Source organism: Acanthisitta chloris, unplaced genomic scaffold, assembly GCF_000695815.1.
Source record: "Acanthisitta chloris isolate BGI_N310 unplaced genomic scaffold, ASM69581v1 scaffold6969, whole genome shotgun sequence".
NCBI classification, from domain to species: Eukaryota; Metazoa; Chordata; class Aves; order Passeriformes; family Acanthisittidae; genus Acanthisitta; species Acanthisitta chloris.
In genome coordinates this window covers 1-53,468 of record NW_008690757.1, presented here as the reverse complement: position 1 = coordinate 53,468, position 53,468 = coordinate 1, and the positions used below count along the sequence as shown (strand labels likewise).

The following is a 53,468-nucleotide window of genomic DNA, read 5'->3' as shown; positions in this document are numbered from 1 at the left end:
GGCCCGCGCCGCCTTCCCTCCGCGGCCCCCGGCGCGCACGGGGATGTTCGGGCACGGGTCGAGCTCGGGTGGTTCTCCTGGCCTGTGATCAGAGCGCGTAGTGGCGAGGGAGAGAGTGACTGTCACCCGAGCAGGCAGTGCCCTGAAGGTCTTGGACCTGCGGGCGTGTCAGGGTTTGGATGCTGCCTAGACCCTTCCAGATGCTGTCTTTGTAAAGCACATGTGGGGTTAGCCACACCTGATAATAGAATCAGAGAATTTAAGGGTTGGAATGGACCTTATAGATCATCTAGTCCCAACCCCCCATGCCATGGGCAGGGACACCTCTCACCAGACCAGGCTGCTCAAGGTTTCATCCAACCTGGCTTTGAACACTGCCAGGGTTGGGGCATCCACTAACCTCCCTGGGCTGATACAACAGCCTAATGACAGAGCATTTGCTGGAGACCCACACTTAACAGGGTCCAGGCCTGTATCTTCCCAGAGAGGACCAGACCCTGCTGTCCATCTCAGGCTGGGAACAGAGCACATGCTAGCACTGGAGGCAAAAGCTGGACCACACAGCATCAAAGGATGCGCTGCATCATAGCCAGCGGCTGTGGTGTTCAGACAAAACTCCCAGGTCACAGTTCCTCCTTCTCTGGTTATTCATGGATTTTATATTTAGCAGCACTTTGATGAAAACCAGAGATACACTTAAACAAATGCTGCTGACACTTTTCTCAAAGATTTGCAGTTGTCATCTGCAACACACATGAGTAGGGCAGAGATCTTCATCTTCACCTTGAAATTTTCCTTTTCCCAGTCACTGTGAACAGTATGATGGTTCTGCTTATTCTTCAAGTTTAAGTATTGGGTACAAGCTTTAAATAATACTTCTTGGCAGGGATCCTTCCATCCAGGTAGGGATGTAATGAGCAAGGCAAGAGGGATATCCTGATAGTTACAGCCCTGATGAAGGATCCCAGGCAGCAGGCACAAAGCTGTCAGTGCCATATGCTCCTGAAGAGTACTGAGGATAAGGAAGGCAGGAGAGCCTAAACATGAATCTGCCACCACCACCTGTTTAATTTTCCCTGCTCCTCATCCTCCATGGGCTCTGTGCCTCTGCTGGTCTTCTGTAAAGACCAACACAGTATCAGCCTTATGGGCAGAAGACAGGGAGGAGAGGTACCCTCTTCTCACCCCCTTGTCCAGGTACAGTGGATACTTGCAATGTAGCACAGCACAGAGTTCTTGGTCACCAGCTGTACCCCAGGCAGGAGAGCAGCCAGGGCCAAGTAGGAGGCAGAGCATTGAGGATCCTGGTGCAATGAACTTGGGAACAGAGTACAGCCTGCGTTGTTCCTACACATGAGGATAGAAGTGGGGACAGTTTCTGGGTCAGGCCTCAAGCCTCAATAGTCCTTCCTACCTGCAGTGAGGGAAAGATGCATCAATTTCCCTTGCTGTAGCTGTATTTGAGCTGTGTGTGTGTTTTGTCGGCCCCTAATACATCAGTTTTCCATTCCCACAACAAAGAACCAAAACTCCTGATGCACTTGTTATTGCTGCTGTGAGAGGGATGATATTGAGCACGGTAGACTGGCAGCCTGAGGCAGTACAGCTGATCTGCAAAACTTTTGCTCAAACTTTTCAACACCGTGATCATTTCACTGTGGTTTTCTCTGCTGTTGACAGTCTTGTTCTGCTCATTGAGAATGTGGCTGAAAGACCATTTTCCTAATCCTCACTATGTCATCTCCTTTTTGAATCCTCTCTTTTGTTACTTCATTCAAAACAAGCTGCTTGCTTTTTGTTTTCAAAGGCTTCCTGTGGTATTTCTCCTTCTATCTTCCCCTGCCTAAGCCCTTAGCATTTGTCTGCTATCTAGATGCTTCCTCGTGTTTTTCCGTGAGGAAATAATGCCAGCTCTAGTAACCATTAGAAAGAAGCTTGGTGTAAACATCTACAGACTTTAAGAGCTTAGGAGCAGCCATCTACTCCCTTATATGTGTGGCTGTAACTGGTCAATTAAGGAAGTGTAAAAATGAGGTAACCTGTGTTGATGCCTTTTCCCTGACACTGCCCCAGCATCCAACTATGTTGAGGGAATTTCCTGAGCTTGTGGTGGTATAATAACCCCCAGAAGGTCTCTTCTTGGGATACCTTTTCTGGTCTCCTGTTGAGACTGTGCAAATTTCTGGCATCCACAGTGTCTTTTATTAAGGAATTCCACAGGCTTAGAACCTGTTGTATCAAGACCATGTTGTTCTGTTTGTTTCAAATGTAATCAAATCATCAAATTAGATGGGCCCTAATGGGAAGGTATTTGGATCAATTCCTACCCATCATTTCCATGACGCATACGCTTTTGTAGACATCTATTATATCTTCCCTCTAAATTATATCTAGTTCCACATTTAATATGCAAGGCATAGAGGAGTAGCCATAAATCAGACACTCTGCTTTTAAAATAAATATGACATCCACGAGTGATTAAAATTTCTCTTTTGAAGGTTGCTTCATTATAATACCATTATTTGATTTAATCATATTGATTTTGTAATCCTGCTTGGCAAGATTATGTCTGTACAGCAAGCTAAAGAGGCAAGCAAGATGGAATGGTAGTGTCATACCAAAACATGGGTAAACAGGAACCTACAGTAGGGCAGAGAGTGGGACATGGAAAATTACTGTCATAATTTACAAACACCACAGCCAAGTTTCTCAGCAATAACATGCTGGCAGGTGTGCTGTGGGGTAATCTAGACAATGATCAGGCTGTGATAATGTTCCTGTGCTAATAAATGTTTCACAAGCTGCTGGTAGGGCCAGAAATTGATTTACAGATCAAAGTGGAAAGTAGTGTGAAGGAATTCTAATGAATTCTAACAAAAGATCAAAAAAGGATTATTTTTTAGACAGTTTGAATAAATCATTAGTTGTTATCATATAGAAAATAATTATTGAAGGTAAGCTGTATGCCTTTTTAAAATCTTGTTTTCTGAAGTTCTGAAAGTTCAGAAATTCAAAAGCAAATGAGAAAAAGTGAGAGATTGAAAATTGTGATGGGGGGACCTGTAGCTTGTAGAACTTGCCTTCTAAGCAGAAGGTATACTGCCTCTAGATGCAGTGTGAGATTTATCTATTCAAACACGAAGGCATCTGAGGGAGATATTGCAGAACACTATTTCTGAATCACGTAGGAGGAGGAACAGCTAAAAGTAATGGTGCAGTTCATGTGACCAAATGCAGATGTCCTCTTCAAAACGAGATGAATCGTTTCCACATTGTAGGTGTCCAGAGTTTACACATGAATCCCACTCACTGTCTCTTCGTTACAGCTTGTCCCAGCTTAGCCATTTGCCCAAGGGTGACTGTGTGCTGTCCTTGTCCTTGTCAGTTCCTAGTCACTTGGGAACTCGTGGTTTCAGTACCAGTCACGCTACCATGAATCCTTCCTGCAGTCTCCCAGGCTGAATTTATGGACAGGATGCAGCTTCCCTGGTAACACGGTCAAGGAGCAGAAGGACTGGGAAGCACTTGTTGGGTGTTTCTTGCCTTCAGCCAAGGCGGTGACTCTAATCCACATGGCCTTTACCCCATCAGCCCACCTTGGGAATTGCATCACTCATGGAGCAGTGGCGTGGGGGTGATGTGGCCCTCACACAGACCAGGTAGTCCTGTGGTGTCAGGGGTGGTCTCACTAGGCTAGATTTTTGGTTAGTGCTGCCACAGCTTTGCAGGTGCTGCTGACTGTCTGCATGAGCAGCAGTCACACCTTCAGGGAGAGCAGCCATGACTTTGCAGATGCACCCAGTGAGACAAGACTGTGTAGGGTTGGCAATGGGAACTGGCAGATGGCAGTGAGCTGTGACAGTAGGTCTTAGCACTGAGGTGAGGGGTTTGGTGGTAAAGTGAAGTGAGATGCCAGATGATAGAATTGGCAACTCGCAATGCCACCTGGCTGTAGCTGCTGGCACTGAGATGAGGTTTTGGCAGTAACAGGAGGCTCTGTGCTCCCTGATCAGAAAAAGTGACCCACAACAGTAAGATGTGATACTGTTGCTGACACTGGTGAAATATTTTTTACAGCAATGCATGTTTCCTTGCTAATGGATATCTTCTGGGGTTGTTTAGAGTAGAATAGACCATTTCAGTTTCAATGAACATCTAGTCTGACCGCTTTAGGGGTGACCAAAAGTTAAAGCGTGTTGTGAAAGGCTTTGTTTTAGAGGTGCCTCTAAAACACTGGCAGGCTTGGGTCACCACCTCTCTAGGAAATCTATTCCAGTGTTTGACCACCCATTCAGTAAAGAAATGCTTCCTAGTGTCCACTCTAAACCTTCTCTGATGCAGCTCTGAACCGTTCCATGCAACCTATTGCTGGATACAAGGGAAGATGTATCAGCTCCTGCTTCTCCACTTCTCCTCCACCTCCTTTTCTCCAAACTAGACAGGCCCAAAGTACTCAGCTGCTCCTCAAAGGACATTCTCTCCAGACTTAGTGTGAACCAGAGGCTCAAACACTGGGCTTCAAAACCAGCTAATGGCACCATGGGAACCTGGAGGGTGACTGAAGCTGTTCAAGGGCAAAGAGACTGTGAGCACAAAATGGGTTACTCTGTTGCTCTGGTATGCAAGCTGTCTCTGCACAAATTAGGAAACTGTTTGGCTTAAATAAAGTTAGTAGGGAAGTCAAGGCTAAAGTAAGATAACATATTCCTGTTCAAAAAGCATATGGTATAGATGAAATGTAGCCAGGTTGAATGAAAGGGTCTGAAGGGAGTCTTGGCACTATCTAGATAACAGTATGAGCAATACCATATTGTATCAAAACTACCTGGAGAACAGTGTTAGAAATACCAAATTTGATGTGGATGTAGCAGAATTGGGACCACTGTGGAAAAATTACTTAGAGGCAGGTCATTAAATAGGTTCCATTTGTCTGCGAGGACTGTAGGAAGAGAAAGAGAGGTGCAGGCTTGGTGAAAAGGTGGGCTTAGGAAAATAACCACTATGAATTAAAATAATTAAATAGGAAAAAACCCCAGAAAATAATTTTAAAAATAGGCATTAGGTATAATCCTGTGGAGAACAGCATCTTAAAATTTTATTTGAATTTAATTTTGGCAGTGTATATGACATCAGAAGAGACTAAAGACATAAATGTATTGTGTGTTTGTTCTGGCTTTGGCTGGGATAGAGTTAATTATCTTCACAGTAACTAGTATGCTGCTCTGGTTTGGATCTATGTTGAAAACAGTGTTGATAACACAGAGATGTTTCCATTGTTGCTGAGCTGTGCTTACACAGTCTAGGCCTTTTCTGCTTCTCACATTGCCCTGCCAGCGAGGAGGCTGGGGGTGCACGAAGAGTTGGGAGGGGACACAGCTGGGACAGCTGACCCCAACCGATCCAGGGGATATTCCATACCATGTGGCATCATGCTCACTGTATAAAGCTGAGGGAGGAAGAAGTAAGGGGCCGATGGATGTTTGGAGTCATGGCATTTGTCTTCCCAAGTAACTGTTAAGTGTGATGGAGTCCTGCTTTCCTGGGGATGGCTGAACACCTGCCTGCCCACAGGAAGTGGTGAATGGATTCCTTCTTTTGCTTCCCTTGTGCACAGCTTTTGCTTTACCTATTAAACTGTCTTATTTCAACTCATGAGTTTTTCTCACTTTTACTCTTCCGACTCTCTTCCCCATCCCTCCAGGGGAGTGAGCCAGTGGCTGTGTGGAGCTTAGCTGCCAGCTGGGGTTAAACCACACAGTATTGACTTGATAGTGTCTTTATACTTGTATCTTTCTGTTGCCAGAAGACAGCTTGTTTCTTCTTTTAGCCTGTAGCTTCAAAATTTCAAATTCTGACAAAAGAAAGCAAAGCACATGCTGAACTGCTTTGCTCAGTACAGATTGCAATCAGCAACATTCTTTCAAATTCCACTCTGAAGCTTGCAAAGTAAAGGCTTCATCCTGCCAGGCACTGGTATTAAGTATCACATGGAAGGCAGTCATAATTCCAGTTCACTGTAGCAAGGAGCATTTAAAGTTGAAGTAAACTCAATGCAATGTAATGCATTACATTGCATTGAGTTGCAATGTTCACTTTTGCAATTGCAATGCTCACTTGCAAAGTAATGCAAGTGAACAAGGAAGGACAGATGAGATGATGATGGCTTTTTTTCATTAAACCCTAAGTGAAGGGATGAGAGCCCTGATTTCTGCTGCTAGTCCTGCTTGTTTGAGCATCACAAGCTAAAATACATAAATATAATTTGGAGCAAGGAACAAGACTCTCCAGAACTCATAAACTGCTGGAAGTCCTCATCTCACCATACTACATACAGGTTCCCTATAGCTTTTGCTTTCTTCCTGGTCCCATTAATCTTGCACTCTGCTGCACACTGGCTCTGCTTCAGCAGGGTGGACAGAAAACACCACAGCTGAAGCCTATTTCGTAGCATGATTAGGCATTTTATTGAAAACTACAGATTCAAATTCTTCCAGCTGAAGAGGGCTCAGATTTTTCACTTCCATGGAAGTGCTCTAACCCCTAGGATATCACGTTGTCTCCTCTGCTAGAGGATGTCGGGATTTTCTTCAATGAAAAATAAAGGAAAATGCCAGTGTTGTAATTTTACAGTTGATCAGGGCATTCTGTTATGCTCAATTGTTGCCTTGTTCTTCAGCATTCAAATGAATGATATATTAAGAGGAAGGAAGGTTTTAACCCTACATCTTGACATAAAGAAAAAAAAAACCACTGGAGGGATTCCTCCTCTTGCATGTTTGTTAAGGAGTTCTACCTGGGTAGGTTCTGTAGGGAACTCTGAGATCTGCAAGATAAGCTGTGCTGCCAGAAGGCTGAGCATCCCGCTGCTACCCTGGGGGGGTGGGTAGGAAGAGAGCTGTGGAATATTCTGCCGCAGAGGCAGAAGAGAGAGACTGTTCCAGGAGGTAGAGAAATGCAAGACGAACAGAACAGAGAACTTCACACAGGTTTCTGGAATAAGGGGAGTTGAGATGAGGTGAGGGGCAAGCACCACTGGTTCAGGACCACCCTAAGCAGCTTCCAGCATATTTTCTTGTGGGTCTGTGATCCTGTACATGGTTATGAGTACACAGATCCCCTGTCCCTGCAGTGGGGGGGTCACACCTCTCTTGTTCTGGAGAGATGCATGTGCTTTTCACTGCAAACATTCCTTTGCTTAACAGGAATCTGGCCTTTACGTTTTTGTTTCCATGGTATGAAGGCAATTCCAGGGAGAAGAGGAGAAACAGTTCTCATCCAGGTAGTCTCTAGCTAGCCCTCCATCACATGTCCAAGTAAAGATGTGAAAGGGAAAGAAAAAAGAGAAGGGCTAAGGAGCATTTTTAATCATTTTTTTCATGCAGGGTGCAGTCTTTTTGATAGGGACTGTTAACTGTTATTATCAATCAGCTAACTACACAACTATTTTAATCCCCTTGCATACCCTGACAAAATGAATACAGGTCATTATTTGTTTTTAACACTTGGTATTGTCCATTTAATTGTAAGGAATTAAGAAGGAGCAGCTGTGCCAACATATATTATTAATGTATTTGAAAACAGTGAGTAATCTACACAGTTCAATTATAGGGATCCCTATGTCCCCAAGCCAGCAATCAGAAAGATTTACATTTTAATTGATATTTTATTCTGTAAAGGAAAATAAAAACCTTCAGCTACCTAAGTCCTTACAATTAATTAGGCACAAAATACTCCATAAAGATTAACAGTACCCTCATCCCAGGAGTGCTCAAATAAAAATGCCCAAAAGGCAGAAGCACTTTAAAATCTGTAAGATATCAGTATAACATGTCTAACAACAGTCCACAATCCACAAAACAGCACATGCATTTGCAGTAAGCAACTACTCATCAGAATTGTCAGGCGTGGCATGAATTTGAGCACGTATGGCATCCCTAATTTCCACTGCCTGCTTTAGCCTTAGGTCTGCAGTTCTTATGAGGGCACATTGTTTGGTTACGGGATCCATCAGTATGTAGGCTCTGCTCCACAATAAAAATACTCACCTCTAGTTTTGCAGTTACAGACTGTAACAAAAGCAAGTCACTGCTGTATGTTCATGATTTTAGTCTTGACATCCAGGTCATTTTCAAGCCAGTGCCATTTTGCTTTTGTGTTCCACATGCACAAGCCAATCATACCCTGAATCTTCTAATGTATTGGACTGCAAAGTAAAATTGCTGAGAGCCTGTTTCAGTACTTGAATGGACTTGTTCAGTCATGTACTATGGCCCCAAAAGGCTGGAGTACCTCCCTTGCAGCCGTGCCATCCTCCAGACATTGTGGAGCCATTACTGGTCACCCCATGTCAGCAAGGCAATACTGTCCCACCTACCATGCTGTGTCTTGTTCTGCTGTTCCTTAAGTGTTGATGGATGAGAATGCAGCATTCGCCTTGTTTCCCAGATTTATCATATGCTCTGTGCTCAGTCTCCATACTCAATGCCTTCACATAATGATGAACTGTCCCTCTGATCCAGTGTCCCAAACCACAGCTGCCAAGAAACACAGAACCAAACAGTGTGCAGGCCCTGCAAAACCATATGTCTTGGCAGACTGACACAACTTCTGCCCTTGAGCCTACTACAAAAACCCAGTGTCTCACAATGCACCATAAAGAAGTGTCCTGGGAACAGCTCTGCATTCCCATGGAGTGAGTAGATTTGCCCCTATCAACTGCCGCAAGACTGTTAGACACAGCATGAGCACCGGTAACTGTTAGTTGGAGCCTGTTAGGCAAGGAAGCATGTGTGGGAGTGGGGCAAGTTTACTTGTCTCAAGCTTGACATCCACGTGTGCAGATGTGCAGATACTTGCTAATATCTACCTGCCTTGTAAGGTCAAATATTTTTACTATATTGAGGTGCAGGGGTCAGGCAGCCTTTGTCACATCTTCTGGCAGATGCAACCTGTTGGTAGGTGCAACAAGTCCAAGCTATTAAAATCCTGACTGTACATGGCCTTGAGCAATGCGACCCTGTTGGACAGGCTCAGATCAGGGAGGACAGACTAGATGATCTCCAAAGGTCTCTTCCACACAAAACTCATTCTATAGCCTTATGCTACACAGGTAGCATTTCACGTTTCTGTTACATCTGGAAAGATGCCCAAACCCAGAAAGAAAATATGCCTTTGGGAGCTACTGTGGTTAAATGCTGTATAGCAGCCACAAATCATGTGTCTCCCTTCCTGGCTGCAAACATTGAGCTTTGTAAGCGATGTTCCCCCTAACAGCTATTAGGCTAAGATTACAAGCAGCACATCTAATGAAGAGCTGGATTCTCATCTATCAACATTACAGGTTTTTCTTGTAATCTTATGAATGTAGCCTTGGGCAAGACTTTCTTAATTCATGTGCTGTTTCATTAGTTTTGGCAAACCTGCATGTGCTGCTAGTTGCATTCCTGTTTCCATAACCCTGACACACTTTCTTACTTTCATTGTCTCACACAGTCAGACATACTTTAAAAAGTGGAAATATTCTCATTAGTAAGGCTAAAGCCACTGCACATGTACTTGCAAATGGTCTGCACTTGTACATGGCTTAGCACAAGTGGGCTCATCTGGCCAAGCTCTCGTTGGGTGCTGCTGTAATCTAGATGTAGTAATGTGAAGGTCTCCAGTATTATCTTGACTGCACTGAGCTACTTACCTCTGAATAGAGAATATCAGTGGTTGCATAATTTCCCATTATGCTGAGTTTACATTATAACATACTGATTTTGGCACAAGCCCCTATTGCTAAAGTTAGAGTATGCCTAAAGCTATAAGCTAATGTTATTGATCAAACCTGTTTTGTTTGTGGGGACGGACAAGTGGTAAAATTCCTTATATAAACTTGGAACAGATGAAATCCTGACAGCTGATCAGAGCAGACAGTGGGCTGGGAGGGTAAAGCTGTCAGTCATGATGCCAAAAATGGAGTTACACTAAATTATCTTTTTCTCTGAAAAGTAGCAGGAAGATCAAATTAATATATTGCAGTAAGGGGGAGATACTTTATATTACCTACTAGACCTCATTAAAAAATAACTAGTCATATGAAAAAAACTATGAAATTAAAGGCTAATCTGCAGACAGTTTATTAAGGAGTTAATTAAAAAATAACTGAATAATTTTGAACTTAAACAACTGCTTGAATCCTGAATAAATTCTATTTAGTCCAGAAACACACCACCATTTTACCCAGAACTAAAATGAGCGAGTGCCATGACATGAGGAGCTATGGGCCGTGCAATCTGCCCTGAGGTGAAATTGTAGAGCTCATGCTGTGCCAGTATCATAGCTAATGCCAGTCAACAAGGTAAGGGCAGACACTGTCCTTGTATGAAGGCTGTGGAATGGATGTGGCTTCTTCCTAACCCTGTTAATGTCAGATCATGTAATATTTTCTGCTGGCAGAAGCTGAAGGATTTCCAGCTCTGCACCGTGCTGCAATGTATCTGTAGTGTCTTGTAACTGATGTATTTTGCTGAGAAACCAGAGAGAAGAGCAGGAGTTACACCAGGAACCCAGAAATCCACATCTGAAGCAAACTATGTATCAAATGCATTTCAACAAAAGGACAAATTTGCTTGATAAACTCTGAAATAATTACTTGATGTACTAGACTTTTTGAAAGCTTTTATAAGATATTAAATGTGTATTTGTTGGCTTTTTGATACAGAAAATTACTGCATATGAATAACTTTCATGCTGATTCACAAGCTGCTACATATGACAATAGCAACAGCAGAGATATTTGATGGAAAAAGCTTATTGGCTTAGGTTATTAAATAAAGCTTCTGCTGGAGCAGAATTAAATTAGTATATAATAACATTTTCACATTATAAAAAAAAGTCAAGTAAAAAATAACAGTCAAGTCAAGCAAGACAGGTAATATCTGCAGAAAATCTGATGCTGCCTTTAAGCATTCAGCTTAGTGTCTGTGGGCTGTAGTTGTTCATCATGATCCTAAAGCCACAAAAGGAAAATTAGTCTTCGCAATATTAGATCACAGTGTATTTTCTTATATGAAGGTAAGATAAATACACATTTTTTGATTAGTAAAAGAAATGAAACTGGAAAAAAAAACCCAAACAAATGTCGAGTGGTCACATAATAGTTATACTGATAAAACCCGTGAAAACCTATTTTGTGAAGAAAGAAACCTTGGTCTGCATCACACAATGGAAAGCAGGAGTAACTCTACCAGAGTCTGAAATACATGGCATGGATCAGGCTCCGCGGTTTCTTTAAACACAGCAGATCCGAGGCTCTGCGGAGGGTGTGCGGCAGCTCCTCACCTTGCCAGGGAGTGGGAGCTCTGTGCCTCCCCAGGCGCCGCCGATGCAGATGATGGCAGTGAGGTGGAACAATTGCTGAGGTACCTGTCTCATTCTATCTGTGCTAATGGAAGAGCTCAGGTGTTAATGGATTATGACACTGCATACATGTACCACAAAGTAGGCAGCAGCTGCTCAAAAATTCACACTGGATCTGTAATATCCTGTTAAAAAGGGAGAAAGAGATTCAATGCATACCTGACCAAAAGTCGTCATTTAAAGGTTTTCAGCCTTAATGTATGCAAATACGCACCGATGGAGAGACAATGCACTTACATTCTTAAAAAAATTCTATTATCTCCTGGGCTTTTAATGGGATTTTTTCCTTTCCAGTCAGTGGGGAGTGGAGGATGTCCTTACACAGAGCCTGTATCTGCACTGCACAAAGTAGCTGCTTTTCAAAGCATCGAAGATGCTCAGTAAGAATGAAGTTAACTTTCCAGATGCAAACACTACATGGATATTTTTAGAAGCTAATGTTTGGAATAACCTTTACCTGGAAACTGGAAAAGTTCTCAACCATTTCTGCAGTTCCCAACCTTTCAAATGAGCTAAGTAAATCCACAGCCCCACAGGTCTGGCTGCCTCGAAGCTGTGGGTTTATTCACGATTTTAACATACATAGTTGTCTACGTGTACATTCAGGCACTCAGGGCTCTGGGTCAACCTCTTCCGCAACACATTGTGAGGCTTTCTGCATACATCTCTAGCTACTGCACAAAAAGGAGATGTGGAAAAAAAAGTTGCAAATCTTAAATAGATCTAGTTTCAAAAACTGCTAAATCCCCGAGGTTACTCACAAGTTTAAATTACATTTCTCTTTGGGCATGGAGTGCTCAGACCTGTCTAGGAAATGTCTGAATTTCAATGGCATTGCTCAGAAGAGCTGAATTTACTTCATTGTATCTAGACCCTATCTTCAGATTACATCAGATAATTCCTTGAGGATTTGCTCTGTTGTTCAGTAGAAGGCTTCTGATACAAAATTTATCTGGAATTTTGCCTGAATTCAGATATCTTTTACCTCAGGCTTGTGAATTGCAAGGTCTGGCTTGCTGTGGGTCTCCTGCCACAAGTCCAGTCCAGAAACTCTCAGTATAAAAATATAAATTCATTTTACAGTAGGAGCACAAGGAATTAATAAAATAGACATTTTTGGAACATAGTTGTTCCTGGATCTCAAACATAATTTTACTTTGTAGGAAATAATGATGAGCTTGGTGCACTTGGGGACAAACAGAAGTAGAGAGAGGAGAATGCACTTTTAAAGCACTTGTCTTCAGGCGATTTTTAAAAATGTACCTACTGTGTGAGGTAAGAATTTATTTCCATTGAAAAATTTTACTCTTAAAATGTCTGAAACATCACTTATAAAAGGAACATGTTTGAGACCACATTAACCTGCAGTTAAGAGCACTGCCACCAGACCATCTGCTACCATATCTTCAGGTATGGTGTGTGCAAGGCTGATTTGTATTATTTAATTGTTACTCCTTCCTTAGTATGTTAGGACTAAAGATATCACTCTGCTCCTGCCTGGCTGTACACTAGGACAGAAGAATGACAAGCAGAAGGGAAAGCTAGATTGAACTGTTCACACTTCTCATGCTGAGGAAACCACAGTAACTCATGTTATTTCAGAACATCTCTACAAGCAGGCAGCAAGACAATACAGATTGGCTTTTGAATCCAGACCAAATCTTGTTAACTTCAATCCCAGGCAGATCTGCAGTTTAATCTGGATAAAGATCACACAGCAATATACAAACAGCAGCATTATTCTGCCTGTAATGAATTTATTTTTATCTCTACTATTACTAAAATCAGTAAAAATTAATTCTGCTCTTTTTTTTTGAAACCTGTTTCTTTCCATGTATACTTCTTCTGTGAATTACTTTTTTTTTAAAAAAATTATCTGTTCTTTAAATTTTCTCTGGCTAGTTTTTTCTGTGGTGGTAGCAGTGACTCCACACACAAATGAAGTTCATGTGCAGGGCACTACCATACAGGCCACACATGCTTATAGCACAGAATAATTTTTAAGACTTAATTTCAGGACATTATGAAGTAAAAAGGGATAATATTACTGTTACCATTTCCAGTACAAACGAGACAATGTATCTGGAATGATCTATTATCTAGTCAGCAGTACATGGCATAAAGCACTTCAAATAAAAGCCTGATGGTGTTACACTGGATGAGGAAGTCTGACTAAAGACTGGCAAACAAGTTGCTTTTAAAAATGGATGGTGGCTGAAGTAAAATGAACAGCCTGAGAAAGTTAATTGCAGCTATTTTCTAGTTTATTATTAGCAATTCCTTTGGTCTGAAGTTAAAAATTGTTGTATTTGATAAATGCCAAATCTTACATGAGGCAACTCCAGCACAACCTCGAGACTATGAAAATTGGACAGGTGAAATGAATTGCATCACCTGCCAGCATGAGGAAACTGTGGCTCTGCCCAGGTCAGCACCTGCCCATTGCAGCACAGGCTGCTGGGCTGGTGGCAGACATAGGGAGCCTAGGAAAACCAGCAGGCTATTTCAGGGGTGGAAACACATATCTGGAGGGCCACAGGGCTGATAATTACTGTCACAGTTCTTTTCTATAGCAAGACCTGAACAATCTTCAGAGAGCTCTCCCCAAAACAGAAATGATATGAAGTAAAAATGCCTTTGGTAACTGTCCTGTTCCACACAAAGAATATCTTCATTTTAGGCAACCTAAAGGGAATATTTATGTTGGATTTCTTCTTCTGCCTCACTTAACCCATCTGTGCAGTTTGCTCATTAATTTAAGGGAAGCCAAAAGGGAAACATTCATTACCCTTCTGTCCTCACTACCTTGTCCTATTCATTGCCCCAGGGCACGGCTGTTAGCAGCAGAATGGAAACCACCACTAGGGCCTTGACTTCCCCAAAACTATTTTCAGCAAATAGCCAAGAGCTGACAATATGCATATTTCCATGCTTCTCCCTTCCACCCTCCCTGCTGCTGGAGATTTGTATGGGTGTGGCTCCACTCTCTGCCCCAGATGGCCTGGCCACCCCCTCTGTGTGGAGGGCAGACCCTAGTGCAGCAGGGACTGCCCCTCACTCTGGCCATGCTGCTGTGCCAGGTCGTGCTGCAGGCTGCAGCCTGGCCACCCTCCCTCGCCCACGGCCATCCTGATGACAAAGACCAACTGAAATAAAGTTGCAGCATTAGGACTAGTCCTTTGGAGCACATTTTTGTCTTCCATCAACATGGTACACGTGGTTGCTTAAAGAGTCTTGTCATGAGGGACAACCTTGCGTCCCCTTTGCACCTAGTGTGTGTCTGTGAGGCACCGCAGTGGGAGCATTTCCTTTTGCTCTCATAAAGCAATCCTCAAGAAGCTGGTACTGAAATATCTTTAAAGAGATACTGAGACATAACAACATTTAGAGCTCTAAGGAAATTTAAGCAGTTTAGAAGGATTATTGCATACTCCCACCCTTTTCACAGATCCTGATTTAGGATCCTGATGACTGTGTCAATTTGTCACAAATCCTGAATTAGGAGCCTGTCAACTACACCAATTTGTTGTGAATGAGTAGTTTATGTTGCTTAAAAAATCACTAAGGTATTACCAAAAGTAGGTTTAATATAAATGTGTAGAAGTTCAACAGTAAGGTTCACTCTCCTACTGGATGAAATGGATGAAACACAAAAAGAAAATCAAGTTAGAACTGAGCCAGAATGATTTATAGAGAGCCTGAAGAGGCAAGAGGGTAAGGGAGACCCTCCCACTGGGATACAAGGTTCAGAGTGGATTTCCTACCTTTCAAAACTCCTGATGGAGCTTAGGCACCGCTGAGTCCAATCTTAGTCTCAGACCTAGACAACGGCTTATGTCTAATAGAAGGAATACAAGGAGTAAGGAAATCCTCCCATTGAGTCATGAGGTTCAGAATAGGCCCCCCCCTTGCTTTCTGAACTCCTGATACAGCTCAGGTGCAGCTAGGTGCAGTCTTAGTCTCAAACTTGCTCAGTGGTTTATACCTAAGGGATTTAGCAACACTTATCATCAATTAATTCACAAAGTGATTCAACAGAATTTACTACAACAGTGACTTAATCACAGATCCAAGATGGCAGAATTCCTACTACAACACTGATTTAAGGGGAACTTAAAAATATTAGAAACAGTTAATGGAAGACTCTAATAAGCAATATGAGGGAATGCCACTCTAATAAAGCTTTCATATTCTAAAATGCTATTAGAAGTACATACTTCTTCTTTTACTTGTGATCTAAATGCAGACACTTACCAGTTAAGGCACTTGTTTCAAAAAGCAAATAGCATCTATTAAGGGAACTCTTGCTGCCATGGTACAGAATTCAGATGTTGGGACTGCTGAAGGGTTGAGACCACTACAACACAGAACATACTTCTCAGACCTCTGCTACTCTTTTAAGCCTACTGTGAAAACAAGACCCTGTTCAGTGTGCAGCTGAGTACTGCATGCTTTGATTCTGGCAAGGAAACCTCTGATGCTTTCTGACTAGTTGACTTTCTAAGGCATTTTTTAGATTTCAGCTCTTAACTGCTCATATTAAATGCCTCAGGAAATGTTTGCTTTACAGACTCTTTCTCAATGTCCTGCTTTTCTTGAGCTCACACCATCTGATACAATTATTTGAAGGGAAGCAGGCAAAGAGAGATTTGTAATAGTGTTCCAGTACTCCCTGTCTTGATGTACCTCTGACATGCTCCTCAAAATGTGGTGTAGTCCTCTGTCTGGCTTTTGTAATTTCTTAGTAAGGCAAGGAATCAATAAATCAGAAATGGCCAAGACAGAGTGTTTGCTCCTTTGTACACTGTTCCTGTAAACAGAACTGAGTATCTGAACATGGTTTTCATGCAGAGTAAGGCTTAGTTTAACTGTCTCTAAAAGAGAGAGACTGATTCTAAACTGACTCTGTCATTGCTTCTTTTCTATGCAGTGGCTGATCCTCTTTTTTTTGTGTACCCCAAAAGAAATTTATACACATTTTTGCCACAATAAAAATGAAAGATGATTTTAACTTCTTAACCCAGAGGGTGGTTGGTCATTAGAACAGGCTCCCCAGGGAAGTGGTCACAGCACCCAGCCTGACAAAGTTCAAGAAGTGTTGAACAATGCTCTCAGGTACATGGTGAGATTCTTGGGGTTGTCATATACAGGGCCAGGAGCTGGACTTGATGATCCTTCTGGGCCCCATTAAACTCAGGATATTCTATGATTCTAACCAATAGTGAGATCTCAAACTGTTTTATCCCCTTTTCCTCATTCCAGCTCATCATATGTCTTAGTGTAAAAGATGACTAGAATATGGAAGCTAACACCTCTGGAACAACCAGCTCTGCCTGTGCATCAAGCTGCCAGAAGAAACTGTTCCAAACTTGTAAGCACTGTTTAATTCTGTACAATTCCGATAGATAGGCCTCTTTTCAGACAAGGTTTTCAGTGGCAGCTGGGTAGGCAGAAAGAGATGAGAAACATTGCAAGAGAAAGAGGAAGATAAAGTTGGTATATATCACACAGCACAGCTTCTCAGTCATTAAGTGGGAGCACACAGGGTGAGGTGAAAGCATTGGAAAAAATGTAGGTTTAAACATGTAACAATAGAAGTAGGAACAGAATTCCCCCTTCTCCCCATTTATAGACATAAAAGGAGTACAAGCTTCTCTGGAAGCATTTTTTTAAGACTGTCAGAGACTATTCTTAGTAACTCAGGGAAAAGGCTGTGAATGATCCAAGTTACAGAAAGAACAGTTATCAGTGGAAAGAGTACATGAGTTTCTCCACTGGCAAACTGTTGCTGTTGGCTCAAAGATTTTTTTGTTTTCTTCACTCAAAATGATGTACTTCCTCTTTTAACTAAGAACTCTTCTAGAAAAATAAACACCAGGTATGATAATAGGCGTTTGTCATTTGACTTCTGCTGAGTAATAAAGCACAATGTTCAAAATTGAATCAAATAGTTTATCTTTGTAGAAACTGATGTCAACATGCAAACTAATACACTTAAAATATTATTAGATTGTAGCTATTAAGTATCACAATCAGTCCTCTGCTACTTTGCTAAGCAGAGGTCATGGAAATAGTAATCAGAAATTCTGGATTGTATCTTACAATAAAGCAAACATCATCCATAAAGCTTTTTACATGCTCCTGCAGTGCAGTGTCTTTTAGGAAAGAAAAGAATCTCCTTTTCTCACAATGCTTGGACCCACAGCATAGAATGGTTAGGTCAAGCTGGGATGATCAGGAACTTTTATGCTTGTTACCCAGAGCCAGGCTCTGGCCATTGATGCGCAGGGACAGAGTAAAAGAAAGGGTCACAAGCTGAAACATGGCAGGTTCCTCCTCATCCCCAGGAGATACTCTTACTGGGGTGGCAGTAGGGTGGTATGGGAGGGGTGTGACTGAGCTCAGCAACAGGTTGCCCTAAGACCTGGTAGACTCTTGTTCTGCCAATTGACGGGTACAACAGAAATGACAGACATCAACGCAAAGAACAGGCTTATTTTACTATCTGTGTTTAAAATATTAGGAAAATGAGTAATAGAATTACATCTACAGTTAGTTTACTAAGCTTGAATACAAACAGCAGAAACAACACAGTAAGCAAGGTAATGAACCTAATCATTGCTGCATAGAGGAAAGAATAGTGATTAAGAGACATACATCACCAATTGTCCTAACACTTTATCATCATCCAGATCCGCAGTCGCTGGAGAGACCCTGGTTGCACGAGGATTTGGAGTGTCTTTCGTGGCAATTGGGAAATCCTACGCACTGCGTCCACTCTTAGGTGAGGCGCCCAAAGTCACTGCAAGAGGGTCCAGCCTTTAGAGGCCAAAGAAACAAGCTAAAAATAACTTGCAGTTTTTTTGTGGTTTCGTGCGGAGAACATCTAGTGGTACTCCAACTAAGCGAGGCCAGGGCTTGGCCAGAGCGCAGGGCACGGGTGGTGCAGTTTCCTACCATATATTGTTGACAGGGCATGACCTTGGAAATATTTCACAGCAAATATACAGCCTGTACCAAGGATGTCTATCAGATATTTTGCAGAAGGCGGCATGGCCTTGGACAAATATACAGCCTATACAAAGGCTATCTACATCCACGTCCGACATTAAGTGGTTTAGGTAACTAACACAAAGAAGCACCATTCACAAGGAGTACATCTATATGGCAAATCTGTCTTGGGCCTACTGTCCAAGCCCTAGCATTTCAACTGTTCATCCTTGGAGACCTGTAAAAGCCATCTGGACAGGGTCGTGGAGAACCTACTCTATGCTTCTTGAACGTGCTTGAGCCATGGAAACCCTATCCAGTCCCACAGATTTGTGAGGATCCAAGCAGCTAAGCAGATTACTAACCATTTCCTCTTTTCCTAGGATTTCAGGGGGCCTATTTGGCTTCCTATCTCTTTGGCTATCAGTTCTAGAGGCCAGGTGTCCTGAGGACAACCTCTCCTACTATTCAAAACTGAGGCAAAGAAGGCAACCTCAGCCTTTTCCTCATCGTGGGTCACTCTGTTCCCTCCCATGTCCAGCAAGGAATGAAGATTTCCTTGCCCTTCCTTTTGTTATTGATGTATTTATAGAAACACTTCTTGCTACCCCTGACAGAAGTGGCCACATTTAATTCAAATTGTGCCTTTGTCTCTCTAATTTTTTTCCTACATGACCTGACTATATCCCTGAACTCTTCTTGAGTAGCCTGCCCTGCTAACTCATCAGTTATTTTTAATTTTGCCAAAATAAAACGCAATACTTTATTCTACAGTGTACTTACAGAACGGCAAAACACAGTTTTAATTTTTTTTCCTTTTATTTTAATCCACAACTTAAGGCATTGTTCTGACATACACTACAGCAGACAGCTGGAATGCAGTGCAAACCAAGAAAGGCCTGTGTGATCTCAGCTGTATATACAAAGGTCTTAAAAACTGGAAGCAGAGTTTTTAAGTGTGTTAGGCTTAAGGTACTCAACGTGAGTCGAGTGGAGATGTTAACATATCATTCCAGTTCACACAGTAGATATTGTACTGTAACACTCCCATAACAATGACACAACACATCTATGTTCTTGGGACAGTTCAGCTTTAGGTGCCACTACACAAGTCTGAGAAATCTGAGAAGCTGAAACAATTACAGAGTAAGGAAAATCTTACATTGGAGTTCTTCAGTACTTTTCTTCTGAAGCCTGGAGGATTCAAGCATACAGTTACAGACTCAGGCATGCTACTCTTTTTAAACAGAAAAATGAAGGCAACTGTAAATTTCAACTTTTTCACTTAAAAAAAAATAATCTTGCTTGCAGAAATTTCCATCCATTTCCATCCCCTGAGAAGAAAAGGTGCTGGACTTGCTCAGGACTGAATTTCTGTTAAGTATTCTTAGTTTCAAAACAGGTAAGGACTGAATGCATCTTGAACACCAAAAAATCAGTCACACCTGTCAATTAAAGGGAGTAAGATAAAAATCTTGCTTACCTTTCAAAAAACAACCATTTTGATTTTAAAAAAAAAGCAGTATCATCTAGTACATAATACCTATTTAACACTATATTACATGGTATTAGAAGGACATATTTAAACCAGATTTCAGGCAATTTTTAAAAATTACAGTAAAGTCACCTTAAACATTTCTCCTGTACGTCTCCCCCTCTCCCACCTTGTGGTTATCATACATGTCCTTTGGGGATATGCAAGATGCCAAAATCAACAACAACTCTTATCTAATAATGCTCAGACTCTAATGGGGAGGGAGAAAATAGGGTTACATTATGTGCCACTATGTTTACATAATGCTTACTTAAGAATGCAAAAACCAGTCCTACTATGGTACCTGTGGGTTGTTGTATTTATCAATCTTTCAAATGACACTAGCTTTTAAAATACTGTATGCTGATCCATGTCTAGCAAGGTTAAAGTGAAGACCAGACACTTACTTCTGCAGGCATTCCAGCTCTGAGGGCAGGTCACAGCCTACATAAACCCTATTTGTTAAACTGTATTCTAACAGTGCATAAAAACAAGGATCCTACAAGAGAAGATTAATATTTAATTGAAATCATGCTGCTCTGGGAAGTGAATTTTCAAACAAGTTAACATGGCACATGAATGCAAGAGATTTTATAGGACCTCTTCCAGAAACAGAACACTACAAATGGTGCAAACAGTGTAACAACACAGGAGGAAGATAAACAGAACACTACAAATGGTGCAAACACAGTGTAACAACACAGGAGGAAGACAGCTACAGGTGCTGTAAGTTTGAGATTTTACATGTAGGTGTGGGGGACTAAACTTTCTATTCACACCTGGAATACTGCTTTTCTTCTTATTTGTAAAGTCAGACACAACATCAGATATTAAGAAAAGCTCAATTTGTTCCTGTGAGGGGACCATGCATGGGTTCAAAAGGAGAGTGCCTCCCTGGCAGGCTGTTGCATTAACTGGGAACAATCACTTCTGCCACCCTCCAGTTAAAAAATGAAGCAACTGCATTTGTGAACACTCTGATTGTGAAAGGTTACTCAGTACATGCTTACTGGATTTGCAGGTTGCTGGAGAACTTCAGCACTGAGGCTCTGACCTCTTCTAGAGCCAAAAAGGAGATAGGACCCTGTATGCACACAGCAGCTTTACAATTTACCTTGTGCTTGGAAATCTACTGTGTGTGTGCTGGAACTGTCCATACTTATAGGAACCTATGGAATTCAGATAATCCCAAATGCATATTGAGAGCAACATATGAATTCTTAACATAATCTGATGCTCCCTCACATCAGATTAACCCCCAAAATCATTCAATTCCTGTGGAAAGTAACACATGTGATTCAAAGATATAAACCCAAAACTTACTTTCACAAGAACATGAGGATTTCCCACGACAATCAGCAAAGCTTTTGCTCTAGTAATTGCTACATTAAATCTCTTTGGGTTAGAGAGAAAGCCCAAATGGTATTTTTCATCATCAAAAAAGCATTCCTGGGAGCGCACCTAAAATTAGTTATGGATAATTTCAGAAATAGAATAATGAGAACACAACTTACCTAGTCATAGTGTTACTTAAACATAGTATTTCCTTACTGCAACAATCCATTCAGCTGAATGACAATTCTGTAAGCTGCCTTCAGCAGTCTCACCAATGTGCTTTGACCTGTCTTAGGAAAACAGCCAAAGCAACTAGTGTGCTACAACTACTGCCCATTAGATTTTCACCTCTGTTTCATCTATATTTGAACCTGTCTGTGATAACAGAAAATTTTCATGACCTAAATAATTAGTTATTATAAAAAGAAGCATAGTATATTCCTAGAACTACTTTAAGAGTGATACAGGGCTGGATTGAAAAGCTATGATATGATGCAGAACCAAGTAAATGTAGTACCACTGCCCTCGGGGAAAAAAAAAAGGCAAGAAAACTCCACAGACTCTTCCCCCGAGCCACTAAAAACCTCAAAAAAATCTATACCTCCATCCCCACATCCACCCTGCTTTCCAGTGTTTTGGTAGTTTATGTAGCTGTTTTATCCTCCCCTCTCCTGAAAATCCTATGTACTCCTGTTAAAAGTGATTTGGTACTGGTCATATCTGCAGCTACACATTCCTGGTCTATACTTCCTTTGCTCACTTGCCTTACATACCATTACTCAGACTTACACAGGCTCTGCTTGTACTCAACATTCTCTAACAGCCCTGAGGGCTCCTGGGTCATGAACACCTAAACAAAGTGCTCCAAACACTTAAATATTTCACTTTATTTAGATACTTCATGTACCACACCCATGCTACCATTTGAAAAAAAGCAAGCATATGCATACTTTTTTTGGTATTCTGAACTGGATTTCATGCTGTATGATACGGAGGGTCCATAATGCCCACCAGAAAAGTCTAAACCCTTAAAGCTGCACTGGTATCACTTGCTGATGTTCCAAATGATAAGACCAAGTTTCCCAACTGTCCAGCACAGATTATTTCTTCTGTCCAGGAGTTCAGCATGCCTACAACAGTGTACATTTGATGGATGCTGTCTCAGACCATAAAGGGTCAGTATTGCACATTGTGGTGCAAGAAGTTGCCCAAAATAAAGCCTCAGTAGCTATCAGCTGAGGTATCAGCTGTTGCTTACACTTCTCAACTCCACATTGATTTCTCCTTAGAAGCACAAAGAAAAGTCTCCTGTCAAGCGCCCAAGCCAACAACCTCATATGCCTGAGAAGAGAAGGGACAAAAAGTAGGGCATGAAGAAGCTGCTGCAGCTTTTCCCTTTATGGGGCTTTCATGTGAATTCAAACACCCAGGATGTGTGCAGATGTAGCATTTAGAGAGGGGGAACTGGCATATGCCTACATCTAACCTCAGCTGAACATCAGAGTCTCCTGAAGCCTGATATCTCAGCTTCCGCAGATTCCACACCCTAGCCAACTGCCTAAAAGCTATGACTACATCTTTGTCATCTGCAGTAACATGCATTGAGATATTTTTGAAAAAAACCAGACATCTGCTGAAGCATATTGGTTATCAAGTGTGCAAAAGAAGGTGAAAGGCTTCCAAATAACATCCCCTCACTGCTGCCCCAGTACTCTGCCCCACAATCCTCTCTTTTCCCCTTTTGTCAAATGCAAGGGTAGGCTCAACACAAATCCAGACATCATCTTCCCAAACTCATGCACCTTCCTCCCACATTTTTTGAACGCTCCCTTTTGTCAGTCCTTTTCTGAAAGACTCATTTATTGCACAGAATGACATGAAATACCTCTGCATTTTCATTACTATCTAGAAATTTCTCGTGATGCAGTTTATGCCCCTACTCCTTCATGTTTACATAGAAATGGACACCCAAAACCAACTCTGAACCAAGGAGGTGATGTACTGGTAGAATGACAGCCTGTGACTAGTGTACTGCTGAAGCAGAAACATAGCATGGATTATTTTTTTTCCCCTTGACCTTTTTTTTCAAGGCATTTGACAACTTCAGATTCAAAAAGCAAGCACCTAGAGAAGACCTTTACCAACATCCCTGAAATAAAACCAATGCAGCACTTAAAGTGCACCATCAAGATAGTCATGAAAGACTACCAAGTGATCTCCTACCAACTCAAAATAACTAAATCATGATAAAGGGCTTCTAGGCACAGCCAGCAGTGGTATCTGGGAAGTTGTCAGCTGTATACCATTAAGTGATGATTGTCAAAGTGGAGGAGAAAATGGAAGGGAAGAACCTACATCACCTTTAAGTCAAACAGCAATTACTTTTTAAACTGGGTAACACTGTTCTCTCTAATATTCATAATGCATCCAGTTTCCATTCTCTCTAAGCATACCAGTGAAAGGCACCTTGTCTGCAAGAAACTCTACGATAAATTCAGCTAAAGTATCTACAGAGTTTTAAGGTTTACCTCGAAGACACACACGCTGTACTGTTTCTATGCACTTAAAAATAAGCTCTGCTTTAAAATGCTGTGTCAGAATGACAAAAATATTGCTTTTACATTTTTTTTAAAAGGCCTGTACAGAAAAGGAACTAGAGCATTAGATACATGTAAACACTCTCCACAGGACCACAATAAATATACGTACGGTTGACAAGATGATAACTGTCTGCTCCTGCCCTTGAAACTCTTCTACTGAGCCAACTTTAATGCCTGCCAAATCAATACTTCTGAGAAGAAGTTTAATTTTTTCTGCCTACCAAGAAAAAACCAAACAAAACATTTTTGAAGGAATTGAGTTTTATATTTGAGAGTGGATTACTTTAAAACCAAAACCAGACCACATATATAAGTGCATGTTGTAACACGGAAATGTCAAAAGGAATGCCTACACCAAGCTTAGCCATCATCCACTAGTAAGGTCTTAGAATAAACCAGTAACTTTTTCTGAGAAGTATCCCACTTACTATATATGATTTCAACAGAAAGCAGTAGATTTTTAATAATCCAGATTTTAAGGAGAATAATAACTTGGATCCATAAACCCTCTTCTTCAATGTGCCTCATACCCAAAACCATGCATGCCATGGATGTGTTAGGGCAAGCAGCTTCCCCTAGCCCCTCAAGACAACTGTACAGATTCCACCTTTGCTTGCCAGATGCATCATGCAGAATGAAAGACAGAGGTGAGGTATGATCTTAAGTACCCTCTCAAAAAGAGAAGGAGACCAAGGAGTCTCACACACTGGGATACTGGCACATGTGGGATCAGTATACTGCTATCTGTTAAAAGCTGCTTGGAGATTATACCTTAAGTGCTCCAATAAATTTAAGAAGAAATCATGCCTGGCTAAGCTGAGGTTTACAGTCAGAAAGTGCTTTCCATGAAGTTGGTAAGAAGGACTGGAGCATCTCCCCTATGAAGACAGGCTGAGGAAGTTGGGGCTGTTCAGCCTGGAGTAGCAAAAATTGTGTGGAGACCTCATAGCAACTTTTCAGTAAATATCTGAGAGGCCTACAAGGGGGCTGGAGAGGGACTCTTCATTAGGAACTGCAATGATAGGAGAAGGGGCAACGGGTTCAAATTGAAGGAGGGGAAGTTTAGGTTAGATAGTAGAAAAAACTTTTTTTACTGTAAGGGTGGTGCAACACTGGAACAAGTTGCCCAGGGAAGTGGTGGCTGCCCCAAACCTGGCAGTGTTCAAAGCCAGGCTGCATGAGGCCTTGAGCATCCTGGTCTAGTGGGGAGGTGTCCCTGCCCATGCTGGGGTTGGGGGGTGGGACTACATGACCTTTAAGGTCCATTCCATCCTCTACAATTCTATGATTCTAAGCTTTTCTGCGATACAAAGTGAGTTTCCTGAAGAGGATGTTTCTATCACACACCTGCATCACAGGCAGGTGAAGGACACAATCATATTAAACCACGTGAAATCATAATTCAGGGAGTGTAAGAGTTTCAGTCACTTCAATACTAGATATAAATATTTTAAAAACAAACACTAACTGTAAACATGGTCAGGTGCACACACCTGACCAGTCGGATCAGTACAAGCAGAGCTTTAATTTGCAAGTGAGAATTCTTCCAGAGGGCTTGGTATTTTCCACACATCTCATAGTGTTTTCCCCAAGCCATGCATGCAAGGTTATGAATTCTGAGATGTGAACACCAAGAACTGTGTGCACACTGGCCAGAGCCTACTCTGAACTGAAAGAGGATTTAATTTTATTTTAAAAATGAAAGTAAACATCAGATGCTTAACACACCTGAATATAAATACGAAATAAAGCACAGCATTTGAAGTTGATAGCCAGCATTCTTTACAGGTTTAAATAGCAGCACAAATGTCAAGTCCGACTACAGGACAGCTAAAAAGTCACAATTCCTCTAGTCTCCTCAAGCTGTAACAAGGTGACAAGTCACCTACTTCATGACATTTTCCTTTTGCTCCACTCCTCAGTGCAGAGAGTGAGAGAACGTAATTGCTCTTCCAGTTGCTGGCTAATAAATTCTTGACTTGCACTATTTACTTCCAAGAACCAGAAAATCTGCTTCTGTCTACAAAACTGTCTCTTTAATAATTTCCTGATTTTTAAAACAAACCCAAAAAGGATCATGAAATTACTGCTATCTTTCTGCAGGTTTAGATTTCAGAGGCAGCATCATTAATGACTGATAATACACTGTGTCACATGACACGCAACAGTGAAATGTTGAGATATGCCTCCTGCTTTAGCAAACCATGGCCACAAGATGAAATACAACAACTCTGAAGCTCTTAAGACATTAGACCTGTTAAACACACCTGTTTACGATATGGTGTAATCACTCCAATATCAGTCTCTGACACTGCAGCATTGTCATTTTTAGCAAGGTGGCAACAGTATTTCATTACTTGAACTGCTTCAGCTGGATTAAACCATGAAGGACTGTGACCTTCACGTGCTTCACTGCCCTGTATGAGGGGAAAGGAAATGAGATGATGGAGATCAGGTGCAGAAATCACTACGTATTTATTAACAGATTATTCTTATACATACAAAATGCAAAAATAAGTCATGGAACGTTATATACAACTTCTGTCCCTCTCTATACACCCTTTCCAATGTACAAGTATCACCTCACATTTTATATTGGATATTTTAAACTGGAGAGTTTATATGACAAGAGTACTTCTGAGCATGCAACGAAAGAGTTAAATCTCAACTCAAAATAACATGTGTTAGCAAGTTGGTATCTTGTTTTCGTGGAAGGTGGAAAGTTCAAAACCAATCCTCTCCAACCAGTGGGTATTAACACTTTTGGCTAACTTCATGGAAGACTAAAGAAAAACTTTTTTTCTCAACGTACTATTTTTTCCTTTGACTAGTTAAGCCTAAATAATCCTTCAGTTCTAGAGGTTTGTGTTCATTTTCATGTAGCAAACTCTCATCAAAAGCAATCTAAAGGCAGCTGACTGTAATTCCAACTTGGTCATCTGCTATGAATTTAAATTTGCACCAAAATGTCTGCATAATACACTTCAGTGGACAGCTACTTAAGTTCTTAGCAAACACTTGACTTCAGTCATTGTTTCTAAAACCAGATGGTCAGGAAGTCACACTACTTGCAAAAGAAAGTTTACTCTTTTATCATATAATTCCTAAAATTCATTCCAAAGAAACCTTTTCTACAACATCAGCAAACTGCTATCAGACTTTCAGTATACGAACATTTTACATACCCTTATTCCATGAAAAATTAATGGGAATCCCTTCCTGGGCAATTTCCCCCAGTTCAACAAAGAAGTTACTACTGAAGCATCTGCACAAACTTCTAACTCCTTGTGATAAAACAATTTGGATGGCAAGGCAAGCAATGCAGAATGTGACCTGTAGTTCTTTATGAGTTTTGTGATCTGCAAAGACAAAACCCAAACCACATAACTGAAACATCAGACTCAGAACACAGCTCCCAGGCAGACACTACCATAGCATCATCTAGCATTTAGTGTTCCTAAAGCTGCCAAAGAACTGTACTCAAGGTAAAAACTGCAGGTGTGATCTTCTAGAAGTAAAAACTAAATAAAAGCAGTTTTTCTAAGGACTGTCTCTTTCACCTCCAAAGGAGAAACAAAAAGAATTGAACGTATATGACAGATGAATTGGTCATTCTCTGATTTCTTACAACATTTGACCTATAGGTACATGCTCTTTTTTTCTTATGAGTCAGATTCTTTTCATGGGGTTTTCATGGACATAACCTGTTTTTTTGAGGAAGTCCTGACAGACAAAAAGGAGCATCAGAACAGCTGACAGAAACTGGCCTTAGGTACCTGAAATGTATTTGTCTTGAAATGAATAATTCCAGACAGTAATAACCAGCTTGAAAAAAAAATTTCCTGTAAAAATGGTAACAGGATATTTCAGTCCAAAGGTATCCTTGGAGCCCTCACACTTTCTGCTCTCTCACTATGCCAATTCCCCTTAAGCACTGCATATGGAACACAACAACTAGAGTTTGCTGTAACAGATTTTAGGAGGAAGCATGACAGGTTTTTCAGCAGGCTGAACCTGACCTAAAGCCTAGGTCCAAACACCCTCACTTTCACCCTTAAGCCTGCCTTCAGATTTCCTCCCTTCTCTGGGGATGATGACCACCCTTACTTGGTCATCTGGTCACCTTTTGCTCTCAGTTCCCACGTGAATAGGAAGGCATCTTAGGAAGTTTAACTTTAGCCCTGTATTTCAGATTCTGACAGTAACTTGGAGCAGATGAAGCATCTGTGCTTGTTTATATACCATGCTACCTCTGCCACTTAGCATAGACTTTATTTACTTCACCACACAGGAGTTCTGGGAAGCTATCCTTCAGAGCAGAGATGATAAAAAAAAACAAGAATGTTTTCTTTTTTTTCCCCTTCGTGAAACATGATGTTTGCAAAATTAATCTTTAGATAGAAAGAGGACACTGTCTTTTTAGGTTAAAAAAAGAAGTTGTACTTGTTCATTTGTGGAAAATTAAGTTATGAAGTTATGGTAAATGTAGACAGTGGAGATGAAAGGGAATTTTAAGATATTTACAATTGTGCTTTGTGCACCGTATTTGACTTACTCTGTTTAAGAACAGCGAACACCCTCAAAGAAGGGTTTTAAGATGTTGGAGGGCTCAGCATCCTTACTATTCAGAGTATATGCACAAAATATTTAGATTTCCTAGAGAAGTAATGCTCAAGCAGGGCTTATCACTAAGCATCAAGGAACAAAACATTGGTAAGGAAACAGCAGGAACTCCCATTTCTCCTTTTCTGATTGAGATGAAAAATGTTAATGGAAAGTTTTACTCACCAGCAAAGGATTATATGCTCCACAGGCACCAAAAGCATCCTCATCTCTCAGATATAGCTCTCTTGATATCAGCCTTTCCAGCAAGGACACATTTAATCCAAAATTCACTGCAAGTTTAGATTTTATTACTGGCCCTAACTGCTTTGGATCTCCAACAAGAACTACCTGTATAAGCATTAAAAAATAAAAAAAAAAAATCCATCCTACATTAAACAGTTGTTACTGAAACAACATTTTAATGACACACATTTCAGAATTCAGAGATCAATTCATATCAAGTATTCTGCTTTCCTGCAAACATTGTTTGCAAAGAAGAGTCAGCCCCAGGACAGAAGTATGCTGTTGTCTTAAACTAAGAAAGCATATTTTTATTTTGACATATTCCACACCCTGATCCAGTCCCACCAACACAGACTTGTTTTGGATGTAAAACAAGTCGTTTACATGTGGGGAATGGCTATTGAGCATATGAATAAGACCTATTATAAACACTAAGAATTTCATACTCATTACCAGAAAATGGCTGCTTGCATTCTACAGCATTCACAAAAATGAAAACAACAGCTCAACTTCTTTCCTTCCAGCAAATGATGCTAAGAGAGCTACCTGTCCATCAGCTTCTGAAATCAACCCAATAGGAATCAGGCTCTCTGGTTCACTTGCTTGTCCTGCTTCATCCAGAATCACATGAGTGAAGTGTCCAAATCTAGAATTAAATAAAATTAACCCAAAACAGGGCTGTTTTCAGATTAGTTCGTTCTGCCACCCTGTGGTTGACCTCAACAATTCTGTTAGCATCCCTGTCAAGTGTGCCAGGCAACTCCACACACACAGAGCAAAGATGGATATTTTCAACATGAAATATAGAAAAACAACCCTGTAACTTTAATTTTTCATCTTGTACCTCAGTTACATACTCTGATATGTACAACCACTGGTTACCTTAATTAAAACATTGTTTGTACCAAAGTTAAGATACTTAGAAAAGCTTTCCTTGTTCTCAATTTCCTTCAGCTACTGAATTAGAACAATGCACTGGGTGTAGCAAAGTCAATCCCCGAGCTTGGTTTCTACCAAACAACTCAAGACTGTAAAAGGACACTCTGAAGCCTTACTAAGTTAAAATCAAAGTCAGAGAAATCTCTAGTTAACAGCCTTTGACAAGGTACTTGTTTACAGTCAGTAAAAGTGACTTGATAAAAACCAAATACAACATAATTTTTAGCGTTAAAATCATTTTGAGTCAAAGCGATTGTCAACAGCAATATAATTTCCAAGGCTCCCACTGGTCGCGGAGAAGTTATTGTGTCAAAAATTTTAAACATTACTAAAGATAGTTCTTAAATTTACAATGGAGAAAGTTTAAGCAATATTTCAGCAGAAACTAAGTGCTTTGCTCTATTTCGCAATAGAGGCACATGATACAAACTGTATTAAAACAGCTCAAGTTACAGTTAGAGAGTCTCTAAAAGCTCTGGATTTTGTATCATCCAGCTGTCTCCGTGATATTCCTATCTATGGTACTCTACCGTATTCCTGTTTGATAGAACAATCCTGCACTGCTGCATGTTGTAATTACTATCCTGGACCACAATGCTTTCTGAATGTCATCACCATCTTTGCAGTAAGGCTTCGCCATTTCATCAATTTGCTGCAGAAACAAAAAGGTACTTTGTGAAAAATGCCACTCTAAACCAAAACATTTTGATTTGAATAGAAAAGCTCACTGAAACTATTTCAGCAGTTGAGCAAAACACATAGATTTAAACACCATTCATACACCAAAATGAATGAATTAATCTGCCTAAACAAATTAGTACATATGCAAGACATCTGTGCTTTATTGTAAGGACCAAAATGGAACATTTGCATGTTTCCTACACATATCTGTATGTATATAAATGTACTCACATATATGCAACAATCCCACCATGTGTGTGTGCTGCATAAAGACGTCAATCCTACTTGCTATTCGGTGTACGTAGTTTTAACTTGGTCTGATAAAATAGTAACCAAAATCAAATAGAAAAATCCCAACCAATACGTATTTGATGCTTGTAGAGTTAAGCACTGCAAGAAAGAGGTTAAGACTCTATGCTCACACAACTGAATTAAGGACTATGATCAACATTTTCCAGTTAATCTTCTGGAAAGGCTGAAGTAATATGCTCATACTTTGGATCCTGAGCAAGCCTAACCAGCCTAATACGCACTGAGAGTTACAATACTAAATCAAGTATTTTAAGATCAGAATATTAAAATGGAAGTATTAGCTGGCAGGTATCCATAACATTTACCTCTGCTACCCTGCAGGCAGCATTAACCCGGACCATAGCTCCTGCTTTTAAGAGATTGCTCTGATGTAGCCGCAAGCAGATCAGATCCGTTGCAGCATTTGATGGTGCACACACCAAGATCCGACTGTCTGGCAGAGTATAATGTATCTGTATTAAAGAAGACAGATACTAAAAAAGGTTATTTAGAGAAGGAGAATAGCTCAAACATTCCCATTTTATTCCACTGAATCCAGAAGAGTTTTGCATAGATGTTAATATTCATTCATCCTTTCGCGCTTCAATGACACTAGTGTTGACAGCCATGACCAAGGACTCTCAAACTAGGTGGACCCACAGCAGAATTAATTCATGGTTATCATACAAATGTATACCTGTGCTTCATGGCCACATGATGCACTACTGAAATCACAAATTAGATACTGTTCACTGAAGTTTCAAAGACAAAGACAAGAAGACATGCAAGTAAGTCATTCAGAATTCTGTTCAATCCATATGAAGATGGATTTTCCTCTTTCACAGAGCTATAGAAAATGATCTTAAAAAAAAGGAGTATATTGAAAACTCTTTGGAGAAATATGATGGTACCTACAGAAATACCGTAAGTGTTCCAACACTGAAAAGATTAGAGATGACTGATTTGTCATTCACCACTACCTGTAAAATGGCTTCAATTATTGTTACTGTTTTTCCAGTTCCTGGTGGTCCAAAGAGAAGGTAAGGTGTGGGGCGACATTCACCACTCAGTATCCTTTTCACTGCCAGTTTCTGTTGCTCATTCAGCATAGGATTGAAAAATTCACCAGCTCTCTGTTTATGGGCCACAGTTTCATCAACTATAGTCAAGACAAGCATATCTTAGAACTTCAGATAAATACTTTTAACATACATAGATTAAAGCAATTTCAATTCACAATACACTTAAAAAAATTATTTTCCTTTAGTGAGAACAACCAATTAATTTCTAAAAAAATTCAGTTTTCATAGAATAGCATGTAGAAAATTAGCCATTAATATTTCAGAAGTGTACTGGATCTTTACTGAAGGCCAGAAAAGGACTACAATAACGTAACCCAACAATCTGTAAAAGCCCTACTCAGAAATTTTAGCATCAAGCTCACTTTTTTTTTGTCCAAGAAGAGCAAAATTTCAATAACTTTCAGTAAGTGGTACTTGTGGGATAGTACTACATGACCAGTCGTAAGTTAAAACTACTGGAATTTTTTGCTTAATCCTGTCTGAATTAGTCTAGCTTTAGCTTTCCACAGCACACACTCACTAACCCCTGGACGAAAGTGCATTCTAGGTAACATTCTCTGTATTTCTTTAGACATCCTATTGATACAAAATTACACCATCGCTTTCTTTGGCATTTAAGCACACTGATATTTAAAGTCACACTTTCCCAAACAGCATAGGAATGATCTGGGCTACCTGAGAAAAAAGTTCATTATCTTTGGCAAAGTAGCTCTCCCAAAGATGAGAGACAGCATCCCAGCAATAAATTGGAAACTTAACAAGACCAAAAATTTTCCACTAAATTACTGAGAAATGATAATCTGTTGCATACAAGATATTCCACCAGGTGTTTGCTGCCCCCTCCCTGAAAGTGTTCCAGGCCAGGCTGAACAGGACTCTGAGCAACCTGGTCTAGTGGAAGGGGTCTCCACCCATGGCAGGGGGGTGGAACTAGATGATCATTAAGGTCCCTTCCAACCCAAACCATTCTATGATTCTATGAATTGGAGAAGTTTGAGTAATGCACAAAAAACCTCCAAAGAAACTTCCTGCTATTTCTGTTCTAGAATTTGTCTTCAAAAGACAGACTACAAGGACATCTAAAAGGTATCTTGCTCAGCCCTCGTTTCCTGAAGCTATTGCAGTCCTGAACTGTAGCAGTTTATATTCAAGTACAGAAAGTATACCAAGTTGGCTTGTTTGCAGAGTTACTCTCATTGCATCTGTTGTGTTCACTTCCCTTGATGCTCTGAATTTTGCCTGTCTGTTCTGTGTTTTTTTGACCTGAAAACAGCAAGTGAAGATAAAAGCATTTATAACCTTAAGAAGACAGGCAACTATCTTCACTAATACTTTTGAAGATGTTAACTTTAATTTTTTCCTGCTATATAATATCATCCTATTAAACAGAATATCTACTGTGAAGACAGAAAGGTAAGAGTAGCAGAATAAGGTGCTAGGAATTCCTACGTTAAATTTAAGATTTCCAATAGTTTGGCTTCTGTTTACATTAAATATTTATTTCACAAATACTTTGCAGGCTCAAATGAGGATTTTGAAGCCATGGCTGAGTAACTTCTTGCCTTCCACAAGAGCAAGCATGCATATTTCATACCACTAAGTAAGTTTTTTTATAAGCACTTTCCATTTGAGATGGGAATATTAGCTTAATAGTATCAGTTATCACAAAATCCCCTGTCTCCAGGCAGCAAAAACTTCTGTCAGCAGAAGACACTTTTGATTCTTTGATACTCCATTATGCAATTCCTTTCTAACCATAGCTGTACAGTAGGTATCTCTGACCAATCTGAATGGAGATCTGCATTTTAAGGAACGTTTACAGTATAGATACCTTACTTTCCTGCTGTGAAGACTGTTCAAGGCCATCATCAACAACACAATACTCAGTAGTACTCTGAGTCTTGACAGCTTGTGGTGATTGTAAAACAAGCCTTTCCGGAAATAACACTTCAAATTTAGCAGAAAAAGAGAAAATAGAAGTTTGAATGCTACACAAACACTTTGCATGTTTCGCTGATTAACGTCACTGCTGATACATCAGTTTACTCCAAGCTGCCAAAAGCAATTTATCAGAGCTAAAGTGGTGAAGACCTGTGTCAAGTTCATATGGATCATTCTACTTCACCATACAACAGGAAACCAGAGCTTTTTAATCAGTCCTGAGGTAACACAAAGCACAGCTGTTTCACAGCTCTTATTATAACAGTATGACTTCTACGTTTCTTACTGGCTCTAACAGTTCACAAAAGTTTGCTTTCACTCCTCTTTCCTGTGATGGCCAACAGATGAAATCATTCTGAGGAAACCTTCTCTAGGTTCAGTGTGGTGGTTTTTTGTTTGTTTGTTTGTTTTCTAAAGCAAAACCAAAACAAAACACAAAAAGCCTCCAACAAACACTTGGAAAACTCCTCTAAGAACAAATTACAATGCATTCTTCTCACTATGACAAGACTCCTCACAAAGAAACTCCCCTAGACAGCTAAAGTCAACTGAAGTGTACCTTTTTCACCCAGGGCAGCAGCTTGCTGAATTGCAAAGTGGCAGCGCCTGCTAGTAATCCTGTTACCAGAATAAAGATTTGTAGGTTAAAGTAAAACCTTACATTTCCACACTATACAACAGCATACACCTCCAAAGTATCTGGCATTTTTACTATTCACCAGTGCATTGAAAAATAAGTTATACAGAAAAACATTTTTTTTTTTTAGACAAAAGCATCTGTTGAGAAATATGCTGCAGAAGTGTCAGTCAAGAGCTTTGTTATGATTACTATTGATACACAAATTCTCTAGCTCTTTGGTGAGACAAAGATGGCTTAGTGTTCCACACTTAAGTCTTTCAAGGAACTTCTCTGCAAAGGTGAATTTACAGAGAAGATCATGGAGCTCTGAGCAAATAACAATAACCCATGAATAAAACAAAAGTATAAAAGCATGGGTGGTTAACATCAGCTGTATTTTTTTTTGTACTCTTGCAGCCATATTGATATAATTTCTTATTATAAAAACCAACAACCAAAACAAAAAAAAAACCTACAAAAAATACCCCCCAAACACCCCACCTCATCCGCCCCCATTTCACTGTCTGGCATTGGTATGACAATTGAGAGTGAATCGAGACAAGAATTCTTTCTACACATGTACAGTTGCAGTCTTTTAACAACGAATATGGTGACAAAGATGTGTTGAGGCAGAGGTACACAAATTAGCAAGATCTTAATTATGTCCTCCTCCTATGTGGATCTACCAAAACAACCAGTTGACAGTCATGTACATTTGAAAAGCCACTTTACTAAATGAATCATTAAATGCAGCTTTTTGGAAACTTATTAGAACACCTGCAATGAACAAATTCCACATCCAAAGGTTCCAAGTTGTACGTCTGTTCAAAGTCTGCATTAGTTTTAAGAGTAACATCTTCATTACATATCTGTTGCAAAGACAAAAAGTCGGTATATTGAGAAGGTTTAGTAAGCACAAAGAAGCATCTCTGAAAACACTGAACCCCCCTATCACCTCCAGAAAGGACACCTAGATTTACCTGCCATCAACACATACCTAGATTATGTTACAAAGTGCTTTCAGAGCAGGTAAAGATTATAGTCTCAAAAGAATAGGGAAGCCAAAGTCTTTAAAAATACAATAAAAATACAAAGTAAGTCAAGTTATACTCGTCTGTAACTCCACAAATTGCCAATTTCCACTCTAAAACCTGCAGACCACCATGTTTTCAAGAAGAGATACACTTTGCTTACCTCAGTAATATAGGCAGTGTACTCTATTATATGCTCTGAGTACACCTGACTTCTCAGTACCACCTTATCACCTAATTGAAAACAAAGTTAAAAGGCAACATTCTGTTACAAGGAATAGTAAAATTTTTGCTGCAGCACTTCCTTCTCTTTTGCATGTCAAACTAGGAATTTGCTGGCAGCTAACTTCAGCAAAGTCACTGTACCCATAAGTACCTGTTCTGAAATGCCATATGCAGTTGTATATTACACTTTAAAAGGCACCTAGTGTTGATGATATCAGACTACACCTCCCAAAACCAGTATCTTGTTTACTCCATTATCAGAAATTCCGAACTACTTTACCAGCTCTTGATTTTGCTACACCTATAGTCTTTTAAGCTATTAACACATTGCACAGTTTATTTTTGCTGAAAGCCTCACAGATTTTTGTACATGAAAAATTCTGAAGTATCTGAACTTGTGTAAGAACTGACACATACAATGCTGCTTCAGGCAGCCATTCTAAGACTCACACTGAGACACTAACCCAGCAGTTCCCCTATCTAGTAGTCAAAATTAATAACTTTGTGTTCAAATACGGTGAGACACTTCTTTAAACAAATGAATACGCAACAGAGTTTGCACTGTACTGAAAATATGGATCAACATGCTATTTGGCTTTATCTCACATTCACTTCTACCTGGAATCAGGCGAGGTCTGCCCTCTTCCACTCCTGGCACTTCCAACACTAACAAGTCACCATTCCTTTTCAAAGTAACCCCACTAATGGCGAAATCTTTTATATCCATTTCTGCGTGGATGTCTTCAAGCCACAGGAGAGTAGTAAAGTTTGCTTTATAATTATCTAGATTAAGACGCTGAAAAACAAAACAGTCTACATTAACAGATGGAACCCACTGCAACTAACTTCATACAAAACACCCCTTAAGACAGACTACACAGCAACTGAGTTGCCAATTACGTCACCTAAATACATGTATTCATATACTAGCTAATATTTTAAACACCCCCAATAGTCAAAACTAAGTTGGTATAGTTCTTGGAGCTCAGATACATTAACCAGCCAGCTAAAGAGCTAACCAAGCCTCTCCCTACTATAGTGGCAGTTTCAACATATGAATTCAGGGGCAGTCTATGAACTGATTTCTATGCTCAGCAATCCCAGAAAACATCCAAAGACACAGGCAGAGATGGCTGGAGAGAGACAGTCATGTCAATCTTGGCTCTGACTGATCATAGAATCACAGAATTTTAGGGGTTGGAATGGACCTTCCAGATCATCTAGCCCCAACCCCTCCTGCCATGGGCAGGGACACCTCCTCACTAGACCAGGCTGCTCAAGGCTCTATCCAGCCTGGTCTTGAACACTGCCACTGTTGGGTTATCCACAACCTCCCTGGGCAACCTGTTCCAGTGTCTCACTACCCTCACAGTAAAAAAATTTATCCTAATATCCAGTCCAAATTTCCCCTCCTTCAAGTTGAACCTGTTACCTCTTGTCCTATCACTGCAGCTCCCAAAAAAGCTCCCTCTGCAGCTTCCCTGATGATTACATAACTCATGGCATGCTGAAAGAATCTTGACTTTCTCCCTCAGAGCTTAATGACTCTCACTGCAGAAGTATTCTCCAACAGCACAAAGTTCTATCTGAACAACAATAACCCAGAATGCTTTCTATTTGGTTTCTTCTTGCTCAAATACAAGACGAGTGAGCAGAGCTTTCTGATGCAGACTTTAAAGTCATCAGTACCAGACAAACTTAAGGTGTGGTCAAAAAATAAGGTAATCATTAATGGCAGATCTTCAGCATATAGTTATTTCAAACACTAGAGTTGTATCTTTTTTGAGAGAGGATCACTAATCTGATAGCTTAATGATGTGACCTCAGGTTTTGTATGAGCTATTCAGACAACAGACAACATAGACTTCTATGTTTTTAAACCCCAGTTTAAAGTTTTAAGCCCCAGTTTGTAAGTACTTAAAAAATTACTGATTAAAAAAAGAAGTCAGTTGCAGCAATGTTATAGCAGAAATCAGGGCAAAATTTTGAAGACGAAATCATTATAACATTCTTGTTAGACTTTAGAGTTTTCTGGGTTTTTTAATTGATATGTATTCTGAAACTGCTACACTCGTGGGAAGAATTCAAATAAGCCACACTGAATTAAATTTGAAGATGTTTAAGAAAACAGTTTTTAATAACCAGAAAAGAATCCTGTTGCAATAACTAAGAAGATTCTGTTTTCTGTTATTTCTATGAAATAATAACTGTTGTAACACCTCAATAAAACCTTTCCAATGATGCCTAAAAAGTGAGAATATAGAGGAACCTTTCTCCAGTTCTGTAACAGCCCCCAATATGCTTCTACTCCCTCTCTTCAGTTTTCCACATTCATGCTTTTGTGCTCTTGTCAGCTTGTATTCTGTAACATACTGAAACCCATGGAAGTTACGGGATACAGACTAAAGTCTTAAGTCTACCTGGCAAGAGTGATATATCATCTTCTGTTACACTAAGGAGTACACATTTTTGCTAAATTAAGGCAAGCTTAAACAAAAACACTTATACAAAAACTTTATTCTTATATTATCTTACACTTGCCTACCTCTGCTAGGAGAGGCTGAAAGGTCAGTATGTCTAACTTCTGCTCCACACATTTTCTTAACTCATCCGGTATGGTATAATGTGGGAGAAAGTTTGAACACCACTTTCTGTTATTTCTAGAACAAAAATATATGACAGATCATTTACTTTTCTTAAATCACATATTTCAAAACCAGCTAATTAGCATGCCACATCACCAAGACAATAAAATCGAAACATACACACAGGCCAGACCCAAGGAATCCCTTCAAAGGGACAACTGAGAATTTTGTTATACTGGGAAGAAAGACAAGAAAGAGATCCTCTACTTTTTTGACACTGTAGGTAAAAAAAATCATGCAATCAAAGCTCAATTGGAGTTGAAGTTGGCCAGGACTGTGGGGGACAATAAAAAGAGTTTTGAAGTATGTCAATACCCAAAGGCAATGCAGAAACAATATAAGCTCATTACAGGATGAGGACTGTCAAAGCAGCATTTGGACAAAGCTCTCAGGGACATGATGTAATTCTTGGGTCTGTCCTGTACAAGGCCAAAGAATGGACTTTGATAATCTTTGTGAGTCCCTTCCAGCTCTGGCTATTCTATGATTCTAAGTGTTCCAGATTATTTGGAAATACTGTGTTTCTGTTTTTGCAGCTTAGGTATATTTTTATAACTAAGCCAATACCATAAGTACAATGGAAACTCACTTGCAAGAGGAAAAGTTCTGAATAAAAGATATTTATCAGATATAGATGTCAAAGTTGTACAAAGAATTAAGGGGCTAATTATCTCAGAAAACTATTTCCAATTTCCCATCTTTTTTCTTAATGATACAATTGTTACTTGTGAGTAACTATGCAGCATTGTTTTATCTTGTTTATTACTACATTATACATTAGAATGAGACTGTGTCTGACAAAGCAACAAAGACATCAAGCAGTTTATTACTAAAACAACCTCTTCTATCAGCAATATCCATAATCATCTTGTATATAAACTCTCCCAGTTTCACAATTTTTGTCAGCATTACAGAACAGATACAGCAATACCGAACAGAGCAGTACTATAAAGCAGCAAGAAATAAACAGAGCAGAAAGTGTTATTTTGTTGCTCTAATTCACAGTACCTTCTGTATTTAGGGCCAGCCACTGTTGTCTTTCTTGGCTGAGGTTCTGCAATCATTTTAGGCTGTCTTGGAGAAAATGGTTCCACAGGTGCTATAAGTAATTCTTCTTCGGTTGTTACAGTGGCTTCAATGTAACATCCCAAAGTAAAATCAGAAAAACCAAGCAACAGGAGTTCTTTACTGTACCCAGGATTCCTTCAAGTAAACAGAAGTTATGTGCTTAAAACCAGCATGTTCACAGTTTATTTTCCCCAGCCACATGTAATTTTTTAAGGAAAACTGTATATTCTCATTTCAGCAACATATGAGAACTGCTGATTTAGGGTAATTACTCACACGTACTCCCCACCCTGAGTTCAAGCCAAGTATCATAAATAAGTAAAAAGAAAAAAAAAAAAAGAAACAGCCAAAAACCCAGCAAAATTCTCAACTCCACAATTTTATCGAAAACTTGGGGTAAAGAGCAAAATCCCTCCACTCCACATACTGGGATGCAGAATTAACACTTCTGTCACAAGGGACATCTTGGAATTACTGCTCCTGAAAATGATGAGAAAAACAGTTCCATGAGAGGAACCTGAAGCCTATCTCCTCACTGTCTGCAGCAACAGCTTTGCTCCACTTTGCCTAAGGCTACTCAGAACTGAACCCTAACTGTAAACACATCAAGTGGAGAAACTAAGAAATTTAATTCTAAAAAACTTACTGAAAAACTTTAATTCTGAAAAACTTACTTTATATGTGTAAGTGGTGCTTGGGGAGTGACAGAGGGGTAAAACCAGGACGGAACAGTTTCTTCAGACTGGTTTCTAAGAAACAATATGTAGAATCCAATTCTCAGCACTATGTGGGACCAATACTGTTACTATATGCCTGAAACAAATGCATCCCAGAAGGATTCCAGCTTACTTTCTCTTTGGCAGGAGTACCACTTTTTCAACATTTGCCAACCAGCACTACCTGATCAGGTTAAAACTACAGCCTGGTCTTCTCTGATGTAAAAACACAGCACACACTCAACTGTCCAGATTTATGGTCTCTCTACTTTCTCCAGTGGCCACCAAGCATTTGCTACCTTTAACCTGCAGTCTCCCATGGAGTTCTGTGTGGATTGTTCTGCATTATTACAAGATTCGAAGACTTGTGGTTTTTACAGATCTACACTGAGATGTAAATTGATCTTTCTCCACATGCCCTCCCTCCACTAAGGCAGGCCATGCCTGCAGCTTTATCTTTCAAACTGCAGCTATGTCACCCTTCTAAGAAATTTTCTACCACTTGCCTCACTATTTAACATGATAATGGAAGTAGCGTGAAAGTTGATGCAGTGTTACTTTGATGAATGAAACCATTCGACCTTGTTTTCCCCAGTCCTAAGAATCTATGATTCCTAAGAACACAATGTTTGTGGAGCTACAGCTGGAGGTAACTGGAAAGTACACAAATGTAAGCATTTCAGCATGAGGTTCCTACTTGAATTCTGAAAGAGCTCACATGAAGCCACTTTCAATTCTTAACTACATTTATGAAATATTTTATACAGCAAAGTATTCTAAGATCTGAAAAATACTGCCTCTATAAATTACACCCTCAAGGAAGGAATTTTCTTCTTTCTTATTTCAGCAAATGTAACTTGAATTTACTATCACAGAACAGGAAGGGTTGAGATCAGGACAAGACAAATGTTACTGAGACGAGAAGAAATGTATCAGATATCATGCATAAATTCCCGGGAAATCTATATTAGCTCTAGTGCTCATGGAGCAATGGATTTCCTGAGAAGAATAAAACCATCTGCAGGCATTATCTTCACCTCACTTTGTCATTTTAGAGAGGTTATTTACTCCTACTATATTTCTTCGTTAACTACCACCATTCTCTTTCAATAAAAATCAGTTTCAAGCACTGAAATACTCTGAAAGTCTGATATGGGTTTCCAGGTAACTTGCTAATATGAACTGGCTTGCTTTACCCGACATCATGTGCTGGTTTTGGTTGCAGTAGAGTTAATTTTCTTCACAGTAGGTAGTATGAGACTCTGGTTTGGATTTGCACTGTAAACATTGTTGATAACACAGAGATGTTTCCATTGTTGCTGAGCTGTGCTTACACAGAGCCAAGGCCTTTTTCCATTCCCATACTGCCCCACCACCAAGAAGGCTGGGGGTGCACAAAGAGTTGTGAGCGAACACAGCCAGGACAGCTGAGACCCCCAACTGACTCAAAGGATATTCCATACCATATGGCAACACGCTCAGCACACAACGCTGGTGGAAGAAGGAAGGAGGGGATGTTTGGAGTGATGGCATTTGTCTTCCCAAGTTACTGTTACACATGATGGAGCCCTGCTGTCCTGGGGATGGCTGAACATCTCCTGCCCATGGGAAGTGGAGAATGAATTCCTCATTTTGCTTGGCTTGTGTGCACAGCTTTTGCTTTCCCTATTAAACTGTCTTTATCTCAACCCACAGCTTTTCTCACTTTTAATCTTCCAACTGTCTCCCCCATTTCACCAGGAAGGAGTGAGTGAGTGGTTTTGTGGGACTTAGCTGCCAGCTGGGGTTCAACCATGACACACCAAGAGGATGCCCAGAATAAGTGAACTATTAAGTCTGACTTCCTCCCATTGTATTGGTTAGACACAATGGAAAGAGATACTTACATAGCTGTGCAAATGATCACTATGAATGTTTTTCCACCTGGTGGTATCACAATTTCTCCAGTAACATTGCCATGATTTACTGGTTGCTCCGTATCTTTTTGCCCATTTTCTCCATTTTGCAGATTTTCATCTTTCACCAAGGAAATGTTTTCTTCAGCCCTTGATAAATTTGTACCTTGAGAATTACTTCCTTCTGTAGTAAACATAATAATAAATTTTGTTACCACAGTTGATACTGCTAACATTGGCAAGTCTTCTCAAACAAACCTACAGGTCTTCTGAGGAAATAATGTTCAGCATTCTAACATTAACATTTCACCCTACCTGGAATGACTCCATTCCTCATAATGGATGTACTGTTCAGTGACTCATATGCTGTTCCTCCACAGTCACTAGATGAATTAACTGCAGCTTTTGAGATGTTTTCTTGATTTATTGGAAAAGATGACGGATCTGCTTCTGGACTGTTCTCACATTTTTGAGGAATCTGAAAACTGAATTGCTTGGTTTTCACCCATCCAGCAAATCTGCAGCTGATTAAGGACTGTGGTACACTCCCTTTATTCCTAGAAGTAGTTATGTGATTAGTTACATAATTAAATGTATGGTTAATGCTCTTGAATTGAATCTAGAAGTTGAATTCTACATGAAGTCAAATGCAACTGTCTGCAGCAGGTTAGTTCACCATTACTTCGTAACTGCTACCAGAAAGAAATTGCACCTCTGCTTCTAACTCATGAAGACTAGAACCTCTACTTAATATTTCCAGCTCACATCAACTACCATAAGAAGCATACAGAAATACTGTGTGTAATAAAAACCTATGGTAGCTTAAAACTTACCATGGTAGAACTAAGTCTTAGGAAAGAACACACAGCAAAAAATAGCAAGTATTCAGGTATGACTTCATTTTGAGCCCCTGCACCCAGATGTGAAAAAGAAAACAAACAAACAAACAAAGAGAAAACCGCCAAAACATAAACCTCTCAATGATACACCAACACAGTTCTTCAGTATACAAGTTTTAAAAACAAATTCGAAAAAAAACCCTTGTCTGCTTTTAATATGTGAATAAGCAACAGTCCTCTTGTTCTAAGATTTTGAAGATGGCAGTGTATCTGCAGTTTAAACACACAAGTAAAAGCATTTACTTCAATCCTCATTCCAGGAAGGATTTTATTAGGATTGAAGAGTTTCAAAGCTGTGGAGTCTCAAAGCATTATCTGCAATATAAATGCTCAACAGCAAAAAGACTATTCTACAGACATTAAATGCAATGTGAACTTTTCTTTAATTCCATAGTGTCTGGAAGTTACTTTAAGATCGCAAACCACAAGGCTCCACTACAAGAGCTTCTGTATGAAAGGCACGTTTACAGAGTGATGGAAATAAAGAAATCCTTAAACAATCAGAAAGGCTTACTCTATCCAAATGTTCATTCTTTTAGATTCCCCCTGCTTCAGAGTTCCAAAGTCAGTCATTCTTGATACTTTCAAGTCTCCTTTGTCACTCATTAAGTCTTCACAAGGCTCATCCATAATACCTCCATTAGAGTGAGACTGTCTGAAAAAGCAATTTTAGGTAGCAATTTTTAAACACAAATAGACTCAGCAAATATCTTTGATTCAGCACAAATTTAAGAAACACTCTACCAAATCACAGTCACAGTATTTAGAAATAACCAGGGGAGAGAGTTCATTTTTCTCTCATCCACTTTATACCTCAAGACAATTAGATTACCTTTACTAATTTAAGCAGCAACAAGCCTTTTGTCAGCAGCACAATAAACCAGCATAAAACTTTGGATACAAGACTAAAATGATTCAGAAGTTAGCTAATCTTTGCTGCAGAGCTGAATCAAACGGTGACTGAAGCCATTATGGATCTCTTTGGGAGCTGAACAAAGACACAACAAAGGGCAGCTCCTTAGCAAGAGTCCTGATTAGCACTGGAGCTTAAGAGATAAAACCACTAGACTCGAAGTGTTTCAACAAGTACCCCAAAAACACTTAGGTTTTCTGCTTACTGCTACAACCTGAAATCAGCAAACTGAAGAAGAAATGAAAAAAAAAACCAAAAAAAGAAGTGGAAAACCAAGAAGCATCCTTGAAAACTTCTATCACACACACTGCTGGGGGAAAATGCCAATGAAACGAGTCGCACGCTCTTTCCTGTCTGAGACAGTGACCACAGCTCTAACCTCTCTGCGCCTTCTACCTGTAGAAACAAATTTTTAAATGGTTTCTATTCTGCAGTTAAGAAACTATTCAGCTAGATAAATGAGCACGGAAATAACTTGGAAATATGTTAATAATCTCACCAATATTTACACACCCTAATTATTCCTGAGTTATCTAACACACCAAAGTAGAAAATTACTGCAGCTGCTCTTTATTAGCTACATCAGTATACTAGCAGAGCCCACTAGATGTCTCCCACTGCAGCCTAAGCTTCCTCAGGTTTCTGGTATGGCAGGATGTACACTACACCTGAGAAATCAATCCTTTTCCAATTTGGCTTTAGTAATAATTTTCTGTATAAAATCCATCATTAAAAATGGGCCTAAGTAAAAAAAAGTTAACAATTTGTACTGTTTTGCAAAATAATGTAAACAAGTTTTGTCTAGGTACAACTTAAATCTATTACATCCAGTGAAAACAGCTTGTTCCATTCTTCGTAGATCCTTTGAAGACACATGTACTGCCTGTAGCTGTCATCTCCTAGAAATCTCCCAAAGGCAAGTTGTCCCAAAGACCATGTTTGAAAGGTATCAGAATGTCCTTTTGCTTTCCCTTTTGGACTTTCCAATTGGTTGACAATTTATTTTTGACCTGCAGAATCAGACTCTGTAATCCTACCAAGACCTTACCATGGAAAATGACCAATTTCACAGGTCCTAGCCCTATTTATTTGGGTGGTGTTTGTATTTCACAAGTTAAACTCCAGATCTTTGCTGCAGAACTGCTACTGACTAGCTGGCCATTCTACATTTGTGTAGTTGGCTATTTCACAAAGTTTTGCTTCTTCTCCATACTGAACATAATCTACTTTTTCCAACTTCTCCTGCAATCTGTCCAGATCCTCCTCATATCACACAGTCCATCCGAAGTGCCTGAAGAACCTCTCAGTTCAATACTTATAAACTCAATTAATCTCTATTATTCAGATCATTAGCCTGTTCCATTTAGGACAGATGCCTGAAGAATCACTGTAACTTAAGAAAATGGTTTAAAGAAACATCCATTTTGTGTCAGTTTAGCTCAGAATGGTTTTCAAACAGTAAAGTCCTCACCAGAAGACCATAGATTAAACACAACATAAGAGCATGAGCTTGGCATTTTTCTAACAAAATCATGTGAAATTCCTTCCTAGACTAGCAATATCCCTGAGCCCAGCTGCTACTAGTTTTGCTTCTCTATTAAGCACAGATGTCCCCACCTTCTGGAAAGGAAAAAAACATTAATAAAACCCCCAAGGGTCAAATCATATCATGCTCTCATCTTTCCAATGATCTACCATGCCTTCTAGTCAATTAGGGAAGAATTCACAATATTTCTTGCTTAATAAATGCAACAACATGTAAGCTGCATAACTACAGTACATCTCTAATTGTTACAAAGAGAATGAAATGAGTATTACCCATCCTGGCTGACTGGCACCAAGCAGAGAGCTCTCCAAATATAACATGACTGACTGCTCTCCACCACAATCGTGTTCACTAGATCATGTCTACGAGGTGAGTAGCCATCAGGAAGTATCAGCGAATCCAAAGTGAAAAATATGCTGTCATCTACTGTCCCAGATCTTCCACAGACGCTGGAAATGCGAACCTGTAAGAGTCTGTATTCAGTGTCACTTGATATTATCCACGTAAGCTAACACACATACTGCTGGTGCATATTTTTGCCCCTGAAACAGTCCCTCTAGCTGCATTCTGAAGTCTCAGTTATTCATAGGAGGTAAACATAGAGCTCTAACCTACAATCACTGTGCTTGTCTTTAGATTTAGAAGTGTAAAGAAACACAAGTACTTCAGATGAGCATTAGGTTTCACTGAAGTGCATACCACAATATGCACATTTGACTCACCTGTCTTGTGACATCAACTTATCTAATTTATACTTCAACACTAGTAGATGACAAACCTAATATATGCATTAGAGGGAACAAATATTTTCATTAAAATAAAAGAAAGGGACAATCGTTGTTTTTAAGTCAAAACACTTGGATAAATTAAACCTAATAAATTATAGTCATGAGTTCTTAAAAGAGTCTGAAAATCCACACAACCTGATTATAACCAATAGTAAGCATTCAAGTCAACAACTGATAGTAAACAAGTTAGTTACTCTTCCTGTTCTAACCAAAATGTGCATGCTTTTTCAAACAACCTTGTTATTTTAGAAACAATCCCCTAAATGGATGAATTGATACATTTTACCTTTCAATTAAAGATGTTTTATAAAAGATCTACCAATATTAGAAGCTTAAACCAACTTAAAATCCCACCTGACACAATTCCTCCTGCCAAAACCAATGTGCAGAACATTTACCTTGTCTACTTGCTTGTATCTCAAAGGCCTTACATCGACTGCTTCACTGCTCCATGTGGTTGAGTTAATAAAATATTTCGCTTGCACCCAGTCACCTTCACAAGGTTTGAAATCTGTATAAACCAGAACATTTCTCAAGTTTAGTTACTACTGATAACATTTACATTACTACCCTACAGAACTAGTCTAAGTTAAGCAAAATCCAAAACAATGCATCATTCAGATCCACTGAGTCTGAACTTCTCTTTGCAGGTCTTCTCCCCAGAGGTTACAACAAGCCATGTAAGAGATGCTAGTGGAAAAATACATTTGCTTACATGCAACTTATGCTCAGTGAGAATGAACAGGTAGCTTTCTTCACCCATGTATAGGTAGGTGTTCTGTATTTCACTGCATACACTCTATTAGAAATTATTTGGGATGCCCACTGCAAGTTTATCAGATGATATTGATAGTGTGCACACAAAAATCTTAAGGAAGAGCAAACGCACCTGCACAAACATCTGCCATGGCAAAGTAAGTATTCTGATTAATATAGCCACCATCCTTAGAAAGAGAGGTAATGCTGCCAAATATTGGTTTCATATTTGATTCAAAGGCATCACAAGTAAGACTGGAGTCTTTCCATGTATCCTGGATGGTATCTACCTATTAATACAAAAATAACCCCAACATTCAAACAGTTAATACTTAGAATTATATGTTAAACATATATTTCTACCATTAATATCAGAGTTTCAATTGCTTATGGAAGTAAAGCTTCTTATTAGACAATTATTTACTCTGTAGCTGTTACTTTTGGTATACAAAACCAGTGAGTAGTAAACATTAACTTCTCTTCTAAGTCTGCTGTATGCTGCAACTCTGACAACTACTGTAACTACATGCTGATTTGTCAGATCTTTCTCACCATTCCCTTGCTTTAGGGCTACTTAAGAATTTTCTTCATATTGACAAGAGGACCACCCCTAGCAATGTGACTGTGTACAAGTGGAACTGGAAGATCATTATTTCAGAAAGCAAAAAAAACCAAAAAGTTTTTCAAGATGGTATTTATAAACACTATTTGTATTTCAGCCTGCCCCTCAGTCATTCTTTAATAATTTGAATAAAAAAACCCTCTAGAGCTGCTTCTTACACTGACTTTCCATATCACCACCTTGGATGTCAGGTTAGCAAAGTCTGGTCCAATCTGAGCTGTACTACAGTCTTAATTTTTATGATTTATTTTGTTGAATATAATGCATATTACCATTTAAGATAGTAACAAATAGCTATGTCTACTTCAGATTTTGCAAACACTACAGTTAAACTACACATAGCTATTTGTTAGTCAATACTGTCATATTGCATTTAAAGGACTATTACTACATGGTATTTCCTTTCAATGACATGAAAACTCACTGTAAGAAGTCCAGAAAATTCTGGTTTGCTCTAGTCTGACAGACAGATTTTTACATTCACCAAGATTATCTGAGAATATCAAATCTTCTCCTAAGTGGTTTTTATGGCTTCATATGGATTGAATCTGAATAAGCAATTACACTGCTCCTCAGAGGACTAGTAAATTTACATTTCATGTAAGTTACATATGGAGTTATACTTGAAAGTAATTTGTAGACCTAAGAAAACATTTTCAAGACATAAAAACACCTTAAATCTCTCAACATAATCTTTTTATACTTCTCAATTTTCCTGTACCAATAAAACTGTAAAGTTGTCCCTCACATTAGCTGAAAATGGCCTTCCTACTACCACTGGTAGTAGCCTGCTACAGAACCTATTATTATTAATTGCAGAGTATAATTAGGACTTGACCTCAAACATACTGAAATCCAGACTTCTGAGCTAGGATCTTTCCAAAGCACATGGCAAGTAGCTTCAAACAGCAGCTGAAACAGCACACTGAGCAGAGGGCCACCCAAGGCTGATCACACCCTTCCTTAAAGCAGGTAACATAAAAAACACTGACAACACCAAAGTTTAAACTGCACCTTCCAGATTCTCCCCAAAATGTGTGTTGGCAGTGTTCAGGCTGCAGCGTTTGCACTCATTTCTCCAATTAGAGGAGTATATACCAGGTCACTTAAAACCCAGTTACTTGGAAGGGGATAGTACTGGTGTCAAAGCACCATTTTGTATATTATTTAATGATTATGTTTGTCAGGAAGCTACATTTTCTCCTCTGACTACAGGTTTAAAAAGGAACTGAGTTCTTTCCCTCTGCCCCCCAAAAAGACTGATATAAATGCTGTTGGCTGTTCAGAGCAAACTCTCAAAGCATCTCAAGTTTGTGCCACTACATGGAAAGTAATTTAAGACACTACCAAGTAAGAATGAGTTTAGTTTTTATCCAAGTACTTAGAATAGACTTTGAAGAAACAAGCTTTTTCTTCTTGCTTACTGAATCAAGGCTGCCCTTGGACTTTGGCTTTCTATATAGTCCAGTCAGCTTTTGGCTTAAACTTGCCTTTAAGCTCTTCACCCAGTCACAAACTATGTTGCCAATAGTCTGAGATGCCTGCAGATTATGGCTCACCACAAACAGGATAAATCTCTATGTTTTTGAAAAAAAAAAGTGCTTTTGAAAATGCCATTATCAAGAATATACAAAAAAACCCATCCCACACATCCGAACGTGGTTTCTCAGTTACCAGGTTTATGTATTTTGGAGCAAGGACAGTATTTCAACAGTATAGTGAAAGCTGTCAGTCAGACGGAAAACACTGAAGGAAAAAGAAGATTTAAACTCATCTGTGTTCTGCCTCTGTGTGAGTGCTATTTCACCAAACAAAACTGAAATTGCTTGTTGGACATACAATATTTAGTTTTCATGGAAGAAAGTAATTTCCATTTAAAAAAAAAGAAAAAAGAAACAAAAGAAAAATAAGAGACATCAGATTATCTTACAAGACACTAGGGTTTTGGTAGCACTAGAGCTGGGAATATCGTGGAAACCAGACCTCTTTTACTTTCCTTCTGTGTTACATCTTAGATCACACAATAAAACTCCCTACTAACAGTCTTTCTTTAGTTTTATTTAATCAATGAAATTGCATTGGTTGCAAAATTAAATGGATTTGCTAAGAAAAACTCCCCTCAAAATTTGTGACAAGATATAATCAAACTTGAAATAAGTTTACAAATGAAGTGTTGAGCCAGAAAGGTACTGAAATCTCCGTATTTGTAACTGTCCATAACACTAACTTGCCCATTTTTACAACAGCAAGTTTTGAAATTTACGTGCTCATTCATAAGAACATAAATTCACTTCTGTGCAGAGTACACTTATTTTCTTATCCATTCAAACAACATAAAACTGATTTTGAAACTCAAAAAAATTAAGACACAGTGTGAACTAGCTCTGATTACACAAATTCTGATCCAATTATCTCAACCAATACTTTCATATTCACTACATCCACGCCTATATTCAGAGAATCAGTATTAAACAGACTTTTAAAGAAGATGGAATAAAATAATAAAACCCCAACCCCCCAAACTTATCCCCCCTAGGTGAAGAGCAGGCAGTTCCTCCTACTCTGAAGAATCTGTGAGGCTAAAACTATAGTAACTTCCAAAAGAAACCCTTGAGGTACTTACAGAGAAAGTAAGACTAGTACTTATCCTCACTTCTTACCCTGACAGCCTTCAAGCCACCCGATGTTTTATCCTCTTCCACAGTGGCAGTGACTTCTTGTCCAACAGCCAGCGACACATTTTTTGTAACAACATCCTTTGTGAAGACTATAACGTCATCTATCATCCCATAATCATGGCAAAGTCTTGTCACTATTCCTTTTACCATTTTCAATTCATCATCACCTGCATCAAGAGGAAAAATATTGACAGGAACCCAAATCACTTGTTTACAGAACTATGCAACAACTGACTGACCACCCTCCCAGTAAAGAACCTTTTTCCATTTAAATTGGAAAAGACCTTTAAGATCAGGGAATCAAACTGTAAACCTAACACTGACAAGTTCACCACTAAACCATGTCCCTAAGAGCCACATCTACCTGGCTTTTAAACACCTCCAGGGATGGTAACTCAACCACTTCCCTGGGCAGCCTGTTCCAATGCTTGAACATCTTTTCCATGAAGAAATTTTCCATAATATCCAATCTAAACCTCCTGTAGCACAACTTGAGGCCATTTCCCCTCATCCTATCAGTTGTTTCTTGGGAGATGAGACTGCTCCCACCTTGCTGCAGCCTTCTTTCAGTTAGCTGTAGAGAGCACTAAGGTCTCCCCTGAGCCTCCTTTTCTTCAGGCTAAACAACCCCAGCCCCCTCAGCCACTTCTCATCAGATTTATGCTCCACACTCTTCACCAGCTCTGTTGTCCTTCTCTGGACACACTCCAGCACCTCAATGTATTTCTTGTACTGAGGGGCCCAAAACTGAACACAGGATTTAAGGTGCAGCCTCACCAGTGATGAGTGCACAGGGATGATCACTTCCCTAGCCCTGCTGGCCCCACTATTTCTGATCCAGGCCAGGATGCCATTGGCTTTCTTGGCCACCTGGGCACACTTGGCTTGTGTTCAGCCAGCTGTCAACCTGCACCTCCAGGTCCTTTTCCACAGGACAGCTTTCCAGGCACTCTGGCCCAAGCCTGTAGGGGTTGCTGTGACCCAAAGGCAGGACTCAGCACTTCAACTTGTTGAACCTCATGCAACTGGCCTTGGCCCATAGATCCAGCTGGTACAGATCCCTCTGCAGAGCTTTTCTACCCTCCAGCAATTCAACACTCCTACCCAACCTGGTGACATCTGCAAACTGACTGAGGGTATCCTTGATCCCCTTGTCCAGATCATTGGTAAAGATAGTATCTACAGCCATTCCTCACCCACTAAGTTGGTCACCTTGCCCTAGAAGGAGATGAGGTTGATCAATCAGGACCTGTGTGTCATAAATCCATGCTGGCTGAGCCTGATCCCCTGGTGTTCTGCACATGCCACATGATGGCAGGCAAGATGATCTGTTCTATGACCTTTCCCAGCACCGAGGTCAGGCTGACAGGCTACAGATTGTCCTTCCCACCCTTCTTGTAGATGACTACCACATTCGCTAACTTCCAGTCAACTGTGACCTTCTTGCTGAGCCAGAACTGCTGGTAAATGATGGGAAGTGGGTTGGTGAGCTCTTCCACCAGCTGCTTCAATATCCAAGGGTGGATCCTGTCCAGCCCCATAGACTTGTGTGTGTCTAAGCTGCATAGCAGGTCATTGTCCATTTCCCTTGAATTATGGTGGCTTCATTCTGCTCCCCATCCCCGTCTTCCAGCTCAGGAGTCTGAGTACCCAGAGAACAACAGGTCTTGCTGGGAAGTGGGTTGGTGAGCTCTTCCACCAGCTGCTTCAATATCCAAGGGTGGATCCTGTCCAGCCCCATAGACTTGTGTGTGTCTAAGCTGCATAGCAGGTCATTGTCCATTTCCCTTGAATTATGGTGGCTTCATTCTGCTCCCCATCCCCGTCTTCCAGCTCAGGAGTCTGAGTACCCAGAGAACAACAGGTCTTGCTATTAAAGACCAAGGCAAAGAAGGCATTGAGTACCCTTTTCTTCATTCCCTTGAATTATGGTGGCTTCATTCTGCTCCCCATCCCCGTCTTCCAGCTCAGGAGTCTGAGTACCCAGAGAACAACAGGTCTTGCTATTAAAGACCAAGGCAAAGAAGGCATTGAGTACCTCTGCCTTTTCTTCACCCTTTGCCACGGTTTCCCTCCACACCCCAAAAAAGATGGAGGTTCTCTTTAGCCTTCCTTTTGTAACTAATATATTTATAGAGATTTAAAAAATCATCCTTTATGACAGTAGCCAGATTAAGGTGTAATTGGGCTTTAGCTCCTCTAACTTCCTCCCTGCACAATAGCCTCATGACATCCTTGTAGTCATCCTGAGTTGCCTGCCCCTTCTTCCAAAAGTTTCTCAGTTTTTTCCTGAGGTCCAGCCAAAGCTCTCTGTTCCATTGGGCCATGAATACCCAATTTCAGGCACAGAATTTGATACCTGAGCACACATACACAGAGACACACACACGCATATATAAAATACATAAAAATTCAAATATATCAAAAAACTTGAAATTAAAAAATGCCAGCAAGCTAAATAGCTTCCCTTAAAAGCTCTGGGGCACCAACTATTTTCAAGATATTCCATAGCAAAACAAAGTTCTCAGCACTGTTTGCATGGGGAATCCAACATATTTAAAGTTTCTACACTGAAAAAGCAGGAAGAGTAAACAAGTTATACAAATTAATTCTTCACATTTGTTTAAATAATATTACAGTTAACACACTTCTGAGCTAAGATGTGGTGCTATTTCTCTGGAAACCTAGGAGTTTCTAGTACTTTCAATTAGAACTACTACCTACTTACACATCACATAAACATTCACTCAGCTGCAGTGCAACTTCAGGCTTAAAGCTGGATTGAAGTATGCTAGTTTAGACTTCAAACACATTACTAACTACACACAATCAAGACAAAAAGAAGAGTAACCTTTGGGATTTTTGCTTTAAGTATTCATAGACATGAAAAAGCACCTTTTGCTACATTGAATAATGCTACTAAAAGCATCTCAAATGTACACCATTTTTGAATAGGAAAGCTATACTATTATCTCCATTCTACAACCCAAATAAAAAGGTTTATTAAGGCTGTAATACAAGGGAAAGCCCAAAATAATCCACAATCCACCAGAACACCCTTCCTACACCTCACCCACAAAAGGCGGCAACAGACCCCTTTTTTAGCCACAAAGCAATGAAAAGTACTGCTGGGAACAGTCCCACATGGTCTACAGCCCCAAAATAATGTTTTATACTCTCAATCCCCTTATTTCCTTTTGAAGGAAACAGGTCTGCACTGAGCTCCATTCACGCGGACGACGACACGACCAGCGCCCTCGCGGCTGTGAAGCTGCACCACAAACCCGCCCAGTGACTCCTACCTGAGGCCGCCCAGCTCTCATCTTCCTCATCTGCGCGTCTCCAGAAGAAGGAGAGCGCCCTGGAGATGAGGCTGAGCATCCCGGGCCGCCCTGGGGTCTCACACGTGCGCCGCTCCCGCCC

The 53,468-nt window shown here is 40.0% G+C and overlaps 1 protein-coding gene across 1 annotated transcript; it reads right to left on the bottom strand.

The window, feature by feature from the left end:
* Positions 1-10,416: 10,416 nt before the first annotated feature.
* Positions 10,417-53,426, bottom strand: MOV10L1 (Mov10 RISC complex RNA helicase like 1). The gene is made up of 27 exons (XM_009081937.1): positions 53,348-53,426; positions 50,028-50,212; positions 46,879-47,035; positions 46,388-46,500; positions 45,474-45,664; positions 43,257-43,397; positions 42,159-42,400; positions 41,835-42,027; positions 39,173-39,367; positions 38,065-38,179; positions 36,138-36,315; positions 35,458-35,528; positions 35,041-35,132; positions 34,204-34,262; positions 33,535-33,650; positions 32,938-32,966; positions 31,602-31,782; positions 30,948-31,094; positions 30,180-30,301; positions 29,257-29,356; positions 28,651-28,815; positions 27,048-27,221; positions 26,130-26,279; positions 23,972-24,079; positions 21,251-21,388; positions 20,335-20,426; positions 10,417-10,510 (listed from the first exon to the last, which is right to left on the bottom strand). The coding sequence occupies exons 1-27, from the start codon at positions 53,424-53,426 to the stop codon at positions 10,417-10,419; spliced, it is 3,627 nt and encodes a 1,208-aa protein (XP_009080185.1).
* Positions 53,427-53,468: the final 42 nt, after the last annotated feature.

What these genes read in the sequence shown, in the direction of transcription:
- MOV10L1 (XM_009081937.1), bottom strand. Translation starts at nt 53,426, where the DNA reads ATGCTCAGCCTCATCTCCAGGGCGCTCTCCTTCTTCTGGAGACGCGCA. An exon ending in CATGGCAGATGTTTGTGCAG is followed by an intron (nt 46,501 to 46,878) that starts GTGCGTTTGCTC and finishes TGGTTTATACAG; the next exon opens with ATTTCAAACCTTGTGAAGGT. An exon ending in TTTCAGAAGCTGATGGACAG is followed by an intron (nt 28,816 to 29,256) that starts GTAGCTCTCTTA and finishes ATGCTTATACAG; the next exon opens with GTAGTTCTTGTTGGAGATCC.